Here is a 72,089-nt window from a genome sequence, read left to right on the forward strand (position 1 = left end):
TATGGACGAAAGTGTCGATCACCACTGTATTGGAATGAGGTAGGGGAAAAAGCCATCGTTGGACCTGAACTGATCCAAGAAACAGTGGATAAAGTTGCTATGATCAAAGAGCGACTAAAAGCTGCACAAGATCGACAGAAAAGTTGGGCTGACTTGAAAAGAAGACCTGTGGAATTCGAAGTTGGAGAGAAGGCATATGTGAAAGTGTCACCCATGAAGGGTGTAATCCGATTCAATAAGGCTGGGAAATTGAATCCTAGATACGTCGGACCATTTGAAATTCTTGAGAAAGTGGGAACACTTGCTTATAGATTAGCACTTCCACCCGACATGTCAAGAATTCACAATGTATTCCACGTCTCGCAGCTGAGGAGATATATTTCTGACCCAAGTCACATTCTGGAAGCTGGACCACTTCTGGTCGAGAGTAATCTAAATGAAGAGCTGAAATATGAAGAGATTCCGATTCGAATTGTGGATCACAAGGACCAAGTACTGAGGCGACGAACTATTTCATATGTCAAGGTACAATGGTCCAACCACACCGAAAGAGAATCTACATGGGAGTTGGAAGAAAAGATGCGAACACAATATCCCTATCTCTTTGAAGATCAAATATAGCCAAGTTTCGAGGACGAAACTTTTCATAAGGAGGGAGGGATGTGAGAACCCGAATTCCAGCAAAAGCATTTCAGTAAGCAATGCAAAATTTCCAGCAGAAGATAATATTCAGAAGCTGGTATTTTTCCAGCAGACATGTATTTTCCAGCAGCAGCAGTAGAAGAACGAAAAATCAGCAGCAGCAGAAGAGCGAGAAAGAAGCAGCAGTCAGTTACTGATTCAGCTCAGACTTGTAACTGAAGCATTAACAGGGAATAAAGGCTGTTAATGTCAGATTATGGCCATTAATTGGAAGCGTAACAGTCAGATTATGGCCTATAAATAACACCATCAAGTCTCTGAAATGGGTTACACAAGCTTTGAGATTATCACTTAAATTTCGAGTTAAGAAAGAGTGCCTTTGTCAAGCAGCAAAATCCAGTAGCGAGAACAGCCAAATTCCAGTAGACTTCAACCGAAACTTTAAGCAAATTACTGTAAGTGGGCTTATATATAAATAACTTGAAATCCGTTTGATAATTCTGTTTTAAAGTCTGTTTCTGTATGTTAATTCTGACATATGTTTTGAAGCACTGAAACTCCCTAGTGAACTAATGGTAGGAATATATATTCTGAACATTTCTGAATTCCGATTCTGATTCTGGCCTCACCCCTTAGAGGAGAGAACATATAGGGGACTGATATCAGTTTAGCCATGAAATTCACTAACTTGTTCAGTGCTTACTAATTCTGATTTCTGTTCTGAAACATGCAAAGTCTGAATTCTGATTTCTGTCATGAAATACGAGTTTCTGTATACTATTGTATTACTGTTTCTGTTGAAAACGATTTCGAAAACTGGGAGTTAATCCCGCCCCTGCTTACTGAGTGACAATCATATCGCTCACCCACCAAACCCATCTCAGATAAGAGTACTGAAGAGATGTTAGAAGAAGAAGAGCAGATCCAGTTCTGGGGCTGGTGAAGAAGACTGTTGTTCTCAGTTTATGTTTATTTTTATTCCGCTGCATCTGTTAAGATACTGTAATATTTGGTTTTACATTTCCGCTGTAAAACATCAGCATTGGAGTTGTAACAGACAATTGATTTATTTCGTATTATGAATAAAAGACTGGTTTATGAGATTCTGTACTTCTGAGGCTTGTTGTTTTCGAATGTAATATTTGAGAGCAACGCCGGTGTCAACCAACCCCCGTCCCGGGGCGTGACAATTGATGCATAAGTCATCATTCTGGACTTATTTTACATTTAATCTCTCATTACAATTTTTATTGTACTTGGAAATTTTTTACCACAATCAATTCAACATCTTCAACTTAGTATCAATAAGCTTCAAATTCATAGTTCAGTCGATCTGAATTTGAATACTGAATTAAAACTGTAACGTCCCGAAATTTGAAGGGGTCACGTAAACAACATGCATGCAAGTTATTAAATTTCTTTATTATTTTATTAAATTCTTTTAAAAGCATAAAATGCATATTTATTTTATTAATTTGTGTTTAATTATTTTTTTATGCATTTTATGCATTACTATTACATTATAGAATTTATTTCACGAAATTTTAAAGATATATGCATTAAAGATTTTTAAGTTTCATTTCGCGCTCGAACGAGGATCGGAGACCGGAGAATTTTCAGGAAAATTATTTTAATTACATGATATGTTTTTAAATATTAATTTAAGATGTTTTAAAAGTATTTTTCAAGAATTGGTATTTATTGGGTATTTTTACACGCAAGACTTTAATTTTTAACGGTACATAAATTTTATCGAATCGAGAGACTTTTTGAAGGTCGGATAGTATTTTCAAAATCTTTCCAACTGACACCTCTTTATTCTAACTCTCCCCACTCTCATTATTTTAATTCAACAGCTAGCCTCCCTTCAGCAACCATCGGCCATAGCATTTTCAATTCAAGAAAATCTCGGCCATAGCAATTCCTTCAAACAAATTGTCTCCAGCGCTCGTTCTTCGATCTCCTCGCTTCTATAACATCTAAGGCACGCCATGTACTTTTATTTCTGCATCATACATGCTATATATTTGCTGTTATGTGTGTTATGTTTATGCATTTTTCGGTATTGGCATGACAAAGCTTTTATGCTCTTGGTTTGGCACGAAAACCGTATGTTGTTGCATACATCTCACGTTTTTGTTACTATGGTGCAAGGGGCTGTCGAATTAGGGTCATAAGGGGCTGAACATGTTGAGGATCGAGATGACTATAAGCTGGAGTCGAGACGTTGAGAGCTGGGTGTAGGCCGAGGGTTGCTTTACCCATGGTTCGGTTTTGGAGAGGCAGCGTGTGAAGGGCGAAGCCAGCGGTGCAAGGACCGATTCAAGCCACGTACCAGGCCCTGCTGGGTCTGAACCGTGGCTTAGATGGGGGCCGTAAGCTGCTGGACACGCCTTTAGAACAGCTGGAGTCGCGATCTTCTTGGTGGTGAGGGAGCCGAGAGTTGAGGTTTGAGGCGCTGTGTCGGTTGTGGGGCTCGGTCTGGTGTATGGATTGGCTGAGGGCCTGTGGCTAGGGTCTGGTGCGTGTTTAAGGGTCCTAGGATGAGTCTATTTATGGTGGTTCGTGGTCTGGAGCAGCAGCTAAGAGGCTGAACAAAGAAAGCTGCAGCTGTGCAATTGGGTTCACGTAGAGCAAGTCATGTCTGTGGAGTTTGGGGCGGTCGCTGGATGGGGCCAGGGCGTGGGACAGTGTCTTGGGTCGTTCTTTAGGGTCCTAGGGAGGGCCTGGTGGTGTTGGTTCAGGGATGGATTGGCTAGGGATAGTGCTGGAACCAGGAAAACTACAGCTGCGCAAATTAGAGTGCATTTAAGGGGCTGTAGGTGGGGTGCGGTTCAATGCATGGGCTGTTTAGGGGCTGTTGGCTATGGTTTAGGCAGTCTGTAAGGGTCTTGGATGAGCCTAGTTAAGGTGGTTCATGGCTTGGTTGGCTAAAGAAAGCTGCAGAAAAAAAAAAACAAACACGAAAGTTGCACCGTTTGAGTCTCATGTAAGGGCTGTCAAGGTTCTGAATTTTTTTAAGCTTAGGCTCTGGTTCTGAGTTAAAAAGGGCTTAACCATGGTCTTAATTTATGTCTAAGGGTTGGGTCTAGGTCCTGGTTCGGGTCCAGTTCGAGTCGGTTTAAGCATGAGAGTCGAATTAAGGAAAGATGGTGACTAAGGCTTTCGGGTTAGCACATGCTGGAAATTCCAGCAGCTTGCTGGCCTATTATTCGAGCATCTAAAGGTCTGGTTTTGAGGTTTTTAGGATCTTTTAGATGTTCATTAAGTGTGGTAAAAAGTTGGGGAAATTTTGGTTAAGTTTCGAGTCGATTCGGGTTAAAACCGGGACTCCGGTCCAAGTTTTAAAACAATTCGGTTAAGTTATGAAATGAGCTCGAGTTTACGTCTATGGATGCTTTTAAATATGTTTTGGGATATTTTAAGGAGTTTGGTAAGCTTCGGATCAAAATAATGAGTTTTGGGTCTATCCGGGATTTAGTCGCCGCATGAAACGTTAATTACAGAATTAATTTAAACGCCTAGATTTAAGCTTAATAAAATTATGGAAAATTATATTTAAGCTCAAATAATTATTAGGAGTCTAAGTTTTTAATTTGGGAATTTTATGCTAAGGTTTGATTTAATTCGGTATTAAAACACATTAATAGGTTATATTTAAAGATTAATTTAAAAGTCATAGATTAAAGCAAAATAAAAATATGGGAAAGTTCTTGTAAGCTTAAATAATTATTTGGGACGTGTTAAAGTCAATAGAATTAAGAAAATGTCAAAGAAGTGAAATTTTACGTCTATGGGCAAAATGGTAATTTTTGGGTTTCCAGGGGCAAAATTGTCATTTTGCACCTGGGGTGAGATGTTGGTCCTGGCAGCGCCCTGAGCACAAATTCATGATATTTTAAATGTTCACGCATCATGATCACAATTTTTAAGATTTTATGAAAATATACGTTGCATGCTTGGTTTAAAGGAAAAATTACGCATATGCATGTTTTTATTAAATGGTGAATATGATGATGTTTTTGAAGGATGGGAATTGGTTGTGACTGACGATGTATATGTATACGATGATTTGATTGGAGATATCGTGAGGGAAAAGGCCCTAGAGGGAGCCCGTTTATGGGAGAAGGCCCCGGAGAGAGCCCGACGATCGTATTTCCATTGACATGATATGATGAGCTGAGGCCCGGACTCAGTGGACGGGTAATGCTGTCGCTGATGTCCCTCGTCGCCGGGTACCACGGTTACATGTAGATGGATCCATCGATAGAGCTGATACGAAAGTCACAACTAATGAACTGAATTCAATTAAAAAGAACACGTATACGTATATGATGACATGAGATGGTATGTTTTGAGTCGATATGATTTTGCACGACACGTTTACGTATATGATGACATGAGATGACATGCTTTGACATGATGAGCTGTTTTGACACGCATATGATGATTTGACACGACATGATTTTAAACGACACGTTTACATTATGCTTTTAAGTTCATGAAAGATATGTTGAGTATGATATTTTTCACTGCTGTGTGCTATGTATATGTACTTGTTATTAACGGTGAAATTGTGTTGAGTCTTTAGACTCACTAGGCGTGTGTGATGCAGATGAGCTTAATGATGGGGAGACTGGAGGTGCCGAACTCTGTGTAGGCAGACCTGGTGCGGTGACATGACCCGAGGACCACATGTTTTCCGCATTACGATTTATGAGATTGAGAGGAGCTAATATTTTCAAACATCGATGATTTTAAGATTTATGCTCGTTTATGTTTACGCATGATTTTGGGACGAGTATGGTTAATTTAAATTGTACTATTTTTACTGTCAAATATTTAAGATCATTTTTAAATGTTATATTTTCTGTACAGCGCATTAATGCGAAACGTTTAAATACTATTTCGAAAATGCAAGTTTTAAAAAAAAAATATTCCGCGTTTTTTTTAAAAAAAAATGAGTGAGATATTTCAAAAACAATCTGAAAAAATATAAACGTACGAGGAAAATGGGTCCAAATAAATGCTCAAAACTAACAAGGACAACTCCTCAAATGAAATAAAGTAATGAATCCTCAGATTCAAACTATCGAACAACTCCTCAAACGATCTTTACAAGAAATGGTTGATTAGTTTAACAGGAGCCCTTGATGATCTTTGATGATCTGATTGGATGATCTTTGAAGCGAGGTCTACTGAGCAGTAGTAAGTATCACAGTGAAGATTGATCAGCAATCTTTTCAAAGAATGCAAGCTTGAAAAGTTTCTTCAAATGCGTGTTCTTGTAATTTTTTTGTCACTTTAGCTATTATTAGCGTTCTATATTTATAGTGTTGTTTTGCATTTTCTCATTCAACGTTCGTCTGTACTCAATAAATGAGCATTAATGCAAAACCATTGTTGTCGTTGTCCTTTCCTGAATCATAGTACACTTCAATTAATGAGCAATTCGACATTTTCTAAATGCAGAAAGAAACAGTCCATAACAGCAAAAAACAACTAGCTATGCGCTATAACTTTTTCGGAAAACATTATGATCTTCTGATTTCTTGTTTGTAGTGCAGAATCATATAGTCAAGTTTTCTAATAAAGTAGTTGAGATCCTTGTAAGACACATGACTTATATCCGAAGATATCTTCACTCAACCATTTTCAAAAGTTGTTCGATATGGTGAACAGTTGAGTAGTCTTTATGCCACAGACTTGTACGCATTAGCGGTTGAGTATATCAAATGAGCTGCTAAGACTGAAATGTTTGGATAGATTTGCATATGGAGACAGATTGAACGACTTCTTTTGAATCTTAAGTAGGACGGTCGAGTATCTGTAATACATGCAAATACAGTTTGATCTATAGTACAATAAGACATTATTTGTTATAATCACCAAAACTAAGAGATCTAACAAGACAATTTTTCAAATTGAGGGAAGAAATGAGGTTAATTTCTAAAACTTTCTTAATTGAATGAACTTATTAACTTGAACAACTCCGTCAGAACTAGAAACACAAGAAAACTTTTACACCCTTTGAAGCAACTGGTGGATATATTTCGAGAAGATGGCTGAACTCTAACCATAGATAGATTTTGCTATTGAAAAGGTAGCACTTTAAGGGAGATTTGTTGTTGATTGCTCCAGCCTGGATTTCACGATATATTACAGGGTTGTGGATAGTTGGAGTGGCTAGGAAACTTACTTGGCTCCAATAATTTGTCAAAATATATATTAATTCATTCATATAAATATGAAACAATTTAAAATGGTAAACTGGTTTTCTTTGAATCCAGTTATCAATGAAAATCAAATAGAATATGTTGAAAACCTTTATGAGAAAATTATTATATATAGAAGTTTGCAAATAAAAACATGATGATCTAATCCAACCTAGAAAAGTCTTTCCAATTAGAATGGTAGATTTTGTCAAAAATCTATTGACTGTTTGATACGTGGTATGAAATTATCCACTGATATTGATGTATAATTTAAGTGATGAAAAATCGAATGATATGATATGTGATGTCACTATATTATTTTTGTTGTATAGATTGAGTGTGAGTTGAACAATTAATTATTCTTTTATCAAGCATATCGAGCAATACCTTATAAAATTTATATATCTATGTACACTACTTTATAAATTTGTTCATAGCTTTTGATTCAACATAAAAAAAAATTGATATATTAAAGTCGGAACTGGTATTCCAATAGGAATATAACGAGGATAGAAACCAGCACTTCTAAACATATATAATTCATACTTGGAATATATCTGAGTACTGCTAGAGCATAAAACACCAGCAAATTCTTGCATATCCAACCTAAAAATTTCTACAATATTTATACATATTGAATTCTGCACAGCAACCAAGGACAGAGGGACGGAAACAAAATCATGAGAGAATGTTTTCTACACCAAAGACTGCACTTGACAATGACACCAATTCTTCCTCTTTTGTGTGGATGAATTATGATGATTCTATAGCCAGTGAACTTTTCTTTCTACATGCAGATGTGGTGTTGATTGGAGTAAAATTCCCTCCCACATTAACATTTGGTCTTGCACTTCTACGAGGTGATGAAAATGCACTTCTGGGAGACAAACTTACCTCTTCTAGTACACGGAACTGGAGCTCTGAAGGATAATCCCTCACACATCCAATTCGTGGTCCAGCTCCTGTTGTCCATCTGCACGACAATTGATTAGCCAGCTGATAGGACTTCATCCCTTTGTGCGAGTTTATCCTCTTTATTATCTTTTCTTGAGGGACATGTTTTTCATATTCCTCTTCTTTAATATCTTGATCGAATAAGTTATGCTTGGAGAATGAAAACTGAGTCTGACAGGTATTCATCTGCTGTCTCATACCCATCGTCCAACGGACTCTCCAGAGTATAAGGAGACCCTGGTTTTGGCGTCCTGAACAACTCTACTGCCTCTTCCTTTTTTGGAATTTGAAGGAGAGTGATTTTCGACTGTAGTTTCCTGGACCATCTTGATATTGGGGGTTGTATATTTTCATCATCCTTCGATGTTTTTGCCTTGAGTCCTTCTCTACGTTTTCATTTTTGGTGTTGTGTTCTCTGGCATACCGGAAATCTGGTACGGATATGCTGCTACGCAGGCCAACACAAACTTCAAGTTCATTACTTGGTTCTTTCTGCAAAATAGTAAATTTAGTATTAAGAATTCACGTTTGACAAAGTAAAACCAAAGAGCATAATGGATCTTACTTGAACGACACTGAGATCAACATTGTTTTGCATAAGAAAGGCCATGAATTCCTCGAAGTTTTCTTCTGTTGGGAGGTAGTAACCACTATGAGGCCAAACTGCCTGTGTCCAAAACAACAGATCATACATTTAAGGTCACTTCACCATTTGCAGATAGTCGTCAATTAACATACTAAAAAAAAAAATACTAAGCACTAAAGAAAACAGACGGGCTTGTGTGGCATTATTTAGGAAAATGGAACTGTTACTATAAATGTCTTCTAAATTATTGGATAATACTATTAAAAATTTTAATATATCATAAAAGTAATTATTATGTTGGAATATCCTAAGAAAAGAGAAAATATATATTAGGGTAGGAATATCAAATACATGATAGTGTTTCTTTTGACTTTTGGAGATGAAAAACATTTGCAGAAATATGGAAAAAAAAGAAAAGAAAAAAAGATGGTTGTGTTATGTTCTTACCTTAAGAATACCATCTTCTACAACTAATCGTCCAGCAGATAATGTTGCACCTCCTGCTAAAAAACTGGAATGTTGAAAAGTACCCTTCTTCTTCTGTCCTACGTACAAGATTTTGGACACACTGAGCACAAATATCCATTTTACATCTTCTGGCTCCTCCCTTGTGTCCAAAATTTTGCCACTTTCCTTGTATATCAACTTCCTGTTACTTATGATAACTTCATACGCACGTCTCTCCATCTACAAGGTTGAATAAGGAGTAATTTTCTCAATTCAATCTAGTCAGGAACAGGAGGAAAGGCAATTCTTTTCTATTTCACATTAGCCATTTTGAGGTTTCAGCGATAACTCGAATTTTAAAAACTATGTGGCATGGATATATACATTCAGCGAAATGGGTAACTTATATATGGGCTTTTGCAGCTTACCGGACCAAGATATTTGATACACTTACTGTTGTTGAAGTTTTGATCTACGACATCTCTCTAGATTTACTTCTCTACCGTCTCCAATGTCTAGCCTGAAGTTCAATGTAAACTGTGTCATAGATAGATGTAGACAAATGAGACTTGTTCACTGGGTAGTACATGAAAGATACCAGTAGAAGAAGGGTTGTTTACTATCACAATGGAGCCAGCTGATATAGTAAAATTGTAGGTTGTGGCCATAGCGGTGTCTAGTATCAATCTAAAAGCACAATGTAAAAATGCTATGATTTCATAAATGAAACATCCATTGAAAATTACTCGAAACACTGAAACTTACAGCGTCAAGCCAATGTTGCAAAGCCAGTTTCCGGGCATTATAAGCTATTGACAAACCTTTCCCCACCTAACATTAAAAAAGCAAGAGTTTTGATCGTATGAAATTCTAAAAACCACGAAGTGCGGCGAGTAAATGCACATACAAAACCTTGGCAGCTTTTGTTCTTGCTCTTGACCAACGTTATAGCTGTTTCAGGTTTCTCAATGTCGAAAAATGATGCAGAACTACGTTTGAGCGAGCTCAGCAAAATCTAAAAGCTTCCACCTAAATGATAAACATTCTAAATCAGGAGCACAATAGAATGTGATGTTATATTAGCTAAAGCATAAAGGGTACCATCTTTGCTCCACCAGAACAGCACAATCTGCAAGTTGCCTTCGGGTACGAAAACTCTTGTATGTTTTTTGCAACCTCACAGCAGCCAGATGTCTTTCATTGTCGGAATATGGCAGTGGTTTTTTTAGTATGGGCCATTTGTAGCTACAGGTCAAGCTCATTGATGCAAGCTCTTCTGGATCCTGGATGGAGATTTTGGCCTCTAATTCCCTCCTTTTATAGCTGAGGGATCCTTCGAGGATCATATTTAGCAGAACCGGAAGCTTTCCATTTAGAATTCTCCAACATTAAAGCCAACATATGGAGCAATCCTCGCGTTGTTACCTCCAAAACTGACAGATCTTACTAACCGGCCATCCAGATCATCCAAAGAATAGGCAAATGCCATTCCCATTTCTCTCAAAACCAGAAGCAACCAATCTGCATGAATGCATTCACTTCATGATATTAATACCATTGAGAATGTTCTGGTAGATTGATTTCTTGCTATATTCACAAATTTAATCAATAAATGAGTTAAAAGGAAGAAAGCTAGATTCCCGATGCTTAACATAAACGAGAAATGCCCATCATATTCTCCACATTTAGAAGGGAAAAATCATAGCATCCCACGGATAATTATGCAATAATGCAAGAATTTTTTTTTTTTTTTGGAAAAAACAAGTTGAATCAATCAAAATACATTTATCAAATGCATGAACCAACTTCGAGAATGTATATGATTTAATATTTTCCAAGTGCAAACAAACACCATAGAGAAAAAAAAAAAAAACACCACCACCAAATGGTTGCAAGAGGATTGGATTTGTACGTAACATTACCATAAATCTCGTTGAAATCTAATGAGAAACAAAAAGAGATAAGGATGTGAAGAAAGCGAGTGGGAGAGGGGTCCCCTTTAATGTGATGGAAACACAAAGTTCCCCCTGTCTCTGGACTCTGTGTGCGTATCAATGTTTTGTTCGGAATGTTAGTGTTCTTGGAAAACAACCATCTTGCTATATATAGGAGGTTAGAGAATTATGGATGAGCAAAGATAGAACACATAATAGAAAATTGTTTGAGCTGCGGGTTATACTAAGTTAACTAAATTATATTTACCAATTTATTGTTCGTTATTCCTATGATTGCAACTTAATGGAGCATATGTGAGGGTATAGGATTGTCACCCCAATGACTAATATTTGTGTTTAAATTATTATTACCATTGATTGAAATTATTGTGTTTGATAGCATTCTTTGATTAGTGAGAATAGATTTGATTTAGAAAGGTGATTTTTGGATTGTAAAATAACATCCATATCGGATTTTTTAGGTATAATAATTGTCAATACTAGGTAGAACGATCGAAACATAACGTTTGAGTTGCTTTACGATTTTAAAAGATTTTAGTTACCGTTCCAACGTTACCATCAGTTATATTTTTTGGTAAAACGGCAAGTGCATGACCCTGCAATTGGTATATAGATCAAAGCCAAAGTCATGAGATCGATTCTCACATATTGAAAGGAGCGTAATTATTGGAAGTGAGATTGTTGGAGCGTAATAATTGCCCTTACTGGATACACCGATCGAACCATGATGATTGGGTTACTATATAGTTTAAAATATTTGAGTCACAACATTATCATCAGCTATAGCTTTGGTAAAACGACAAATGTCTAGTCCTCCAATTGGTATCAGGACCAATGTCACGAGTTCGATTCGCATTGATTGCAAAGAGTAGAATTGTTGGGGAGTAATTATTATTCATGCTGGATAGAGCAATCAAAACGTGATGTTTGAGGTACTGTACAGTTTTAAAATATTTGAGTTAACGTTTAAAAATTGTTACCACAAGTTATAACTTTTGATAAAGTGACAAACTTTCTATCCTAAAAAATTTATTTCTATCATCACTCATTTAATTTTAAACTAATTTAATTAAATAATAAAATTTGAATTTGAAATTTTTCTTAAATACATTAAGTCAAACAATTGATGAAAATTTCAAGAAGACTTTCATTGACAAAATATTTCAGTAAAGAAAATAAATTATCTTATTTTGTTTTTTATTTTTTTGAAACCATGAATCATAAATTCTAAATTTTAATTGAAAAATCGAAAGCTCTAGTCACTTTTTCGATCAATTATTAATTGTCTTTGTAATATTTGACATTATTAACTACTTTAAAAGTTTTTTTCTTATATCTCTTAGGGTAATTTTAACTATCACATGGACTTATAAATACAACAAAATTAATTAAACATTTAGTGACAGTAGCTTAATTTTTTTTGAAATATTTGACATTATTCAAAATATTGTTTTACTATATTTTTTTAATGATTACATATATTTTATATGTGTGTATATATGTTATAAATTAGTTTTTAAATTATGTGAATATATGCATATTTTTTCATTTTTAAAATAGGTTATGACTTAATTCTAAAAAAAATTTATTAACTTTTGAAATATTAATATTTGTGCCTAAAGATTAGGAGGTGCTCCATTAAATTTTTTTAAAGGAATAAAATACAGTTATATTTTGACTTTTTCGATGATGAATTTATTTCGCTCCTAATAAAATATCTATCTACATCTCTTACCCGGAGAGAGTTGTTTTCTAATATATTATCCGGTCTTGAATTTTCATGTATTTTCTCCTAATATTTATATCAAGTAATTATATCAATAATTTTAAAATTGATATATACATCACATCTATTTTAATCATTCCATATTTTTTCATTTTTTTTCTATTTATTATACTTCACAATTCAGGCGTATAATAAAATATGTGGATAAACAGAGTGAGACTTTTCAAAATGTTCTTAATGCAAAATAGATATAATATATATAACATAATATGTTGATAAACAGAGCGAGACTTCAAAAAAATAAAATGAAATGAAATTAGATCTGAGGTGTGAACTACTCAAATAAACAAAATAAGAAGACATAGGAACACGCAAGCATCAAAGAGATTAATCAAAATCAAATCCGATGACGAAAAAGAAACATGAAAATTAGATATGATGATATGATTTTCGAATTTAATCAAATAAAGAATCAGGAAACATAAAATAAAAAGATGAAAAAGATACTGAAAGATTCGAAAACATATGAGAAATTGATTGAATAAACTAAACTATGGTTGTTTAAAAGGATAGATTAGCTTTGAAATAATATTTGTTATTGAATAATTTGTGGAAAAAATATGTGTACACGTTCATTTGCAAATTTAGGATCAATATTTATAGTATACTTAAGTTTGTTACCCATGTGTAACGTACGTGCTTTGCTACTGGTAATAAAAATATAGTAGAATGTTTCAACCATGGTGTTGAATTAGATTAATTGGTGGACATATATCTTAACAAACTTAGTTTTTAGCACTCATGCACACGTAAAAACTAAAACTTCTTTTCCTCTAGACAAATTAATTAGCACATCAGTCATTGCTAAATGAAAATTTTCCTTAGAGATGTAAATTATTTGGACTTGAGTCTAGTTTTGTTTTGTTTTTTGTTAAGATTGTATATCTTGGTTAATGAATTCTGAGTCACTTATGGAAGTTTAAATCAAAATGGACTATAAACTAATAATGGCCCGGGTATTTATTGGCCCTCACCGGGACCTAGGCCAAGGTACTCAGACCGACTTGATTTAGGCAACTGGCCGAGGTGACTAAGATGGATCTCGCAGGCATGACTCTTTGAACTGAGATGGAATGCTCGAGGTTGGGAAGTTAGCAAGCATAAATGCACAGTGGAGGATCCGAGACCGAGTTGGAGTGGCAGAATTAAAAGGTCACGCCCAAGCCAAACATAAAAGGCTGAGACTTAGTTCAAGAAGTGGTTATTGTCCTGAGAGTACAAACTTTGTTCGGGTAATGGAAGATTAGCTAGTGCCGCAAGTTAGGAGTTGATCTAGTCCGTAATCATGGGAAGGTCATTCGATGAACTAGCAGCATAGGGCAAAATTTACAAGAGTATGGAAGAAATATCTCGTCTGGACCTTAGCACGGAATGAAGCCAATTAATGCGGTGCTGTTGGATGTCAGATCAAAGTACAAATCCTCAAAAATCTGGTTTTGATGTCATCATTGCTTTTCTCCCTATAAATGCCAAGTTTTACACATTTAGAAAAGTATCATTCATATGGAAACTTGTGTGTACTTGTATTTTTAGTTTTCTTAATTTCATGAGCTCTGAAGTGACTTAGTATTGGAGTGGCCACGTCAAAAACTCTTCTGGCGTCATATTCACGAATTTGTTGTTTGAGTGAAAGAAAGAGCTCGACTTTTGGAGCTCGGTCATTACCTATAGATCTCGAGCACTATCTGTGGACAGACACCAACTTTGCCCTATTTTTTTCTAGATGCATCATTGGTGTCATATGTGAGAACTAGATCTAAGATGAAGATTTGATTTTCTCTCAAAAATCTAGTTATAAGAATAATCATCGAGAAAAGGAGAACTTTGGTGCAGGAGATCAAAGAGGAGGAGAAATCAGGCTGAGGACCAATTGATCAAGATAGTAGTGCAACAAGTTTGGATGAAAAGATTTAGCAAGAAAAAGAGCAGTCTTTTCATAAGGAAGATGTGACAAAGGAGAAATATAAGGAGAGGCAAGACGAGAAGTATGAGGAAGAGAGTGAAGAAGAAAAAGCTTCCTGAGCAATCACATCAAAGGACCTCAATATGATGAGGCAGATAAAATAATGAAGGGAGCATGTAAAACATATGAAGGACGAGGTGGGGCAACCCAAACCCTCAAAGAGGTGTAGTCTCTTCTCAATAGATGTTGTCGAGGAACCCATGCCTTTGAACTATAAACCACCTTGGATTTGGGAAAATGATGGAAGCACTGATCTTTAGGAGCACCTGGGGCCGTTTCGAGAATGCAGTAATATCACATTGCTACCCTGACTATATCAAGTGAAAAGTTTTACGCAATACTCTAAGAGGAGCTGCCCAACAATGGTTTGATAAGCTTGAGCTCGAGACAATCACCTCTTTCGTAAAACTCAATAGCAGTTTCCTCCATCGCGTTAGTAACAATAAGAGGAATAGAAAAACCATCTTCGATTTGTTTGATATCAAGCAGGCCACGGATGAACCCCTAAGGGAATACATTCGAATATTTAACACTATGGCAGTCGTGGTACTTAGGTGTCCCGTCGAGGTCCGAATGACAACCTTTACTCAGGGATTCCGAGGTGGAGACCTCTTCTGATCCCTAGGAAAGCATCCGTTGCTGGACTTTGATGATCTGTTGACCCGGGCGGAAAAATATAACAATGTGGACGAGGCGTAAAAACAAAAACAGGAAGACAAATGAGATAACACTACAACAAAAACGACATACGACAACAGATTGTATCCGTTGTCGTAGCCTTTTTAAAACTGTTGTAACTGAGGGTGTTGTTGAAAGTCTGTTCAACGACAACGGTTTTTATCTGTTGTAATAGGTAGAATTTGCGACGGTTTTTGGAAAAACGTCGCTAAAATTAGCGACGGTTAGCAATCAAGACCGTCACTAATTTTATTGACGGTTAATAATCATGATTTTTGTCGCTCATTTGTTTCGAAAAATAAAAAAATACTCTTAATAATTTAATAAATATAAAAGAAACTAAAATCGTTTAAGAGAGAAAAATTTTAAGTGTTGTGAAGTAGTAGTAAAATCGTGTAAGAGAGAAAAATTTTAAGTGTTATGAATTAGTGAGAAAAATTTTAAGTGTTGTGTGAAGTGATAAAATCGTGTAAGAGAGAAAAATTTTAAGTGTTGTGGACCGAAAATGTTGTTATTTATAGATAATTTGCGACTATTTTTGGTTAAACCGTCGCTATTGGCGATGGTAATTGAAAAATCGTTGTTTTCATAATCATTTGCAGACGTTTAATCAATGTTGAGAAATGTCTGGTTCTTTACCCAATGCAAGCTGTAATGGGGAGTATTTATGATATGCACTTGGTCTGATGCGAATTAATGACGCAACATGTAAAATTGCATGTCCCTATATAGAAATAGGGAGCTTTGTTTTCATAATCATTTGCAGACGTTTAATCAATGATTCATCCAATCCATTCTGTGTATGTACATGAGCAACATGATGCTCAACAATGATTCCCATAGACATACAATAATCATTGAAAGTCTGGGAAGTAAATTCACCAGCATTATCAAGTCTAATTTTCTTGATTGTATAATCGGGAAACTGATTCCTCAATTTTATTATTTGAGCAAGTAATCTTGCAAATGCAACATTTCGAGTTGACAATAAACATACATGTGACCATCTGCTGGAGGCATCAATCAATACCATAAAGTATCTGAATGGTCCACATGGTGGATGAATTGGTCCACAAATATCACCCTGAATACGTTCAAGAAACATTGGTGATTCAGTTTGGATTTTGACTGGTGATGGTCTTATAATAAGTTTTTCCAAGAGAACATGCTTTACATTTGAAACTTATTATTCTGAAAGATCTTCTGGTCTTTCAGTGGATGACCATGTGTATTTTCTATAATTCTTCGCATCATTGTTGAACCAGGATGTCCCAATCGATATTGCCAATCGGTTAATATCGAAGAATTACCAACTACCATGTTTGATTCAATGGGACTTATATGTGTATAATGCAATCCAGTAGGGAGCATTGGTAGTTTTTCAATCACATATTTCTTTCCTGATTTATATGTGATAAGACACATATATTTCTCATTCCCTTCATTCATTGTTTGAGTATCATACTCATGGGAATATATATCATTAAAACTCAACAAGTTTCTTTTCGATTGTGGTGAATATAAAGCATCATTGATAAAAAATTTTGTACCATTAGGTAACAAAAATTGTGTTTTACCACATCTTTTAATCAAGTCTACAGGACCTGATATTGTATTCACCGTTGTTTTTGTTGGTTTTAGTTCCAAGAAATATCTTTTATCTCGGAGGATAGTGTGCGTTGTACCACTATCGGGTATGCAAACTTCAGCTTTGCTCATAGCATTTTCCATATTTGAACTTCAAAAAAATATGCAATGAAATAAATTACTGGCAATATATATTTAAATATAACACATATCATAATTATACAATAAAACATTATTCTATGAATACATGAAAAATAAATTATTGTACATTTATATTCTACCATTATATTGTTCATTTTCAGAGAAATCGTTGAGAAAATCTGCAGCATCAATATTGTTCATTTCTATCCCACCAACATATTGATCATTTCCAGAGAAAGCATTCATAAAATCACCAGCATCAAAATGAGTTGAATCACTCAAACGGTCACTGCGTTCAGTGAAGTTGGTCTCCTTTTCTTTCTCCTTTAATGATTCTTTATAAAGTTTACAAAGGTGCTCAGGGGCTCGACAAACTTTGGACCAATGTCCTGGAGTACCACGTCTGTAACAAGAACTTTCATATCTTTTTGAGTGATTCTCATTAACACTTGTATTCTCATGATGTCTTTTCAGTTGATGGTTTGGGACGCTCTTTTGAGATGAGTTATAAAATAACTATCTCTATTATTTTCAAAACCACGACCGCGTCCACGACCACGACCAATTCCACGTCCACGTCCACGACCTCGACCTCGACCAAAACCTTGTCTTTGAAATTGATTTTGGTTTCCAGGTTTAAATTCATTTTTACTTACAACATTTACTTCTGGAAATGTTGTTGATCCAGTGGATCGAGACTGATGATTTCTCATTAATAGCTCGTTGTTTTTTTCCGCCACAAGAAGACAGGCGATGAGTTCATAATATCTAGCGAATCCACGTACTCTATTTTGTTGCTGTAGAGTAATATTTGATGCATGAAACGTGGAAAATGTTTTTTCAAGCATCTCAGATTCTGTGACCTCATGTCCACAAAATTTTAATTGCGAGATTATTCTATACATCGCCGAATTGTAATCACTGACTTTTTTAAAGTCTTGGAATCTCAATGTATTCCATTCATCCCGGGCGGTCAGAAGTATAACTTCTCTTATATGTTCGAATCTTTCTTTTAATCCCTTCCACAAAGCCATGGGATTTTTTTTAGTCATATATTCACATTTCAATCCATCGTCGAGATGTCGACGCAAAAATATAATGGCTCTTGCCTTTTCTTGTGACGTGCATATGCCATTTTCTTTAATGGTCTCGCTTAGACCCAATGACTCAAGATGCATTTCTACATCTAGAGTCCATGGCATATAATTCTTTCCCGTGATGTCGAGCGCAACAAATTCGAGCCTTGTTAAATTTGACATGGTGGTACTAAAAAAATTACTATGCATTTTATTAGTTAATAAATATTGCAATACAAAGTAACGGATAAACAACAAGTACAAGTATTTGTAAAAATAAAGAAAACGCACGAGGAGGATATTCTCCGATAAATACAAGACTCGTGAGTATGATAACCAAAATAATTAAAAATATCCTTGAGAAAGCCATCTTCTTTTTTCTTCGAAAAATTTGATGATGAATAATTTTTAGAGAAGAAGAAAAAGTTGGAGTGATTGAATGTGTTTGTGAGATCATATTTATAGGGCAAAAACTAGCCGTTTTTTACCATTTATGGTATACAAAAAAATAAAGGTATATATTTGTATAATTTTATGGTAATAATATGGTATATTAATATTAAACAGTTTAAATAATTATGTATATCATATCATAATATTATAATGAGTGTCATAATTTAATTTGTTTAAAAACCTTATAGGCTTTTATACTTGTCGTATCCCTTACCGGGAGTGTGGGATGTCGTCTTAACATCTTCCCAGGATTTATAACAAGTTTATGAAAAATTTATTTTTATTATTTCTAATAATAACATTATATTGTATATTAAATAAATACACAATAAATAAATAACAGTAAAATAAATATATTACTTTTGTTATCTTTTTCTTCTGTTTGGAGCTTGGAAAAGTATGTAGGACTTTTAGAGCTTCGTGCTGATAACGTGTTGTGAAAAAATAAAAATTTATGGTAAAAAGTAAAAATCTCAAACTCTCAAAATTTACCAAACTACACAATTTATAATATTTTTCTCTCTACTCAGTTGTGATTTTTTTCCCAAATGAGAGATCTATTTATAGAGTTTCATTACACATAATCCAAAAAATAAAATACATCATTACCTACATCATCACACACAAATTTCTAATGTCACAACTCTTATTTTCAACATTCAAATATTCAACTATTACTTTTCAATATTCAAATCATTTATTTTCAACAGTATTCGATATATTAAGGCACCGAGAAAATTCTTGATTTTTCTTTATCTACAGGGATTTATTATATTTTGTTGAACTTTTATTATACTTTTATTATATTATATTATATTATTATCTATATTTCTATATTATTATTATATTAAGTGTGAGAGCTTTAGAATAACTATCTTTGAGGACACCAAAATATTTAATTCCAAAATTACCCTTCTTACTCTATTAAAAATCTTTTCAAGTCACTTCATATTTTAAATATAAAAAAATCAAAACAAAACATTCCTTTTAAATCGAACAATTTTTCTAAATCGAAAATAATTTCATGTTAATTATTTAGTATTATTTAATCAAATTAAAAATAATAAAAGCACATGCAATGCATGTACATCTTTTACTAGTTAATTTATTAAGGCTGAGCACCTTATAAAAACTGTCAAAGAAGACACCATCTTTTTTTCCAATTTTACTCTTACAGTTATAGTATTATTACACTTTTGTTTTTTTGTTTTTTTTTATCTCAACACACATTTTTATTTTTATTTCAATCATTTAAATATCAATTTTGTCTCTCTATAATTTGTGTATTTTCACTTTAGTCAATCGATAATTATAAAAAGAATTGTACAAACACGCACACGCAGAGCAACTAGTACGAAATAAAAGACCGAGGGACCATATCGACCGACCGCAAACAAGGTAAAGGGGACTCGCAGAAGCAATAATCTGATTCCGTTTTATCCCGAACCTTCTGATGGCGGTATCGGAACATGAATCTTCTTCATCAACATCAGCAAGGCAAAACACTAACTGTAACTCGCGATCAGCCTCCAACAGCGACGCCGGGGCTTGTTATTTGGCGAAGACGGTCCTCAGAGGCAGCGTCGTTCTTCAAGCTGTCCGCGGTCACTTCCGCTCCCCCTCTTCCTACGACGTCGTCTTCGGCAAGGTTTTTGTTTCTGTTTGTATGTGAATTTTATTTGCTCGCAGTGTTTTTTGATTGCATATCAGAAATTTGAGGTAAGCATTTAAGCCGTTGAGCTACTTTTTGGTGTTTGTGTTCGTGTGCGTGATTTGATTTTACTAGGTTCAATCATTTTTCTTTGTTACTGATTTTCATGGAAAGATCGTCGGTTTTCTCACTGGAGATTGATTGAGTTCAAGGACCCTATCGGTTTGGTTCGAAACAGTAACAATGCTCATGAACTGATCGAATTAACTGCTTTTTCTGAACAAATTGAGTGATTTTTGTTCCATTTTTCTTGGACACTTAATGTATGTTGTGTATTTTATCAGTGGCTAGATTCTATTTCTCGGTGACCATGACCAAAAAATGTGCATGTCAGCATCTACCATATTCAGCATGTCATGACAGAATCACAAAATTGCCTTACAGGACTTCAAGTTGTTGATGAACCTTAACCAATAACTTCTATTGAGCTGGACTAAATCTTTCAGAGATGCAGCCATAAAATTCTCACTTTGTGCCGAACCTTGTTTCAGGAGACATCAATAGAGCTGGCGATAATAGATGAAGACGGCGTTGTGCAATCTATCACCGAACAACCTGTGTTTGGTACAATAAAAGATATTGCAGTACTTCCTTGGAATGAGAGATTTCAAGCACAGGGTTCAAAGGTTTTTATGCTAATTCATTCTTTTTTCGTTTAGCAATTTTTTTTCTTGGAAATTGTTAATTGTTAAGGATTAATTGATTGATTGTTTGGTAGTTACTAGGGAAGGATATATTGCTTGTCATTTCTGATTCAGGGAAGCTGTCGTTTCTTTCCTTTTGCAATGAAATGCACAGGTTCTATTCGGTGATATTTTATTGCTATCTTTTTCTTGAAATCATTTTTTCTAGTTTGAAGCTTCAGGCTTATTTCACAAAGTAGTTTTCTGACAGTGGCTGCTTATTTATTAATTAATTAATTAAATCTTGCAGGTTTTTCCCATTGACTCATTTACAACTTTCTGCTCCCGGAAACTCAAGACATGAAGGTGGAAGGATGTTGACTGTTGATTCCAGGTGATTTATTCCCTGGCTATTGTTGTTTATATTTAGAGTTTTGCCAACGATAAATAGCTACATCAGTTTCCACTCAGAGCTGTTAGAAATGCTATTCATGTAGGTTGTTTAATGCTTTGCCATATACAGTGGTTGCTTTGTTGCTGCCAGTGCGTATGAGGACCAGTTGGTTATTTTCTCGCTTTCATTTTCCTCCAATGGTGAAATCATTGATAAGGTTGGGATTTAGCGTATACTCTACCACCATTGATTTTGTATTAGTCCTGTCCTCTTAATTCGTTGTGAAAATTATATTCAATTAAATGCTGCAAAAATGTTCTAACGTTTTTTTCCTGTTATACTAATTTTAGAAAATCTCTTGTCCTCCCGAAAAAGATGGACTTTTGCAAACTGATAGAGGTTCTACTAATATCTCTGGAACTATATGGAGCATGTGCTTTATCTCAAAAGAAAACCCTCAGACCGACAAGGAGTACAAGCCAGTTTTGGCCATTCTTTTAAATAGGTATACTATATGTCTTAGCTTTGAGATGGAGAACTACTTTCCTATCACTTAATTTAATCTTTGCACCAAATGATTTCTTTTTTTGTGCTTTGGTTGTATTCGAGAAATAAGACATATTCATTTACCATTCTTATTTCTTAGAAGGTTTCTTCTTGTCTACAGGAGGGGATCTTTTTATCGGAATGAACTTCTTTTGTTGGAATGGAACATCGAGGAGCAAGCAATCCACGTGTTATATAAGTTTGCTGAAGCTGGACCCTTGGCACATCATATTGTTGAAGTCCCTCATGTTCGAGGATATGCCTTCCTGTTTAGGGCTGGTGATGTTGTCCTGATGGATTTTAGAAACGCTCATAACCCTTCTTGTGTTTATAGAACAAGTTTAAATTTTACTCCTTCTGAGGAAAAAAAATATGAACATGTTGTTAGAATACCAGATATTATGGATGAAGAAGGTATGTATAGCGTTGCTGCATCTGCATTGTTGGAGCTTAGTGACATAAATAAAAACGATGACCCGATGAACATTGATGATTACAGCAGCGTGAAACCTGGTTGCAATTTTGTCTGCTCGTGGAGCTGGGAACCTGGTGATTCATATAATCCTAGGATAATTTTTAGTGCAGATTCTGGAGATATATATGCGATGGAAGTTCTTTTTGAGTCTGATGGCATCAGAGTAAATCTATCTGCTTGTCTTTACAAAGGTCTACCATCTAAGGCTCTTTTATGGCTTGATGGTGGATTTGTGGCAGCTTTTGTTGACATGACTGATGGAATGGTATTAAAATTTGAAGAGGGATTATTGTGCCACAGAAGTCCGATTCAGAATATTGCGCCGATCTTGGATATGGCATTTGTTGATAATCCTGAAGAGAAATCTGATCAAATGTTTGCCTGCTCTGGGATGGCACCTGAAGGATCTTTGCGAATCATTCGAAGTGGTATCAGTGTGGAAAAATTGTTAAAAACTGCTCCTATTTATCAGGGTATTACTGGTACTTGGACATTAAAAATGGAAGCGTCTGATCCCTGTCATTCTTTTCTTGTACTGTCATTCGTTGAAGAAACCAGGGTGCTCTCTGTTGGCATTAGCTTTTCTGATGTGACTGACTCTGTTGGTTTTCTGCCCAGTGTCTGTACGTTGGCTTGTGGTCTTGTTGCGGATGGGGTGATGGTCCAGATCCACCAATATGGAGTCAGACTCTGTTTGCCTAGTGGATCTGTCCATCCAAAAGGTGTTCCTCTAGCATCTCCTATTTGCACTTCATGGTTCCCCAATAATATGTCCATAAGTCTTGGAGCTGTTGGAGATGGTATAATCATTGTAGCAACCTCCAGTCCCTGCTTCTTATTTATCCTTGGTGTTAGATCTTCATTGACACATCATTACGAAGTATATCAGATGCAGTGTGTGAAATTGCAGAATGAAGTGTCTTGTTTTTCCACGCCTCAAAAACACCTTGAAGAGAATAAATCATTAGTAAATTATGGAGATAACCACCATATGACACCTCTTACAAATGGAAATAATGGCTACATGTTTGTTATCGGTACTCATAAGCCTTCAGTGGAAGTTGTATCCTTTACATGTGACAAGGGGCTGCAAATTTTTGCTGCAGGTGTTATTTCATTAACAAACACCACGGGAGCTACTATTAGTGGTTGTGTTCCTCAAGATGTAAGGCTTGTCTTTGTTGATCGTCTGTATGTTCTTTCGGGATTAAGGAATGGAATGCTTCTTAGGTTTGAGTGGCCTGTTACTTCTACACTGTCATCAGCTAGGTCTCCTTGTCAACAGTCTGCTGTTGGTTCAGGTATGGTGAACACTCAGGCCACATTGAAGTCTACATCTCCAAATCATAAATTACTAATATCCATGTCCAGTACATCTGGAAAGCCTAAAGGAGAGTTTCCAGTGAATCTTCAGCTGATTGCGGTGCGCCGTATTGGTATCACACCTGTTTTCTTGGTTTCTTTGAGTGATTCCCTTGATGCTGATGTGATTGCTCTCAGTGATAGGCCTTGGTTAGTGCATACCGCAAGACATAGCCTCTCGTATACCTCCATCTCCTTTCAACCTTCCACTCATGTAACTCCTGTGTGTTCAGTGGAATGCACTAGAGGAATTTTATTTGTTGCTGAGAACAGTCTTCATCTGGTAAAAAAGTTTAGACTTTATGTTGATTGATTCTGTCTCTGCTTCAACTTTTTCCCTTTTTGCAATACTTTTTCCTTTCACTTTTATTTTCCAAAATTGGTGTGAAAGCCGAAAGGCCTCTTTGTGGGCATATCTTTCTGTGTTGAGGGCATACTCGCATAATTATATGAAGCAATCGAGATGGACATGAAATTGATTTTGAGAAATATCACTTTTGCCACATAATTATGGTCATTGCACTTCTTAACCATCCATCGATGAATGACCCATTCTCTGTACAGCACCTCATGAGTCAGAAATTACTTGATGGATATTTGAATTAGGATTTCTTTGGTTTTTGTGAAAATTGCAATTGAAGCTCAGAACTACCATATATATCCTCCATCTTCAAGGGAATGGTGGTGAGGTAGTTGTTGAATTGAGTCCCATGATTTGGTACTAACTTTTTCACTGTTGTACTCTCTGTTTTGCTATTTATCCTATATATTTAGCTCTATGTTGGATCCAGTACAAGCAGTTAATTTAATACGTGAGAATAATATCAAACATGAAAACGTAATGAACTAAATTGTGGTTCAGTAGTACTTTGTGCCATAAAAAAGGTTCTACAAGAATTCTGGATATAGCACTGAACTACAACCATCTTGTGTAATTGGTCATCATAAATCTGTACAATTTGAGAACATTATAAAGCTCAAATCTTTTGTAGAACGCTGCCTGGTGGCAAAATAGTCATATTCCTATGCAGATGGCTTGTTAACTTGCTTGCATGAAATGTCTGTGGCACAATTTTTTAGATAAAGCCTTCCATTGACCTACTTCCCAGTGATTTACTAAAAATTACAAAAAGAAAATCGCTGTGATAGATTAGTTGGTTACTTTGGTATTTTCAGCTACGCCTTCCTCCTTACCAGCTGAGCCTTCCTCATTACGCCCCTTAACTTTTGAAATAAACATCGAGGTTATTCACCCTTGAAAAGTTTCTTGGCCATGCACCTTCTATTTTTAGAATACACATATTTAATGTTTACCGAAACAATATGTACATTGTTAGAGAGAAATGAAGGGTATTATATTAGCCTTTGCACCTTTTTGCTCATAATGGCTTAAATCTTGTGGTGCCAAGAAATTTATTCTAATTGCTTTTGACATCAGGATACTGTCTGATTGTGTCATAGGTGGAAATGGTGCCAAGTAAAAGGCTCAATGTGCAGAAATTTCATCTTGGGGGCACGCCTAGAAAAGTGTTATATCACAACGAGAGCAGATTATTACTTGTCATGAGGACAGATTTGGATAATGATTCATGTTCATCTGACATCTGTTGTGTGGATCCAGTAACGGGCTGCTTCTTGTCATCTTTCAAATTTGATTCTGGGGAGACAGGGAAATGCATGAATCTTGTGAAAGTTGGAAATGAGCATGTGCTGGTGGTTGGGACGAGCCTATCTGCTGGTCCGGCCATAATGCCTAGTGGTGAAGCTGAAAGGTTATATATTTACATTTTGGAGGGCTTTTATGGATTTTCCAGGAAGTTTTCGTATTATTGTTACTTAGGGTGTATAGCTTTCATTTAGTTAGTAGATTTTACTGGAGTTCTTGTAATTTGTGTACATGCTGAATGTAACTGTGGGGTGTTTTTTACAGCACAAAAGGTCGTTTGGTGGTTCTTTGCCTTGAACGTATGCAGTATTCTGACGGTGGTTCTGCAACACTATGTTCCAAGATTGGTTCATTGTCCCAACAAAATTTATCTTTCTCCGACGGTGGTTTTGCTGCAGAACATCTTTCAAGCAGTAGTCTCTGCAGCAGCCTGGAAGATAATAGCTGTGATGGAATTAAACTTAAAGAAACTGAAGCATGGAACTTGCGATTAGCTTATTCAACCATTTGGCCAGGGATGGTCCTTGCTGTGTGCCCTTACCTTGATCGGTATTTCTTGGCTTCTGCTGGTAGTTCTGTAAGTCAGGAAATTCTTTATTCTGCTACGGGAAACCTTCGTGGAGATTGTTGGGGATCTTCTAAAGAGTGCTATTTTTGTTTGCAGTTTTATGTTTGCAGTTTTCCAAACGATAACTCTCAGAGGGTCAGGAGATTGGCTGTTGGAAGAACGCGTTTTACAATCATGACTTTAACTGCACATTTTACCAGAATTGCTGTTGGGGATTGTCGTGATGGTATTCTTTTCTATTTGTACCATGAGGTCAGCAGCTGTACTGTGTGTTTTCTGTGTAGTAACTTTTTCATTTTGCCTGTTTCAAGATGGAAAGGGATAAAGTTTAAATTCTAGAGATGGTAGTATCAAAATATATTATTAAGTATTGTTTTTGAATTACAATAAACTACCCTTTACTGTTTGAGTTCAGGATTCCAGAAAACTGGAGCAAGTATACTGTGATCCTGTCCAACGGCTAGTTGGGGACTGCATGCTTATGGATGTAGATACTGCTGTTGTTTCAGATCGTAAGGGAAGTATTGCTGTCATGTCATGCGCAAATCATTTAGAAGGTAAATTGAAGAGTTCTTAAACTCTGTTATGTGTGTGTGTATGTGTATATGTCTTGAATTAGAATTCAAACAGCACTACTTTATACAGGTGAAGATATCTCCCCCTCCTAAATATGATAGGAAATATTTCCTAAACTAAAATTACAATAAAAAATCATACCAAAGATACATCTTATTTTTAAAATCGTCATATCCAGTGCCAGAATATATTCTTAAATTTCGAACAATTTTTTTATGCTTCGAGTACTTCATTTTGTTAGCATACTGGAAATCTTTGCTATCTGTCCAAACCTTTTGGACTTGTTTTCAATTAGGAGCATCTTAAGCTGCTTCTCTAAAGTGCTTTACCTTTTACTTGATTATCCAACTAGAGGACTTAAGAAGTCTTAAAAAATGCAGTGTTAAATAAGTTCTTCCTTGAGTTTGATATTTGCTGACTTTTATGATAGAGTAATCATTTACTTGAGATACTTTTGAATTGCTAGTTATCATGGTGAACCTATACATATTATAAATTGAAATGACGGGCCTATTGTTGATCAGTTAGTATTTGTAGATATAGTAAGTAAATTTTTTCTGGCTAGTCATAAATATATGTCTTTGGGTGGATTTTCAGTGCTTCGTGTATGAGTGTTCAAGATATTATGACTTTTACATATCTAACTATTGTGTACCTCATACTGAAACAAAATATATATTTTGATCAACAGAATTTGATTAACTTCCTGTAACAGATGATGCAAGTCCAGAGCGGAACTTGACAGTTAGTTGTTCTTACTATATGGGGGAGATTTCCTTGAGTATAAGGAAGGTAATTTTTATTAAGAGCCAATAGTTTCTGATAGCTTGGACGCAAACATGCTTATTAAATAACAGGGACTAGAGAATTCATGCCTCCTTTTCTTGTATTTTATGAAATGCCATGAGTACCAGAATATGGTAGAAAGTAAGTAAAATGTGTTCATCATGTAAGTAAATTAAGGTTCGTACTGAAGTAAGGTTCTTGCTTTTTCTTTTTTTCTTTCTGAATTTGAATAAGTAATTGTACTGAAGGGAGCCATAGTTATGTTTGTTGAATGCTAGAAAATCCAATGACATACTGTTCTTGAAGATTTTGATCTCCTGAAATTTTTGTAATTTTTTACTTAATATAACTTGATTACTTTTTATGAGCTGATTCATATGACAAAAGTTTGTCCATTAAATTGATGCAATTTGTTCGGATTAGCTTTGTTTTACCAACCGTGTGAGTTAACCATGTCTTGTAATTCTTAAGTGACTTGATGATTGTTTTAAATTATCCGTGACTGTAAGGGCAACAGCCAAAATCCGGAAACCAAGTTTGATCTTGTATTTAGTGGCAAAATATATGATGGGTTATATTTTTAAATAATTCAAAAATTTTGAAATACTATCTTATTTTAATTTTGTATATTTATACCAAAAATAAAATTGGGTTACCAGGCTGGGTATTTTTAATCCTTTGGAGGCGTGTACGCTCCTTGTAAATGCTCCAGCTATCCATTAGATGGCTCTTTGCACCTCTCAAACCGTACTTCAAGCTGAATCTTAGCTTACCAAGTTCGGGCCTAACAAGTGTACGCGAGTTCCAGATTATATAACTTTATTGAAAGCATGAATTCAGGACTCGGAGCTAGTGATTTTTCTACATATCACTTTTTTGTATTTGAAGTTTCGTTAGAAGTTGATATCAGCACACACAACTCTGTATCAGCCAAATAAAACTTTCGGTTACCGCCTTCCCGGTCACTGGAAACTAAGAAAAGTTGCTTGGAAAATTCAGGAGATTTTACAAATATGGAAGTGCAGATGTCATGCGTCTTTATAGACATTCAAGATTTGGAATTTCTTGCCAGATCTTGTTCTTAGGCCGAATCTCTGGTCTGTGATGAAATTTTTTCTCAGGTCCTTCGAGAAAGCCTTTGGTGCAACTAGTTTTTTCATGGCCCTTGGGTCTCCTCAAACTAGTTTTTGTGATAGGACCTTGATGGCATCTATGTTATACTGGATGACTTATCCTCCTTAGTTCAGTTGTAACAATGTAAAGGTTGGGGTCGTGCCTAATACACACAGCCCACAAAAGCTGTGATACAGGTGTTTTTGTTTTAGTAAGAACAATTTTGTTCTCTAGGCATCGTTAGGATATACAACATATTGTTCTTTATAAATCATTATTTCTCATATGTGATTTTTCATTTTTATATCCTCTGCAGGGATCATTTTCATACAAACTCCCAGCAGATGACCCAATGAAGGACTGTGATGCTGCTAGTAATGTTGTTAACCTGTCAAATAATTGTATCATGGCATCGACTCTGTTGGGCAGCATAATAATCTTCATTCCCTTGACAAGGTATGTTATCTATCTGTTCATCTCTTTTTATCTCGTTTTTCTTTTCATTGTTCAAGCATCTTCATTACTTCCCTTTTTTCCACGTTATTTTCTTGACTGTAAATAAGTAGCTCTGAAAATGGCTTCTTTATTAGCCACGGGCGTGTGCATCACTTTTAGATTTTAAAGAGTACTATATTTCCGGGTAAAATATGGCTCTATGCTGTTATATTTCGAGGCTATCATATTTATTATTTGGAATATTCGTAGGTTTTTGGCCTGTTCACATGAATATGTTCATTGCAGGGAGGAATATGAGTTGCTGGAAGAAGTTCAATCTAGGCTGGTGATTCACCCGCTTACTGCTCCTATTTTAGGAAACGACCACAATGAGTATCGAAGCCGTGAAAATCAGGTGAGCCTCTTTTGAATTTAATTCGTCTTGTGCTATCTCCGTGCTTGTAAGCACAAGTTCGTGTGTGTGAGGAACTGAAACCGACTGATTTTTTTTTTTTTTGGGTTGGTGGATAGGGTGGGACAACTAAGATCCTAGATGGTGACATTCTGAGTCAGTTCCTGGAGCTAACAAGCATGCAACAAGAAGTTGTGCTGGCATTGCCGCTTGCCTCACCAAATACTGTAATGTTAAGTTTGAGAACATCCATGCCAGTTATGGTCAATCAGGTTGTCAGATTGCTTGAACGAGTACATTATGCCTTGAACTAAATGTATTTTACCTATTTTTCGTGTCCAAATTTGTTTAGAAACATTAGCTGTATTTTAGAGTTAGGGACAATGTCTTTGTGTGGATCGCGCACATGAATACCACCATGCTCGACTTAATAAAGACATATTTATTTTATTATGAACGATAAAAGGAATATTTTATGGTTTGGGGTTTACGGGATAGATGTAATGTAGCAGACGGCTGAGCATTCGGTTCCAACTGGATGTTCTATGATAGAAGTTACTGGATCCGATTTGAACCCGTTCGAACTTAATCATCGAAGCCTCAAATTATTGGGTTATTATAAATATTACGAAACCAAGTAAATTCAGATTTCGTTTTGAAATTACATCTGAACTCAAGGAATCTCAACTCAAATTCAAGAATTTAAATTAAATAGTTTTAAGTGAAATAAATTACTCTTGAACAGTTTAACCGATGCAATAAGTTGACGAGTATTCATTGGCACGCTATATCTTGAAAATATAATGCTCGTTGTTTTTGAATTTTCATAGGACTAAATGCCATTTGCCCAAAAATATTCTAATGCATTTGTTTTACGATGACGCGTTGTCGTATGATTGTCGATTAGTTAAAAAAAATAGTAGAATAGTATATTCGGAAAACGAAAAAATATTTGATTGAAATTTAAGGATGAGTTTTGAATTGAAATTTTCAAATTGTGTGAAATTTTGTAATTGAATTGCGATCTCAAACACGGCCCGACATCCAAACCATTCACCTTTTGTGAGTAGACGTAAGAAACCCCCATAAGTTCAGGATTTGGCAAAATTTGTGTGAGACGGTCCCATGAGTCGTATTTGTCAGACGGGGTCATTCATAGAAAAGTATTACTTTTATATGATAATAGTATTACTTTTTATTGTGAATATCGGTAGGATTGACCTGTCTCACAGATTAAGATCCGTGAGACGGTCTCACATGAAACTCACACTCAGGATTTTTCTCCACTCCAAATGACATTTCAATTGATTCATTATTTATATTTAGGCAAAAACTTGTGTGAGACGATCTTAGATGTCGTATTTGTGAGACGGATCTCTTATTTGGGTCATTCATGAAAAATTATTATTTTTTATGTTAAAAGTGCTATTTTTTATTATGAATATGGGTAGGGTTGACCGGTCTCACAGATTAGGTTCCGTGAGACGGTCTCACATGAGACTCACTCTTATATTTATATATGCAGTAAAAACTTTATTTTTCAATTGTGAAAACATAAAATAATCTCTCTATCAATAAATCAAATCCAAAAAATCAATAAAGTTATATATGTAAAATTCTAATTGCTGTAAGGCAAATACTTGTGTGAGACGATCTCACGGGTCGTATTTGTGAGACAGATCTCTTATTTCGGTCACCCATGAAAAAGTATTATTTTTTATGTTAATAGTATTTCTTTTTATTGTGAATATGGATAGGGTTGACCCGTCTCACAGATTATGATGCGTGAGACGATCTCACATGAGACTCACTCTTGCTGCAAACACAAAAATGAGATATCGAAATTTTATATTTATTCAACCTAATATATAATTAATGGTTAATGAATTATTACCACAATATACATTAATTATAATAGTTTATACACTTCAAAATAAAATGGAACTCCTATATTAGTTTTATCAAATAATCCATATTTATATCATATTTAAATATTTTATCATTTTAATTTTCTCTCCACCTGTTTTTTTTATAATTTTAGTGTAGTTTTGTAATTATTTTTTAAGTGAAATTTCTAATTAAATAGTAAATTATAATATCAAAAGAAGATATATGAAAAAAAGTAATTATATATGCAATAGAATAATAAGGGCATCCACAATGGTGGATATTTGGGTAGCCATGTCCTCAAAATATTTTGGCTATCCAAATATCCACCATTGTGGATGCTGTATATTTGTGCTATTCAAATATTCGGTTACAAATTTGTAACTGGATATTACATTTTTTTTTAATTTAATCAAGCCAGCGTGAGACACATGCGTGCATTGCACACGCGTGTGAGAGAAACCTGCAGCATGAATCACGCTGCAGGTTTCTCCTTTACTTTTTTTTTGTTTTTTAATAGTTTTTAATTATATTTAATTATGATATAAATAATTAAATATATCTAGGATGTGAATTGTGCACAACTTTCACTATTTTCCAAACCTTTGAATATTTTGAACGTTGGGTTTTGAACGTTACCTAACGTTCAAATTTTATTCTATAAATACATAAATTTGTAAGAAATTAAAATCCATAGTTTTAACATCTTATAAAAATATTTCTATCACAAAAAAAAATTGCATACAAATTTTTTTTGGAATGGATAATAATTCCAATAATTTTTTTAGGGATTTTTTGAACTCTCCAAATATCGATGAAAGTTCAAGTGGAGAAAATTCTCGAGTTCGTCCGAGTGTCCAACATCCTCCATTTCCATTTCTTACTCAACACACACAGAATTTGCAACATTTTCCATATCCACCACCATATTTTCGAACGCCGCTCTAGCTCTGTGGAATACATGTCCCACAGAATATTGGCAGAGTAGCCAGTATTTGGTGCAAGCTCCATCCCATGGAATTAATCCTCTTCAATCACCGGGGCTTCAATCAACTGAATCGAGAAGGGCTGGTGTTGATGCAAGTGACAGTGTTAAAGGGCTAGAAGCACCTTATGAATTCCGAAATTCACAATTTCCTCCTTTCTCGTCCCAAATAGGACTTGAAAATGTTACTATCAATCAGGCAAGCGAGACAGGTCAAGATTCAGATGGAGATCGTGGCAAGCAGACAGCGTTGACAGTAGCAGATGATAAGCTCCTTGCAGCAGCATACACAATGATGAGCGAAGACCCAACCATTGGTAATGCCCAGAAGAGTGAGTCTTTTTGGAAACGGGTTGTAGAATACTACGATACCAATCGAGACAAGAAATCTAAAAAAAGGACTGCGGAGAATGTAATAGCCGAGCCCGGTGTACGGTACGGTTTAAGCTTTACTTGTTTATTTGGGTTATGTGATTAGATGTTTAGAGTTGTGTTTTGGACCATATTATTATTGGTTATTATTGTTTTGAGGTATTAGTTGGTGTTGATTGTTCGTTTCAGCATTTCGGATTGATTTTAGTTGCATTTGTACTGTTCATTGCCGTAGCTTGAGTGCACCCGCGCTCTTACAGGAGTGCCCCCGCGGTGTACTGTTCATCATTTTAGAATTTGAAGGCCGTGGCATGACCGCACCCGCGGCAGTGTAAGCACCGCACCCGCGGTGAGACCGCACCCGCGGTAATTGTAGCACCGCACCCGCGGTGTTCGTGCTTGGGAATTTTGTTGGTTGGCCGAAGGCATAGCGCACCCGCGGTGCTTGTGTGACCACACCCGCGGTGTAAGTATGGGCGAGATATTTAGTTGCTTTTTGAGAGTTGTTGGCCATACCTTACCTTATCCTCTTCTCCATTTCGAGATTTCCTCTCAATTCCAAGGGTTTTCCTCCATTTCTTTTGCTTCCTACCTTTGATTCTTGGATTTGTTTGGATTTTCGACTTGAGATCGACGTTCTCCGTGGTATGAGGAAGCTTAGGTAAGTTTTTGGTGCGATTATATCATGGTTTTTGGAGATGAGTTGTTATAGGGTGTTGTTATTGTTGGTTTAATGGATTATTTGACTTTTATTTGTGGATATAGAGTTGATATTGGTGTTGTTTATGGATTATTGTTGTAGGTGGTGTACAAGATTTAGTTTGGAGGTGTTCGATTGGTTTGTAAGTGGAATTTCATCCTTTTTGCTCACATGATATTATATGTATTGTGTTTTAAAGGTTTCAAAGTGTTATTCCCTTCCATTAATCCATTGTTATGTATTGATTTCATTGATTATCTATTGGAGGTATTGTATATCTCACTATTGTAAAAAAGAGAATACAAGAGAAAATATGAGATTGTGAAAGGACGGCCTTAAATGCTATTCAGAGTTCAAATGTTTTATTGGATTGATTAATCATAGTCAGAGCATTGCATGCAATTAGATGATCATCGACCATAGGCTTTTATCCCTCAGAGTTATCGGTTTATATCGATAGGGATATTAGCACCAGAGCAGAGATACTATTGATATCAATCCAACCAGAGAAAAGAGAATACCATCTTATTGCTATCTTATTGATATGCTATTGCTACAGTTATTGCTCCAGTATTCATGTTTCAGAGTTGATGGTATTTATGATTTCAAAGCCATGTTTTACAGAGTATATTATGTATCATTGCTATGTTAGAGTTCCACTTGCTGAGATTTATTCTCATTTCAGTTTAATCATGTGATGCAGATCAGAGTGGAGGCCCTGGACGTTGACTGTGGATAGGGGTCATATGCATGCACCGTTGGAAGGAAGATTTTGGCATGATCATAAAAATGATATTTTGTATTTTTGTTATGTCATTTAAATGATCATGTATTGCTATTTTGTAAACATTTTTAATGAAATGTATTTTGAAACTCCTTCCATTTGAAAGAAAATTTTAAATTCCGCTGTATTTTTATTGTTACGGGTCAGGGTGTCACATTTAGTGGTATCAGAGCGGTGTTCTTCGGACCAATGCATATGACTTCGTCTACTTTCAACTGTCCGGGTATGTTTTCTTGCATCTATCCATTTTTATATATATTGATTGGTGTCTTGTGAGCAATTGTAGAGTATGCCTCCTAAGCGTAAGGCGGCAGAGGGTGAGGATAGTTCTTCCTCGAGAGTTGTCGACGAGTTCGGCAAGTTGCTTAAGGAGCAGGCTAAGGTGCATAGCGATCAGATTCAGCAGTTGCTCTGATTGCAAGGAGCAGGACAGGGTCGAGGCCAAGTGAGAGGTCAGGTTGCTCAGGCTGTTGGCACTGATGCCGTCTTTTCTGCTTTCAAGAGAATGGATCCACCGGAATTCGCAGGTAGCACCGATCCTTTAGTTGCTGTCGAGTGGGTCAAGGCGCTTGAAGCTATCTTCGATCATCTCCAGTACGAGGACAAAGACAGGATCAGCTGTGCAGTGTTCATGTTGGTTAAGGCTGCCCGCATTTGGTGGAATGCGACGAAGGTTGGTGTGACTGTTGCGTCGTTGAAGTGGTCAGAGTTCACTGACCTGTTCTATGACAAGTATTTCCCCGATGCACTTCGAGCGAGGAAGGTTACGGAGTTCTTGGAGCTTCGACAGGGGAGCTTGGATGTTGGTCAGTATATCCTGAAGTTTGAGGAGGGTTGCCTATTTGCTCCGTATATTGCTTCCAATGACAAAGACAAAGGCGCTCATTTCATTCGAGGCTTTAGAGCTGAGATTCGCCGTGATATCAACATGTCCAAGGCTGTTACTTTCAAGGAGATCGTGTCCAAAGCTTTGTTGGCCGAGCAGGATGAGAAGGATATCGCCAGGGAGAGGCAGGAGAGGCATCAAGCTGTTGCTCAGAGAGGCCATGGTTCTAATCAGAGGGGCAGGGATCGTTTCAAGGGCAAGGGCAAGATGGAGTCGAGTCCTAGACCTCCGCCAGTTCCAGTTGTTCCATTTGATCCTGAGAAGCCACTGTGTCCAAAGTGTGGCAAGCATCACCGTGGAGAGTGCAGATTTGGCACTCATACTTGTTATCGTTGTGGCACGGCAGGCCACGTTGCCAGAAATTGTCCTCAAGGAGCTAGCCAAGGGAAGGTGCAGGGTCGTATCTTTTCGATGACCAAGGAAGGTATTAATCACGATTCTTCTTTGATCTCTAGTACTATTTTGATTTCAAGCAGAGTAGCTACTACTTTGATTGATACTGGTGCTACTCATTCTTTTATGTCTGAATTGTTTTTGAGATCGTTGGGTATAGTTCCTTCTGTTCTTCCCCTCCAGCTTAGTGTTGTTTTGCCTTCGGGGGACGTGTTGTGCCCGACGTCGATTGTGTTTGCGTGCCCTGTTCGTATTGAGGAGCGAGTTGTCTTCGCTGATTTGATTGTTATTCCTATGGTTGCCTTTGATGTTATTCTTGGCATGGATTGGCTTTCGACTTACCGTGCAGTTATCGATTGTGTTGCTAAGAAGGTGACTTTTGCAGATGATGGCCAGGGAGGAGTTCTCGCCAGCTCAGGTACTTCGCTGGTCCTTCCTTTTATTTCTTGTCTTGAGGCTGAGAGATTGCTGTGTAGAGGTTGCGATGGGTTTCTTGCTTCTATTGTGGATGTTGATAGACTGATTAAGTTGAATATTGATGATATTGATGTTGTGAGGGAGTTTGCCGATGTGTTTGAGGATGATGTTCCGGGTTTGCCGCCGGACAGAGATGTTGAGTTCGTTATTGATCTAGCTCCTGGTACGGTTCCTATCTCTAAGGCTCCGTACCGGATGGCTCCTACTGAGATGAAGGAGCTGAAGGCGCAGTTGCAGGATCTTCTAGATAAGGGTTTCATTCGTCCGAGTTCTTCGCCTTGGGGAGCTCCGGTTCTTTTCGTTAAGAAGAAAGATGGTTCCTTGCGGCTGTGTATCGACTACAGGGAGCTCAACAAAGTGACTGTCAAGAACAAGTATCCGTTGCCTCGGATAGATGATCTGTTTGATCAGCTTCATGGTGCTACTGTGTTCTCGAAGATTGATCTTCGGTCTGACTATTATCAGTTGAAGGTTAGGGAGTCTGATATCCCTAAGACGGCTTTCAGGACCAGGTATGGTCATTTTGAGTTTCTTGTGATGTCGTTTGGTTTGACCAATGCCCCTTCAGTCTTCATGGACCTGATGAACCGTGTGTTCAAGCCCTATCTGGATAGCTTCGTCATTGTCTTCATCGACGATATTCTTATCTATTCCAAGACCAGAGAGCTTCATGCAGAGCATCTCAGAGTTGTGCTTCAGTTGTTGCGAGAGAAGAGGTTGTTTGCCAAGTTGAAGAAGTGTGAGTTTTGGCTGGAGCAGATTTCTTTTCTAGGCCATGTCGTTTCGAGAGATGGCATTGCTGTTGATCCATTGAAGATAGAGGCGATTCAGAATTGGCATATTCCTACTTCTGTTTCAGAGGTACGCAGTTTCCTTGGTTTGGCGGGTTATTATCGTCGTTTCATTTCAGATTTTTCCAAGATTGCCCTGCCATTGTCCTATCTGACGAGGAAGACTGTGAAGTTCGAGTGGTCTATCGATTGCCAGAGTGCATTCCAAGAGCTGAAGGATAGGTTGACGACAGCTCCTGTTCTTTCATTGCCTAGTGGTTCTGAGGATTTCGTTGTCTTTACCAATGCGTCGAAGAGAGGCCTTGGTACAGTGCTGATGCAGCGAGGTAAGGTTATTGCCTATGCTTCTCGCCAGTTGAAGGATTATGAGAAGAATTATCCGACGCATGATTTGGAGCTAGCAGCTGTGGTTTTCGCCCTGAAGATTTGGAGACATTATCTGTATGGCGAAAAGTGTGAGATCTTCACAGACCACAAGAGTTTGAAGTATCTGTTTTCGCAGAAAGAGCTCAACATACGGCAGAGGAGGTGGTTAGAGCTTGTCAAAGATTATGATGTGACTATCAGTTACCACCCAGGGAAGGCGAACGTTGTGGCAGATGCGTTGAGTCGCAAGTCGAGTGCTTCATTGAGTTCTTTGATTCAGAGGCCATTGTTGATGGATTTGCAGAGAGAGGAGATTGATCTGGTTATTCCAGGTACCATTGCTCGTCTTTCAGCGTTGGTTATTCGATCTACTTTGACGGACAGGATCCGTAGAGAGCAGTCGACTGATGTTCAGTTGACAGAGTTGAGAGCTAGAGCAGAGGAGAGAGGGAACTCAGAGTTTGGTTCGAATGGTGATGGTTTGGTGACTTTCAGAGGCCGTATTTGTGTTCCTGTTGGCGATGATATTCGACGAGACATTCTGACAGAGGCTCATACCGCACCTTATTCGATTCATCCAGGCAGTACGAAGATGTATCAGGATCTTCGTCGACTCTATTGGTGGCCAGGTATGAAGAAAGATGTTGCTTTGTTCATTTCTCAGTGCCTTACTTGTCAGCAGGTGAAGATTGAGCATCAGAGACCTGCTGGGACATTGCTATCTTTGCCGATTCCTCAGTGGAAGTGAGAGCACATTACGATGGATTTCGTGACTGGTCTTCCCAGAGTTCAGAGAGGTTATAATTCCATTTGGGTCATCGTTGATCGATTGACCAAGTCAGCGCACTTTCTCCCAGTCAAGACGACGTACTCCATGAATCAGTACGCCGAGGACTACATTGCAGAGATTGTTAGACTTCACGGTGTCCCTGTGTCGATCGTGTCTGATCGTGACCCTAGATTTACCTCCGAGTTTTGGAAGAGTCTGCACAGAGCTATGGGTTCGCGGTTAGCGTTCAGTACAGCTTATCATCCCCAGAGCGACGGCCAGTCAGAGAGAGTCATTCAGATTCTTGAGGATATGCTCAGAGCTTGTACTATTGACTATTCTGGTAGCTGGGATTCTAAATTGCCACTTGTGGAGTTCACGTACAACAATAGCTACCAGGCGTCGATTGGGATGGCATCATATGAGGCACTTTATGGCAGGAAGTGCAGATCGCCTTTGTTTTGGGATGAGGTTGGTGAGAGGAAGATGTTGGGTCCCGAGTTGGTCCAGCAGACTGCCGATGTTGTTGCAGTGATCAGAGAGAGGATGAAGACTGCTCAGTCCAGACAGAAGAGCTATACAGATGTTCGTCGCAGACCTTTGCAGTTCGAGGTTGGCGATCATGTATTTTTGAAGATAGCACCTCTCAAGGGTGTGATGAGATTTGGCAAGAAGGGTAAGCTGAGTCCGAGGTTTATTGGCCCTTTTGAGATCTTGGACAGAGTTGGTGACCGAGCCTACAGATTAGCCCTACCGCCCGATCTTGACAGAGTCCATAATGTGTTTCATGTATCGATGCTCAGGAAGTATATTGCAGATCCTTCCCATGTTCTTCGCCACGAGCCAATGGACTTGACGCCGAATTTGACGTACCAAGAGATTCCGGTCCAGATCTTGGATCGCTCAGTTAGAGTTTTGAGGAACAAAGAGATCGGCATCGTTAAAGTCCTTTGGAGGAACCATTTGATAGAGGAAGCTACGTGGGAACCAGAGGATGAGATAAGAGAGAAGTATCCTGAGTTGTTCGTGCAGTGACGTCAATTTCGCGGACGAAATTCCTCTAAGGAGGGGAGATTGTAATAGCCGAGCCCGGTGTACGGTACAGTTTAAGCTTTACTTGTTTATTTGGGTTATGTGATTAGATGTTTAGAGTTGTGTTTTGGACCATAGTATTATTGGTTATTATTGTTTTGAGGTATTAGTTGGTGTTGATTGTTCGTTTCAGCATTTCGGATTGATTTTAGTTGCATTGGTACTGTTCATTGCCGTAGCTTGAGTGCACCCGCGCTCTTACAGGAGTGCCCCCGCGGTGTACTGTTCATCATTTTAGAATTTGAAGGCCGTGGCATGACCGCACCCGCGGCAGTGTAAGCACCGCACCCGCGGTGAGACCGCACCCGCGGTAATTGTAGCACCGCACCCGCGGTGTTCGTGCTTGGGAATTTTGTTGGTTGGCCGAAGGCATAGCGCACCCGCGGTGCTTGTGTGACCGCACCCGCGGTGTAAGTATGGGCGAGATATTTGGTTGCTTTTTGGGAGTTGTTGGCCATACCTTACCTTATCCTCTTCTCCATTTCGAGATTTCCTCTCAATTCCAAGGGTTTTCCTCCATTTCTTTTGCTTCCTACCTTTGATTCTTGGATTTGTTTGGATTTTCGACTTGAGATCGACGTTCTCCGTGGTATAAGGAAGCTTAGGTAAGTTTTTGGTGCGATTCTATCATGGTTTTTGGAGATGAGTTGTTATAGGGTGTTGTTATTGTTGGTTTAATGGATTATTTGACTTGTATTTGTGGATATAGAGTTGATATTGGTGTTGTTTATGGATTATTGTTGTAGGTGGTGTACAAGATTTAGTTTGGAGGTGTTCGATTGGTTTGTAAGTGGAATTTCATCCTTTTTGCTCACATGATATTATATGTATTGTGTTTTAAAGGTTTCAAAGTGTTATTCCCTTCCATTGATCCATTGTTATGTATTGATTTCATTGATTATCTATTGGAGGTATTGTATATCTCACTATTGTAAAAAAGGGAATACAAGAGAAAATATGAGATTGTGAAAGGACGGCCTTAAATGCTATTCAGAGTTCAAATGTTTTATTGGATTGATTAATCATAGTCAGAGCATTGCATGCAATTAGATGATCATCGACCATAGGCTTTTATCCCTCAGAGTTATCGGTTTATATCGATAGGGATATTAGCACCAGAGCAGAGATACTATTGATATCAATCCAACCAGAGAAAAGAGAATACCATCTTATTGCTATCTTATTGATATGTTATTGCTACAGTTATTGCTACAGTATTCATGTTTCAGAGTTGATGGTATTTATGATTTCAAAGCCATGTTTTACAGAGTATATTATGTATCATTGCTATGTTAGAGTTCCACTTGCTGAGATTTATTCTCATTTCAGTTTATTCATGTGATGCAGATCAGAGTGGAGGCCCTGGACGTTGACTGTGGATAGGGGTCATATGCATGCACCGTTGGAAGGAAGATTTTGGCATGATCATAAGAATGATATTTTGTATTTTTGTTATGTCATTTAAATGATCATGTATTGCTATTTTGTAAACATTTTTAATGAAATGTATTTTGAAACTCCTTCCATTTGAAAGAAAATTTTAAATTCCGCTGTATTTTTATTGTTACGGGTCAGGGTGTCACAGAGAAAGCCAAAGCACACTGGGCTGCGGTGAAAAGGATCGTGACTAGATATAATGAAATTTACAATAAATGGTACACGGATCGGCCAAGTGGATGGAGTGACGAGGATTTGATGATGCGAGCTCATGAAGAATACAAGAATATCTTCAAATCTACTTTTCAATATGAACACGTGTGGAGGATAGTTAAAGATAGTCCTATGTATGCGCCTCAATCCTCAGGACACCGGTCTGCAAAGAAGGCAAGGACATCTGAATCATCAGGTGCACATACTGACTCGTCTAATGCTACACCAAGTGTTGATACAGAGTACAATGAAGCCCGATCTCGCCCTATGGGACATAAGGCCGCAAAAAAGAAAGGCAAAGAAAGAGTGACCCATGTTGATCAAATTACCGAGGCTATGCAACAGTCAATAACACAGATGGAGGAATATAATAACAACAAGAAAGTGGATCAACTCATTCAAGCTCATAAACTACTCGTAATGGACACTCGAGGTATGACAGATGAACAACTTCATAACCATCTAGCGATATGTGACCAGCTCAAAAAAAGATTGAACATGTAATGTGGTTTGAAATTTCTATTTGATGTCATGTATTTTATTATGTGTGTGGTTACAATTTATTTTTTAAATCATATATTTTAGTGTGTTTTTATTATGTGTGTGGTTTGCAATTTGTGTTTTTAAATCATGTATTTTAGTGTGTTTTTATTATGTTTGTGGTTTGCAATTTATGTTTTTAAAAAGATTGAACATGTAATGTGATTTGAAATTTCTATTTTTAAATAATGTATTAATTTGTGAATGATCTATAGTATATATTATACATATACATACATACGTACACACATATATATGTGTGGATAAAAGTATGAACTAGCCGTTACAAAATAGTCGTTACCAACTAGCCGTTACAAAACAACCGTTACCAACTAGCCGTTACGAATATGTATATAAGTAGGAAATGAATCATTCATTATTCTTCACTATAAATATTGTCTCGTATATAAATATTGTTTTGTGTTAAATTGGACACCGGTCTGCAAATAATCTAAAGCTTATGTTTTATATATTCGATTTTTTATTATTTGTGACTATTTATGTTGTAGCTCATGCGTAAATCTTTCAGAGAAGACAAATGTGAGGAAAACTAACCAGTGATGATAAATTTGTGTTTTTCTTTTTGCGGTATTTGGTAGAAATCTGTATTGCAAATAGATTATTGGTTTGTTGTCGTTTGTTTGGTTTGTTCTTGTACTGTACCAATTTTTTTTTTTGTCTTAAATCTTGAAAAATTATGCTCATGTGACATTGTACGAGACAATCGTTCTCAATTTTTCTTTGGCTATTCTACAACAAAAAACTTAATTTTTAACTTGTAGAATTTTATATTGGTATTACTACAGCTTAACCTGATATACAAGAGTTTCAAATTTGTTAACTATTCTTGTGAGCTTAGGTATTTTATGTATTTTCTTGTTCTAACTTCTGTTACATTTTTTTAAGTAAGTGTGCAAAATGAACCGTAGACATCCTCACATTAGAATTTTCCTGATGCTACACCAAATGATGGTCAGTACAATTCTTTATGATATGTCTTTTAATACGACAACGCACGAGATGTATCTCCGAACGACGTCTGCAAGCACGTAGAATGTCAGCTTCGTACAGCATGACGCAAAGAATGACTGCACAAATGATCCATTTGAGAAGAATTATTGAAATCGGAGATGTTCAATGTGTGGTGAATTTGAGGATGAATAGAAATTCATTTGCACAACTATGTTACTTGCTAACCCACGTCGGCGGGCTGGACCATTCTAGATATGTTAGAACCGAAGAACAAGTGGCAATGTTTTTGTCTATTTTGGTGCATCATAAAAAAAACCGAGTCATTTGTCATGATTATCTACGAAGTGGTCAAACAATCAGCACCCATTTCCATGAAGTGTTGGGGTCAGTATTGAAGTTACATACTATACTGCTTGTGAAGCCTTCCCTAGTCGATGAAACCAACACCGAAGAGACGTGGAAATGGTTCAAGGTAATATGAACATTTGCTGAATATTACTTATTACAAATTCCATTTAAAATGTTGTACGTAGAATGCCTAATAGTAGTCATCCTGATACTTGTTAATCCTGTTTATACAACTTATTTTTCAGGGTTGTGTTGGTGCATTGGATGGTACATATATAAATGTGCATGTGCCTATATTAGAGAAGGGAAAGTACAGAACCAAAAAAGGAACCATTGCCGTGAATTTTTTGGGAGTGTGCGACCGAGATATGAACTTTATTTATGCGCTCTGTGGGTGGGAAGGGTCAGCAGCGGATGGCCGAGTTCTTCGTGATGCATTATCACGTGATGACAGACTTAAAGTTGAAAGAGGTTAAAATATTGTTTGACATTATCATGTTATTTCACCATTTTTTTTTTGATCCTTTTTTCATTATTGTTACAAATGGAAATCTGTTAACAAAATAGATGACTTCAATGGCAGGTTGTTATTATTTGTGTGACAACGGATATGCAAACGTCCAGGGATTCAAAGACTCCATATAGAAGAGTACCATACCATAGGGATGCTTGGGGAAATCGCACAACTGCGCCACAGAATTACAAAGAACTCTTCAATTGGAGACACAGCAAAGCTAGGAATGTGATTGAAAGAGCTTTTGGCTTGCTTAAGAAAAGATGGGCTATTCTTCGAAGTCCTTCTATCTACCACTTAAAACTCATAACATAATCATAATGGCTTACATTTTGTTACACAACTTCATCCGAGCACAAATGCCGGATAATCTTGTTGATGAGATTGAAGATGAGACATTAAGCCCAATACCACAGAATGAGAATTAATTTATTGATGATTTTAATTCCTTCGAAGAATGGGATATGTGGAGAGATAACTTTGCAATGTCGATGTACCACAACTAAGACAAGTATTATATGTTATTGTATCTGGATTGCAAACTTTTTTGTCTTTTCTAGTTACGTACTACTGACGTTTGTGAAAACACTTGTTTTGTGAAATATGTATTGGATTATTTGTTGTATTTCAAATTATGTTCTGAAATATGTTTATCCCTTTTGCAATATAACGTGTCATCTCCCATTCTAACTTCTCACATTAATGTGTAACAGGTTAACATGGTCTAAAAATTCGAAGCAATGGATAGCACAAGTGTGACGTCGAAAGGTTAAAAAACAGATAAGTTGCGACGTAGTTGGACAGCACCTGAGGAAGAGGTTCTACTTGTGGTATTGAAAGATATAATAAGCAAATGATATAAAATGGAGAACGGATTCTGTAATGGGTATTTACCTTTATTGGAATCTGCAATGAGGAATGCATTCAAAGATTCAGATTTACGTGGGCATCCCCACATAACTTCCAAGATACACGTGTGGAAGAAACATTATGGATGTTTGACATCAATGCTAGCGAAAAGTGGGATTGGTTGGAATGACACATAAAACATGATTGACGCTACAAATGAGGCATGAGACGCGATATTGAAGGTCATGTATTTGATTTATATTTTTATTTTCATATTTCAAATGTATACGCTATTACGACGAAGATATTTCAGGTCGACAATAGTGTTCAAGTATTGCGTTACAAGCAGTGGCCATATTACAAAGATTGGTGTGAAATCTTTGGCTATGATAGGGCAACAGGTGATCGAGTGGAGACTTTTCAGCTGTTGTTCATGATGTCTTAAATATGACTGAGCATGAACCAATTGACATGGAATTTGGCATGAATGAATTTTACCGGCCATTGGAAGGAGATGGTGAATCAATGTCTGTAGCTCAGACTCTCCCTTCAAACCCAAGTGGAGTTTCAAAGGTGATGTCAAAGAAACGCAAGCAATTAGACAATGTTGACAACCAAATTGTTGCTGCAATCAATAATTTAGCAGATATCACGAAGGAAACAATGCCAAACCTCATCAAAGAAATGGCGGCTGACTCGAAAATTGAAAATGCCATGGATAGTGTGTTGGCCACAATAGGAAACATTCCGGAATTAAATTCAGACGAGAAAGTGCGTGTGGCGGAGCTACTGGTGGATAAACCCAACAAACTAGCGTTGTTCTTGCGGCTTGATCGTGGAGGAAAGATCAACTTAATCAAACGACTACTAAATCCATAACCTGACATGGTATAGGGTACTCTATTTTGGCACATTATTATGGTTGTGACTTTTTTGTGATGGCCCCAAGTCATTTGTTTGTCGATCTTGCCACTTTTGTTCCGATGATGTATAAGGTACTCTATTTTGGCACATTATTATGGTTGTGACTTTTTTTGTGATGGCTCAAAGTCTTTTGTTTGTGGATGTTGCCATTTTTGTTCCGATGACGTATAGGGCACTATATTTTGGCACATTTTTATAATATCAGTGTTTACAGTTGAGATAATGGACATATGTAGGATTTGAGGATATAATTTGTGTGTGGATCTTGCCTCTATAATGCCCAATTTTGTTTGAAACAATGGTATTCGATTGTATAGAATTTGCGGATATAACTTTATAGATATGGGAAACTGAATAGAAAAGAGTTGACACTTGATTATATTTTCATCTACTTCAAACTTAAATTCGGTTGATTCATGTGAAATGTATTTGAAAACGATGGACAATAACACATTTGACATTGTGCAGTTTGGGTTCTGGGACGGTTTACGTACATGGACTAACCAAATTATGCCATTTGTTTTTAGAAACAACAAAAATCACAACAGTTATGTCATCAGAAAATAACAACAACAGTTAATATTTAATACGACATTATATTAACAACAACACGAGATAGTCCACTACACAATAACATCAGACATTATATTAACAACAACAGACAATAACAACAACAAACACCACTTACGACCGCCCAAGTCAAACTAAGTAACGATGCATACACGAGATAGTCCACTAGTGAAGAGAAAAAGGGTAGAATACTTATGATCTACTTGTACGAAGTTTCATGGGGAGTGCGCTGACTCATCCGAGCTACTAACTAGCACATATCCATCAGTTCCATGCAGACGTAAAGTTTTCTTGGAAGGGCGACCACTGGAATGATTTTTGGAACGTCTGTTGCATGATTTGAAAGCTAGCATGTTAGTTTTGTAGTAATCATCCACTAACTTCTTGCAGAGATGGTTGTTGGTAGTGATTTTTTTTTTTGGGAAATCCGAAACTTTGATTGAAACATGTTCCACTTCCTTGCGCACAACAGTATCTGCTCCTTCTCCAGTCACTTGTTCATCATCCGAGATGATAATCACATCCACTTTGTACTTGCTAGTTATACTTACTTCAAAAGATGATTTGTATGTAACAGACATAGTGGGGGTGTTCTGCAGAAAAAGCAAAAGTTGATCAATAAAACGAGCTTCTATACGAAATGTCACATATGAATCTTGCTTACTTTAAGTAACACAATCACATTAAACATAGTTTACCAACCCAAGAGTAAATTCTTGTCATTCAAAAGAGATGGAGGATCATTTTGATTTGATATCTCACCATATGTCAACATCTATGCTCATAATGATTTTTGGTAGTGAACAAGGGTACACAGTGTTCTTTGCAATTAATATGTGTAGGTAGATTTGATGCAAGCTTTTTAACAGAACACACATATTCAACTACTAAAAAATATTGGATATACAAGTAATAATATTAATGACAACTTTGAAGAAAATATCAATAATTCATAATACCATTTACTAAACATACCTCATCAAAGCAATTAAATATGTTTTTGTACCATTTACCATAACCACTATGATTAATTTTGTGAAATACATCCATAATTGAATCTAATGCAGATTCAAAATAAATCATATGAATGCTTACCTAATATAAGAATGTTTGACCCTCTCCCAAAAATTAGACTCTTCACCAAATCACCATAGACGAGGAAAAGTTGTAGCATTGTTGATATAAATCCCGAGCCCGTACACTATTTTCAAGAAAGGAACAAAGCTGTAAAATGGAACAACAATATAATCATACTTGCAAGAAAATTACTTACCTGTTCACGTGCTTCTGTTGTATATATGAGTGAGATAATATAGGTGCTCAGATTATCAAACACAGAACTCAAGAAAAAGTAAGATTCAGAACTTGCACACAACATATATGTCTCATATGCCAAAAGCTATGGAATTACATGTCTTAGAGTTCGACAAATCAATTTCAAGACACCAAAATAATATACACAAATATGCAATATATCAGCATTTGAAGAGAAGGATTACAATGAGGAAAAAAACACAGATCAATGCGCATATGAACCCAAAACAGCAACAAACATGATCACGTGAATAAGGTGTGTTCTTCATGCTATGATTTGGTAACTCATTTATTGTAGGTGAGATGCCACGGTCCATTTCAGAATATTGCTTCCTGGCATGTGGAATAGCTTCTTTCCAAGGACGAGCATGTGACACGGAGGATGAGTTCATTGACTCCTTCTTACAAAAGGTTTGGTTACTAGTATGACATGAATGATCTTGAAAATTAGTTGAGTTACGTTCAGATTTATACGACTGTGCCTCGGTGGGTGTTACATTCATTCCATGATACTCAAGATACCAAGAGAAATTGTTCCGATGTTTAAGTCCTGCGGGACAAATATAGTAATAGTGACAAGGACGAGTAGAGTAATCCTCAGCTTTCCGTAATATCATTACCTCATTTCCACAATCGCACTGTGGTGGTGTCTTGAGTTCCATAATACCTATAAATAGGTACCTAAAATTTTAAACATTCATATACATATTAACAAATTCTAATTACATTGGATGCTTTATTCACTATTACATATAGATAAATCTTTGGTGTAAATTATGTTTGAAAAATAAATTGGATTTGTCATCAAAGTAGGAAAAATTTCAAATTCGAAACACAATATTTTTTTTTTTTTTATCTATTTTCATAATAGCATCGAAATACAAAATAATCGATGCGTGAAACATGACTGTGACGAGAAAGTTAATAAATTCTTAATTAATTTATTTATCTAGTATGACAAGATATTGAACTCGAATAAATAACAAAATGATTGAAATTGTTTTTTTAGAAAATTAGTTTTTAAAATTTTTATTATATAATTGATATTTACGTATATCTCATATAGTTCATGTTAGTAATAACAAATGAATACATGAAAGTTGCATAGAGTAATCTCACAATTTTATTTTGCCATGATCTCCGTATTTATTTCACACATGTTAAGCAAAATTCACCCCGAGGATTGTTGATTTATGCTTCCAAGGATGAATACTGAAGATGAAAGATAGCTCAAACTAATTCCATGACATTGGAGCCACTACTTGCCACTAATCTACAAAACTTAGCTCGTCCCGCTCCAGTATGCTATGCAGTAAGCCCATGGTTGCCTCAACAGAAAGCTCTGCAGATCAATAATTATTTGTCCTCAAAATAATGGAGACACGTTCCCCTTCTTTTAACTCATTTCTGCCTCGTGAGGCAAGGAAAGATAAACCATCAAGTAAGAGTACTCTCAGCATAATCCAGCGCCTTCTTCTTCACGGACTCAATTCTTTCTTCATCACCTATGGTCTTCTCATACGCAAGATACTTCTTAAATAAAAACTGCAATATTAAAAAAGAAAAACCTCAAAGTATTGTATGTGGTACGTAGGAGCAACAGTTAAGGTATAAGATTAACCAAGTATAAGCAATCACCTTCATCTTCTTTGGGGGAAGGCACAAACTAATTGCTCTCTCAAATAAAGCACGAACCACATCCCCATCACCGAGCCGGATCTCCTGTCATCACAACACGAATTACAAAATATGGAAAGACAAAACACAACAGTTGTTTTGGTTGGTTGCTGATATATTTGTAATTTCAACTATTCTTCATTTATCTATTTATCATCTTCGGACTTAGAATTAGGTGTATGATCTTTACCTGATCAAGATAAATGCTCCACAAATCTGTTCTCTTAGGATACTCCCTAAGCATCCCCTCAAACAGGGATCTCCCTCTCTCTGGAACACCACATTTAAACTCGAGAATCGCAGTCTGTGATATAAATTTTATATGCTTGTGTCGAGGAAGGCACAGAAGAGCACGATTTACAACAGACTGAGTCCCATCAGAGTTCTGTTTCAAAAGAGATTGAATGTGACACTGCCAGACCTGAAAATGCCAAAGACTACATTATAAGCCACATCACAAGGAGGCCAAAGACATGGAAAAAGAAAACGTAATGGCAATGTCTGAACCTTGCATGAACGCTTGAACTTCCTAGCCATTTTGTCAAGAAGCTCGCAAGCTGATTTGTGTTGTTCTGTTCTTTGGTACATTCCTAGGAGTGCAAGATGCACCTTTTTGGGATCACAGTACTGCAATGCTCTTTGAAATACTTTCATAACAGCATCCTGGAAAGGAAAATCAAATAAAGATTTTATAGACCAAAGAAATCAAATGACGAGGAATTTTCCTTTTTCTTCTTTAATGTAGTGTGTAGATTAGCCCAAGAAATTCAAAAAAGTGAATGAAATGTGAAGGAGATTCTTTAGCACCTCAGGAGGATTTCCGTACTCGTTCTCCAGGTTGAAGTAGGCAACCCAGATATTCAGTTTCTCTGATTCTTCTCGAATATTAATTGTTCTCAGAGCCCTGACATTATAAGATAGAATGATGGATAAATTCAAGGATGATTTAGCCCTTCAAGTGAGAGATACGCAGTACAAAAATATGCATGGTAATTAAGTTGGGAAGCTCTGGAAAATATACAGAAGTTAATTAAGCACACATCAATTACCATATGTGATGGTTTGTACAGCTACAATTGAAAGATAAGTAACTAGATGTCAATAAACCACCACGGTCTGTTGTAGCATCTATACATCATAATATAAGTAACTAGATATCAATATGCGTCATACATTAACTTTTCACTACTGATCAACAATAACAAAAGAAAATTCATATACAAAAGCCAAATGTTTGTCCAAAACCCTATAAAACTCGAGCTCATTAGTATAAGATAGAAATGAATATCGATTATACTACCATTTACCTCTCAGCGATGGATCGTGCCTTCTCAACATCTGCCAAAGAGAGCATAAATTCCATATATTTTATCCATATAAAGCTACTGTTAGGCGAGCTTCGAACAAGTTTCTCACATTCATCGGCACTCTTTGGAATGTCTTTTTCCAGCAATCTGTCTTCGGCAGCCCTTATTTCTTGTTCCCTGCTCAGAGATGTTAAAAACATTACACTGAAGCTACAATGCAACCGACATCTATAGTTAAAATCATTAGCAGCAATTGTTTCTGTGGTCCCAAAAAAAATCAGATGAAATTCGCACATCTTGAGAGGTACATCAAAACAACACAAACTTTACCATAAATATCCAGTCATTTTAACGGAGAGTTAAAGGAAACATGAGAGTTTTTTTACACGCTAAATACAATTTTTGGTTCTATGAAAGCATATTATTATGCATCGCGCCCTTACCTCTCCTCTCTAGCTTTCTTTTTTGCCCTCTTCTCATTTTCCTCTTCAACGATTTCTGCATGAGCAGCATTTGGTACATTATCAACATCAACTTCATCATCTGGTATTTCTACATCATCAAGAAGAACCTCAAGTGGTGGAACAAGAGCCCTATTTCCAAAATCAGCTAGCACTGACTGATATCCACTGTCAACTTCAAGACTAGTGTTCTCTATTGCAGCAGAAGTGTTTTGCAGCAATGATTTTGACTCCGCTACCACCATAAAGCCATTTTTCTCAACGTCATCATCAACGCTTTGTCTTGAAATCATTTGCAATGTTTCCTCATCTTTGAAGTATGATTTCTTCATCCCAAGAGAAACTCGATTTCTCTCTTCATCCACCTGGAAAAAAAATTTCAGACCATGAATTGATATTTGATACAGGCTAAACTTCAGCCAAAAGAAAGGACTTAAGTGTTGAGGCCCATCATTTAAACCTCAAATTTACAAGGTATTCAAGAAAAGAGAGAAGGGATTTGAACAAGTGCAACAAGGGAGAGGAGAAAAGGATAAAAGGATGGAAGATTGGATGGTGCGAGCATCAGAGAAAAATCTAATTTCAGTTATACTAGCAGTTGGTAGGGGCGAAAAAGAAGGTTCTCTCTTGCTGTTTTTTCCCAACTTGATAGCTTCTACATGGGTAGCATCGAGTTGATACCTCTTGCTTACAATCAATACAACTTCATATCATTAGCATAATTATACTCTTTATACCAAAGGCTGTGTTAATTTAAAAGTGGTGTGGGATATTTCATTCTAACAATATGATTCTAGCTTCAATCATTTGCTGGTGGCTGAAGTTTTTAACACTTACAATGTTCGTTCAACAACAGTTTAATCAATTAGCAGTCACACTAAGGGTTTGACCACATGAATGACCTAAATATTGTAGAGAAACTTTTTTACAACGGAGTTAGTTGCCATAAATAATTCAACAATGCCAAAGTCCAAGCAAGTATCAAGAAGTGTCAGCATTCATCTTTTTGCACTCCCTAATCTTTCCATGCTAGACATGTCACAGGTCAATTTGTTGGCCACACGCTGTTCCTGATGAGCTTAGTGAATAATGGACTTACCTTCAAAACTTTTGCGATCACTCTTTCCCCTGCATTAAATTTTGTCTCTATATTGTCCAAATGAATATCTGAAAGCTCCGAAACATGGCATAGCCCAACCTGTACAAGGTAAAGTACCATCAGCAAATGAGTACAGTTTAAAACAGAATCAGCCTATGGAAAACTCTAAGCATTTGCTGATAGTCCGGGGGTACTATGTGTAATGAGTCTGTCATTCACGATAAATTTAAAAAAAGAAAGTCATTCCAAAGACCCACACCCAAGTTCCAAAGCCTTTGGTCTGCTATCCCGATCATGATTTTCCTACCCCCAGAGTTGTGTGATATATAACAGCCTGAATATGGAAACAATGAGTAAGGGGCCATGCTCTTTCATTGATGAGTAAATTCTTTTTTTTTTATCAGAAACATATTAATATATTAGTTTAAAAGTTGTAGTACAAAATAAGCGGATGAGTGATCCGCGAAAAGCAACAAACGCAAAGTCTAAGCAATGTTCATGTCATTACAAACTTCAAATCCCTAATCACATCTGAAATCGATAGATGATGAAATTCTTTAGCCCTTGTGATTGTAGTCGCCAACCTGTGCGTTATGTCCTAATTGGTGCCCGTTATGCCAACGCAATGAAGAGAGTCAGGACCATTTATTAATTCACTGTTCCTACACAAGGATATTATGGTCATTGGTTATGCAAGAGCTGAGATTTCAATGGGTGTTTCCCCAGAAGGCTTCAGATATGTTTATCAGCGTTCCAGGTCTATCTACGGGGAGTCGAGCTAGCATCTTATGGTATGTTACGATTCACATCTTATTTTGGAGCATTTGGCTAGAGATGAATAACAGAATCTTCAATGAAACGACAGCAGACTCAACATGACTATTAAAATCAGGCTTGGAAGCAAGAATTAAGACTCAGAAAAGAAGTCACTAACCACATTTGTTCGATCAATAGATATAAACAATCCATAAGATTCCACGCGCTTGATTCTCCCAGAAATTATGTCTCCAACTATAATGCTATTTAAAGAATAAGCATCAGACTTTAGCCCACTGGTTGCAGTTGAAGTCTTGAGAGTTAATTCAACACGGTTAGACAACGGCTCCACAGAAAGCACCCTGCATTAGACATGTCAATGGTTGCATAGTGACATTAACATGGAGGTGCACCAAACATATACTCACCGGCCACTCACGTGTTTTCCGACAGGGAAATCTTTTTCTGGACTGTCAACAAAATTTACTGACAAATTACAAAGGAGAACTTTTGCATCTATCTTCCGTGAAAGCATCACAAAGCATCCTTTTGCGGAGATATTTTTAACATAACCCTGCAGCAAACAATGAGATATTATCTAGAATTTGGGCCGAAGAAGAAAGAAATGAAAATAACTATGTAACACATCAGCGAGGATATTTTTTAAATTTCACCATAACATTTGGACATGTAAAATTACAAGACGACTGCTATAAAGTTAAGTTTCTAATACCAGTGCTGCACCAGTGTTGAGGGGAAAAAATCTTAACTTCACCGGGGTGACATGGACAACACAAATGAAGAGCAAAGGACCCACAAAATAACTAATTACAAGACAAGAAAAAAAAGTTATACATGGAAGACAATTTGAAACTTTTATCACTACCTGAACCACCATATTAGGATAGAGGTCTGTTAATTTGTCCACGTGCTGAGTAGATGAATGCCTGAAAACAATTAATATATGACTATGTGAGAAACAACCTGATTAATACTCTGATTAATATATGACTGTGTGAGAAAAAATAAAACAAAACCCAGGTCGTAGGTCAGAATTCAAAAATGGAACCAAACCACAAATATTTTGTGCTGCTACATTTTCATATAAATGAAAATTAAACGAAAATCCAGGCTGTAGGTCCAAAATCTAAAAAAATAAGCAAACCACAAATATTTTAAGTTTTTACAATTATATCATTTGTCAAACTGACAGATGGGTATCAAAATACTTGGGCAAATGCATAAATGTGCGCCCACATGTCTTCATAAATCTGTTTCATGAATTATAGTTCAACAATAAAAATACAAAGCACTAATTGTTTTTGACATTATTCTGATTTAGATATGAAAATTTTGGCTCAACTGAATAATAATAAATAGGAAGTATATCTGTCGTGAGCACGTCTTTTCCATATATTCGGTCGTAATTCATAGCCTGAAAACGCAAAATAATCTTGCCTGAATCTATTCATAGCCTGAAAACGCAAAATAATCTTGCCTGAATCTTTTCTACAACCCTTTCGTCATAAGCTCATCACATGTTCAGAAAAATATGTGAAATAAGAGCGACCTTGAAATTGCATGGCAAGAAAAAAGGGAAACATAAATTGGGGAGGAAAAGGTAGGAAATAATTTATCAAAAGAGAAGGCATTATTTAATCAAAGGCTCTTTAGTTTTTTTGCTATCAATAATTGATAAGATAAATTATCAAATAAATCTAAAACTTCTCCCCTTTCCATTCTCTTCCATCCTATTATTCAACACCAAAATGATTAAATTCAGGCCATGCCCTCTCCCTAAACAAAATAAACTGCATTCCGAAGTGGTGTCTGACCCAACAACGCCAAGTAGCATGCATGTGTCTATTTCTCACTCTAAATAAGTGAAGGTAACTCCAGAAAAGAAAATGTAAACTTACATGCCACTATTATGTTCAGTGAGCTTCAGATCATGTCTATCATTGGAAGTTGATCTCATAGACAAATCAATGTGGATTTTCCCATTTCCAGCACGACTTATTTCCAGAACTTTGCATTTGACAAACTGCCCTTCGCGATAACCAGAAAGTGGGTCAGAGACCCATGCATCTGTCAGTTCAGTAAAATGAACCTTACCGTAGAGGTGCTGATCAATTTGGACAAGCAATCCACCAACACCAGGAAGAACTTTATAAATCCTGCCACCCACATAGGTACCTTCAAATATATGGAACTGTGGATGACAATAAGGATCATCCTTTTTAAGTTCCCCAAAAGCAACAGCCAATGGGTGTAAAACCACACGTAATAATTTCTTCTCCTCATTTACACCAATAATATAACAAGACAGTGCTTTGCCCACGGGAAACCTCTTCTGGAAGTCCGCAAGTTCAGAAGGCTCACATGAACTGTCAAGAACATACAAGTGAGCCTTCACGTTTCGAGATATAGTCAGCCAAGCCCACTGATTGTCAATTTTATACACATAACCAGAAACATTTTGTCCATATGAATAGTTAAAATCTTCAGCAGGAATTAAACCATTGATGTCACTGGATCCTGTATTCAAAATGCAATTTAAAAAATCATTCGCTAATTCTGTTCACATCTTAAAAGTACCTCAATTTGAATGTATACAGTAGTATGAGTATGAGGTTCATTGATTTGGAAGATCATTGATGGGACAGCAAGGATCAAATTTAAAACTCGCAGTAATAGTAAGGCGTATCTGTATCATTCAAGAGGGAAAACTAACAAAAACAAAATAAGAGGTGTATTAAATCCACCAAGGTAATAGGCAATCAGCAACACAAAATCATAAAAATGTAGATACCAGTGGTTGAACAAAATCAGATTATGAATGAAAATAAGGACTGCATAAAACTGTAGTAACTGGACGAAAGGGAAACCAATGCACACAAAAAGCATGTGTAAGGAACTAAATGAAGAATTCTGTTTCATTTGCATTTGTATAAATGCATCCAGAGGTTGAACACTTTTTAGTAAGAACCATATTCAGGATGCTCTTCGGTGGATCAACATGTTTAATCATATCTTCGATAAATATAATCAAGTCAATAGGCTTACAGCATCATTTTAATGCTTTTCTAAGTGGAAAACCACAGACCACATAATTGCTTCCAATAATACTCCAGGTTGTCATGATTGACACCTAAATTGGAGAACTGGCGATCATCAAAGAGAACAGTCAGGATTCGAGCATACAAATCATGGTAAAAATGTTATGGATAACCTCATTCTCAAGAAGCAAAGGGAAGAAAATAGTCAGCAAAATAATGTGGTTCAATCAATAAATATGCTAGTAAACAAGAAGCATGTACTCATGAAAGAGTAATACATAACAGTAACATGATCATAAGAAATTAGGTTTTACTTATATGTTTCACAAAAGAGCTCCTGATCAGATGGTCATGATTTTTTCAATTCGTTAATTTTATACATGGAGTCACGAACACTTCCACCTTTCACGTGTAGTTCCAATATAAAGGATGTTGATGATGCCTACCTTTTAGAATGGAAGGCTTTATGGATAACTCCCATGAATATCTTCCTTTACTGCTGTATGGCATACTACGCTTTGATACAATCCTTGCTGACAGTGTTTGGCCAATTCGGTATTCACTAAATGGATTTTCACTAGAATTATCATCAGCTGCCTGTTGAAGCACATCCAAATCAATCAGAAAATTCCATATACACCTAGAAGGATGAATAAACAGAAACTCTCTTCAATCAGATATAGATTCAATAAGATAAAGATACCCACCTCTGTCACATGTATTCTTCCATGAAATACAGAACCAAATTTCAGTCTGAGTTCAAGAGGCTTTATTTCAGTAATCTGAAAATTAACAAAATATATGCGTTCAAACAAAGAAATAGAAATAAAGGACACAATTGCCCTGAAATATAATGGTCACTCGTCATTTGAAAGCTATAAGAGCCATGAGACTCGAGTAAGGAAGAAATTATCCCCACCTCCACCTGTACAAGAGAACCAACATCATGTCTAGACTTGTTCTTATTTCGCTTAGAACTGGAAGACTCCATCCCATCGCTTAAAGATTTAATCAGGAGTAACAATCTCCCACATGTTGTAGGATTTGAAAGAGCGACTACAGTGGCGATGACACTGCATCAAAAAGTTCAACCAACAGGTTCATGAAAAAATAACAAGTACAACAGTTCCTCAAAAGTACAGTTACACAAAAAAATATTACATCTCTTCAGAGTTTTCACAGGTTAATATGATAAATGGAAAACCCAAAGGAGATAAATAATAAACAAATCAAATCAAATAAAAAAAGTCGACACCACAAACAAAGGCATAACGAAGAGAGGTTTAACTTTTTGGTATTTAGAGCCCATCGAATCAGATTTTCCAGCTCTCAATTCAAACCATCCAATCTAATCAATATCAATATATATGTATGAATGTGTATATTTATCAACACTCGGCATAATGCATTGTCCACAGTCTTTTTAGAATTAATTACAATATTCAAATACACTCCTCTGCAAGCCTCACAAAATTCAAGATTGCATTTGAATACCGCTTCCTAAAGAAAAGGCGGAGGGAGGAGTTACTCCTAGATAAGAAGTCTCTCCACTGTGCTGAAAGCAAGCACATTCTTCTATGTTTACACTCCCAAAAATTTATTATATATAGCACCATTAACTTATTTTTCTAGCATCCTCCACATCTGTGAGGTAACTGTGCCTCTTAAAACCTTTGCCAATATAGCATATGCTACAATTTTATAAAGATCTTTAACTGTTCTCAATAGTTGATAAATCAACATTGTTTTGACCCACACCAGGAACATAAAAATAATAGGATACAAAATGTGTGGTTATTTCTTCAAAAAAATAATTGATGTCAGATGTGCATTCTTGACCAGAATTATGCTAAATCACTTGTTACCTAAGAACAAGATTTTTTTCTATACCATGATGCACAAACATAAGAGATACATTTCCCAAAAAAAGGATGAAATAAAAGGTTAACCACAAATTGCCAGGCAGGCCTTGGGAACACAATGGCAGAGTTACCTTTGTCCATTGGTATATTGTTTAGGTGGCAATTTCTGGTTGTTATAATCAGTTATTGATGCATAGCCAATGGCAAAATTATGAGATGGAATTGAGAGAACCTGAATCAAGAAAAAAAAGAAATGTTCAACATTCACATGAAGCTTATCAAGTAATAAGTGAAACACACAATAATTAGATAAAAAAACTAACCAAGTAAGTTTCCTTCACAACTTCGACCAAAGCATTTACAATTTGATTCAGTTCCAACTTTTTATATTCTCTTATTTTGCGTTTCTGCAATCAAGAATAGTTGTCAAAATACGAAAGAAAAAAAATGGGAATCTGTCACCATATAAAAACAGAAATGTTTAGACCTACAAGCCCTAGACACAAATGAAATATGAAGTCTATATAAACAACCAATATATGATAATCACATCAAAGCATGCTTGAGTGCAAGAGGAAAAAGACTGTAAACATCCTGACTTGGTACTCGTAAAAGTAGAAGGCTAACCTTTCCAATTTTCATGATGCAGCTCTCTTCTTTTGGTGTATCAAGAAATTCTGGCTTTAAAGTTAGATCCACGAGGCGTTCTATCTTAGAAACATCGATAACCACAGCTCGAATAGTAGAGTTGTTTTCCACAGTGGTTCCAGCCACTGAAACATTTTATGTTGAATGTCATTTTCAACCAGGCAAGTATTATAACTGATAACATGATAATTTTCACCCGACTTACGCTGATAATGTGAAATGAAACCATATACGTCATTGTATTTCTCAAAGTTGATTATGACACCGAAATCCTTAGTTTCATGAACTTTTCCTTCAATAATGGTGCCAATATCAAACGCAGAAATCCAGCTCAACTCAGGGCCTTCAGAATCCAAGAGTTGCACCTTTGCAATCTGGACAAAGTAGCAAAACAAGTCCAAAATGTTATACAAAACAAGCATTACATATAACTTATAGTAGCAGCTAGTTGAGGACAATACTAAATAATGGCTGGTTAACAGAAAGAATGGATGTTATGAGGAAAGTTTGCAGTCATGATGTTTGATACCCAGAGATAAGATCAATTCCTTCAACAAAGACTCTTAGCTCTTGTGGGAAATTCAAACCCCATGACCAGTGGGATCAGTAGAACCCATTTAGTTTGTTTCAAAACCTTGTATTTACAAAGATGCTCTAAACGCAAGTGTTGTGGCACTTTTCGTTCAATAAATCAGGCTTTTCAATTCTGTTTTCCTGGTATCAAGAGCCAGGTAATCCTGCCGGTAACAAAACTTTTTAAAGTAACTATACATATAAACAAGTATTTATATATTATATAATATTTTGCCTAGTGATGACTGATTAATTTCAGTCAGCGTCATCATACGTAGATTCATCCAGCATTTTGTCAGCGTCTGTTAACATACTCGCTCCTTTTCTCTATCAGAGATTTAAATAATTAATTACAAAATACCCAAAACAAATCAAATGAGTTATATTTTCGTGAATGGTTTCTATCTGTTTTGCTTAGATAGGTTATCTTATGGCTAGACATTACGATGGGGGACAAGGGTTGTCTGACAACCCGTGGCCGAGTATAGCTTTTTAGATTTATTTCATCATTCACAACATTTAGCAAGGAACATAATATGTCGCTGAGTATTACAACACCTAAACAGAAATGTGGCTGGCGAACGATTCATTCTACACAATCTAATGGAAGTGCATAGATGACAATACTCTATACCATAAAATGTTTAAAAAGGATCAAGATTTTCTTCCTGCAAGGGTTGAACAAATATTTGAACGAAGTTAGAGTGAGTATTGTGGACTAAACCACACCCAAGCTTTGTGAAGCGGTTTCTAAGGTTTTCACAAAGAAATTCAAAAATGATCATGCCAATTAGCTCTTTGAATTCCTAAAGTTCTGAAGCTTTGCGAATTTCTGCATTTGATATAAATTGCAATGCAGCTTGTAACTCTCAGAATTCGAAGAATAAGAACAGTAAAAACCAAAGCAAGCAATGGAGAATCGCCATGAGATCCATGGATAACCAGAAGGTTGGAAACCTAGAACTTGCTGAATAAAATCTACGGCATATGTGGATGAAACCGCAGTAGCAAGCCCTCTCCTGAGATGGAAATTTTGAGGAGCCTTGTACAGGCCCATCAAATATGATCTGTTTAAACTCCTGCATCAAGTGCAACGTTGGCACGGCAAGCGCAAGGTAAGAAGTCATGATCCTTTTCGTCATAAAGGGATATTGGTGAATATTAGATTGTTGATAATAGAGCATCTGACCACATGATGGGATTTCAATATAAACTATTTTTTTATTAGAAACGAACTTTTATTAGAATATGAAAACAAAATACAAGTAGGCGGATGAGAAATCCGCAAAAAAACCACAAAGAATGAAAGCAACTACACTTTCGTCAATGGCATAGAAATTTTCAATCCCTCACTACATCTGAGTAATTAGATGATTAAACTCTACCAACTTTGTCGTCTAACTAGCGACTCTGAATCTGATATTCTCTCAAACCTCATTTCTAGACTCTGTTATGTCGGTGCAAATTCTTTTGTTCCCCTCCAACCAAATTGACCATAATAAGCAATGAACTACCACATACCAAAAACACCTAGTTTTCGTCCCGGTAAGTAAACATGGCTAAAAAAAACATGTCCGAGCCTTTCGTGGAACATTTGAAACCCAATTCCTGCAATACTTTGATCCAAATTCCGCTCGTGAAAGAACAATGCAAAAGTAAATGGTCTTGATCCTCCTCTTTGTTCCGGTATAGGCTACACCAGTTTGGACATAAACGAAGAGAAAAAAAAAGCACAGTCAAGCCATCGTTTTTTAAACGAATAAGAAGTCGGCAATTTTCCCAAAGCCACAGTCCACGAGAAAACTTGAACCTTATATGGGAATATGGGATAGGTACTTTCCAGATATTAGTAAAATACGGAAAAATAGGAAGTTAATCGGAAAAAAGTAGTCATGAAACGAATTAACAGAAAAAGACAATGAAGAGTCCCCCAACCAAACCGTAAAATCCTCCGTACCCACCTCCAAATGAATTGTATCTAAGACCCTTAGTACAGTGATGAACTCAACAATTTCGACCTCATTTAAAGCTCTTCCGAAACGCACATCCCAAGCAAAGTTGGAATTAATCGGGAGGTCCAAGACACTGATGAAATTGCTGACAGGTTTGTTAAGAATCAAGAAAATCTGAAACAGAGATAGAAAACAATCTTTGAACGACGAACGTAGAATCATGAGCAAAGGCTCAAGGCATGAGTGACCCACTTTGGTGGAAGATTATTGACGAGCAAGATAACTATGCTGAAATCATAAACATAGGATTGATACAGCTCACAACCTGGTACTGTGTGATCGAATGAAGCACATCAAAATTAAAGACTTCATCAAGGAGAAATTGGAGAGATGGTTGATTTCAATGCAGTATGTGTCTACACAGTCGATTTGCAAATGTACTTGCTAAGTTGTTAAGCAGTTCACTTTTATCTTGAAGGCAAGTGTGGGGAAAAAACATGACTAATGGCTTATACTTTGCGCGTGTTCAGTTAGTTGTTTAGGAGAGTTTGTAATTACTCGGCATTCAAAGAACTATGCATATTTGTTTGGTTTTTTATTTTATTAGAATATCCCATAAATCATGGGATCAGGTATAGCCCGATTAGTTTCATTTTTCCTCATGGTAGGTTTATTATATGTAGCTAGCTCAGTGTGTACTATTTGTATCAGTGAAGAACATTTTCCCACAAAATTGCTCACTTCACGTCAATATAGGAATCTTTTGATTTACTAATCTTTTCAACCGGAAGTCATTAGTTGTAAAACCTGTATTGACTTCTCGCAGATTAGATCCTTAGGGGCTACATGACAAAGAAATTAGGTGTTACCTTCTCTTCTAAAAGAAAGTATTCCTGTATAAAAGATGAATCTGTAGAACAGCACAATGACTGCTTCAGTGAAAGGGTTATTCTACCCGTCTCACTACCAACCTGGAAAAGAGAGCAGAGATATTAAAGCTAAATACTTTAGCGTACTGAAAAACAAAATCCCAATTTCTACTTACATCAACTATGTTGCTACGAACAGATTGACCAACAAAAAAGACCTCAGACAGATCTGCTCTCCAATGATCAGTAGCCTTTACAAGATTCCAAGACCTCAGAGTTAATATAAAATGCCAACTGCTCGCGTATTATATACAAATTTCAAGAGAAAAAGGAGACTAAGCTGAACACATACCTTGCTTTTGGGAGCAAAACCAGTTAAACGTCCTATAAATCGAACGAAGCAACCACTTTCAATTATATTACACACATAACCCTGGTCCAAAAATGTCATGAGCTCTTAAAGAAGCAATGGAAGAAAGTAAATGAGGATTGATTAAATTATAAGCAAAAAACTTGTGCTCCAAAAATATGAAAATTATTGTTCTTCCATGCAAACTAAAATTTACTAAAATTTTTTAGCAACTGATAGGCAGCGAAACACCCGTGCTCCTAAAATATGAAAATTTCTGATTGTTCTTCCACATAAACTATAAGTTTGTTAACAACTGAAAGGCATCGGATAGAGGGAAAATTATTGGTAGGAGACTATTGTGCAATCATATGATAAGAGAACATGGTTAAATGCGACCAAAACCAGTATGCTTACAGGCACCGTAGAATGACAACGAATTTGGGTAGTATCAACAGGAAGCTCATGAGCTGAGTTAATTAGTGAGTACTTGGCAGTGAGTACAAGACTGTTTCCTTCAATATCTGCATAAATGACATTCAGTAAAATGACAAATAGTAAAAAGTCGTACTCATTACTCCAATTATTCTCAACACAAAGAAAAATAATTTGTATATAAATTTATAAGCTTAGGTGCGCAGTTATCGTGATAATAATAATGATATGTTGATAACAAACTACTTCGTATTCACGTTGTATTCTTTCATACAGCAAATTTTACGCGAGAGTTCATAAGACTCCGTAGATTTCCTATAACCAATCATTGTAGGATATAAAACTCAGCTTGGAAATGTAAAAATTTGTGCAAAAACTACTGATAACAAATTGAAAGAACAATATTCTTTTGTTTGTCGCTTAAAACTACAGTCCAGTGAACAATTTAATTCTTTTGTCACAGTAGTACTCTCACATAAAATGTATTCTCAATAATTGCAAATACATTTCGATTGCAATAATCGTCGATATGCATGCTATTTAAGCTTCCCTTTCTACTTGTAGCATCATTATACTTTCAAGCAAACTTGAATGGATTATGTTACATTGATTCACGATGTAATGTTAGCACTCCTTAATGCAAGGTTGGGTACAGTTTCAAATGTATCTTTTTCTTTAGTTAGACAAGAACAAAATGCTCTTTATGAGTCTATTGTTGTGTGCATTCTACATACTGTAATGTTAGCATTCCTTAATGCAAAGGTTGGGTACACTTGCAATTGTATCTGCTTCTTGACTTAGACAAGACCAAATGCTCTTTATGACCCTATTGTTGTACGCATTCTACACCGTGAAATATGACTAACATAAAAGAAGTTTTAAAAGTTTGCCAAATAAAAAAGGTGGCCAGTAAAAGAAAAATTAGGCTGATTACCGAGAACCAACAGTTGGTCAAACTGATAACCTGGCTTCAAGGCAGACATCATCAAAGTGGCAAGGCCTGTTGCATTTTGGAATCAGAATCAAACACAAGCAACATACTGGGGAAATCAGTGAAATAATTCATGAGCAAAATTAAGGAATCTGCAGTTTCATACTTATAAGCTGAATCACCAAGCAACTTTACACTAAAAACACAGTCAATTTACCATGGTGATCCGCCAAATGCTCGAGGGAAATTGTGCCTTTCATGTGACCAGAGGAAATGATGTCTACTAGAATCTCATGCGGTGATACCTGCTCAACAACTCCAGCAACTAGGCTGCCTGGTTTCACACTTCCAACCCCTACTGCCCTATTATATGTTCAAATGAAAAAGACCAAGAAATCAATATTTTACAGATTAATGGATATGTTACATCAAGGAATAAAAGACAGTCATGGAGGCGCTCACAGGTAGTGTTCTAATTTGTCAACATAGACAAATCATTCACAGCCCACAATTCATTTCCAGTGGATTGGAAGTTTGTAATGATTTGAGGACAATGTTTAGCTATTAGCTCTTGCGGATCACTCATCCGCTATTATTGTATTGACAAACTTAAATTATATAATTTATTATGTTTCCTATCAAAAAAAAATGTTGACATAACAAGGAATGATAATAGAGAGAACTGAACCTTAAAATTACTCAAATTTCAGAAAACTCGTATCTGCAAAACCCGTGGAAAAATTTTTCCAAAACCACAAAAAACCCATCCACATCAAAATCTAACACAACTTTTACAAAATTAACCTTGGTTTCAAGTCATAAAGGAATTATTGAATTAAAACCTAATGCGCAAAAGAAAATTTAATACATACAATCATTAAACAGATTAGTTATTCAAAAGAAACAAACCTTGTAAGCGTCATGTTCAAACTGAGATGTATTCGGCGAGATGCAGGAATACATTTTGCAACTCTGCATTTGACAACTTGCTCAACATGATACATGGAACCGATATCACTCTCAGGATTCAAACCAAGTTCATATCTGCAACAAGATCAACACGCACTTCAACTTGGATGGAGATCGCAAAAATCATAAAAAAATAATAATATACGAGGAGTGTCAGTCCCTGCAAGAAGTTAATAAAATTCTATTCTCCAGCGCCCTGTAACTAACCTTGGGGCAAATCCTTGAACCCCATTGTAAAACCTAACAAAGCACCCATGGTTCTCAATCTTTGTAATCCACCCATGCGTGACTAATCCATCGGTTGCATCAGCATAAGAACTGAGAATATCCAGTTTTGACTTCACCTGTAATGATCCCAATGAACTTCATATTAAGAAAAGTATGACAATTACATTTAAAAAATGGTGACAATTAATGTTATAAGAAATTGTCAAAACTAATAGACCAATCCCTATCTCTACCATATCATGCAAAAGAGCATGCCAACTGAAAATTTTGCCAAACTTGATGTCAAGCTTTCAATTTTCAGATTACAAATCTATCAACAGAAATACCTGAGGAAGCATGTAAGTTACTTCAATAGTTGACAACCTGTTTCCACTCTCAGTCACACATGAACAATGAGATGACCTCTAAAATGGTACGCATCAATAGATCCACTAAGTTCAAATATAAAACCCTAGCCCAGGTCCCCTTCTTCACTTATACTGAAACCAAGTTGACCTTACACTTTTCTGTATAAATCTCAGGTTTTCCAATATCCTCAACTGCAGTATGTATTCAAACCACCAAAGGTTTAAAACCATAGGCCAGCTTGATCCACAGATTCCACACACTTTTGATGCCAGATTAAATAAAATGACAAAGTTATGAACAATAAACAGGAGAGCCATAAATCAGAAGCAAACTCAAATTGGAGTGAGTGAGTGACACTGGCGAGTAACCTGAATCTATATCAAAAAAGTACACAGAAGAACAAGAAGAAAACTCAAGTAATTTTACGAATTAAAAGCCCAGGAGAAAGCATACAAGAGTTTTCTTGTGTGTAACAGTTATCCGCTTGGACTTGCAACCAAGAACACGAAAAACTAACTCAACTCCAACCTGTAAAATTTCAGAGAAGGAATGACTTTCACTGGCTGAATGAAGAAATGTAAGAATGATAATTTCAGATAAGCATGCATAACAACCTGAAATTTTTTCCTAGGCTTCAGTATTTCGAACTCTGACATATGCCGGAGAGGACATAGGGCTTTGACGCCACTGGAAAATTGGACAATAGCACCAAAACTGTCAACTATGATGATTTTAGCTTTTACCACCATTCCGGGCTTTACATCAGAGTGAGTGAAAACTGAACCTTCAATCGCACTAGTCTGATCAGCAGAAAAGACTCAATCAAATCAGCGCTAATTATCAAGCAAAATATGCAGTTTGGTTTGATATGCAAATGAGATATATTGTTGGATACGATACGAAGGGAATTAACAAAATTATCAAATAGGAATTAAAGAGAATATATGCCATCAGCAGATCACCAAATATTGCTCCAGGATGCTCCAGGTAACATTTCCAAATGTCTGGGCCCCTCCTGACTCATTGTATGACAACCATCTTCGATATTTTTTTTTGAAAACGTAATACATACTGTTCTGCTGTTCCTGAGTCCCCAATGCTCCTGATCATAACTTCAGAGTTCTAAACTTACAGGATCTATATGAACTAATTTATCAGTCTCAATCAAGCAATCAAATCAGCGCTAATTATCAAGCAAAATATGTAGTTTGGTTTGACATGCAAATGAGATATATTGTTGGATACGATACAAAGAGAATTCACAAAATTATCAAATAGGAATTAAAGAGAATATATGCCATCAGCAGATCACCAAATATTGCTCCAGGATGCTCCAGGTAACATTTCCAAATGTCTGGGCCCCTCCTGACTCATTGTATGACAACCATCTTCAATATTTTTTTTTTTGAAAACGTAATACATACTGTTCTGCTGTTCCTGAGTCCCCAATGCTCCTGATCATAACTTCAGAGTTCTAAAACTTCAGAGTTCTAAACTTACAGGATCTATATGAACTAATTTATCAGTCTCGGTTACAAAATTTCTTTTCATGGACATCGTTGAAAATCATCTTTCCCCACACCCAATTCAAGTTTTAATTCAATAATTGGTGAATGGCAAATTATTCTTGCAGATTACTTGTTCAAAACACTTTCTACCAGTCTTTTATGCTTATCTCAGAGGAGAAAATTTGCTGTCATTTTGGGGTATTTCAAAACATCCATCAAGTAGCATATGTTTAATGAGAGCAATTCCCTGTAAGTATGAAGTTGACCAGTGAAAAGCACATAGAATTACAAACATCGATTAATAGAGTGAAAACAACCTTCAAAATACCCATCGCAAGTCCCTCTAAGCGCCTAAATCCAAGTACCCTGACACGAACAAAGCTTCCTTCTTTAAAACTCTTCTCCAAATTTTTAACTTCTTTGTCCGCGACATCAGTTACCTGAAATTGCCCCGATGATATTATCAATCAAAGTCCAGTGCATAGATAAAACATTCAGGAGGATGCATAAAATAATTCATATACTTACATTCACATATATAGGGGTAGGAACTGGTAGTGTAGGAGTTTCCAGAAGAAGACCTGACTCCTTATCAACCCTGATTACTTTAGCATGATCGAAGATATCGCCGATTTTAACGAGCTGTTTGATAGATAAAATCATATCAGGGAGAAAGAATGGGTCATATCTCATTTAATATTCTACCCCTCCATTTGAGAAGTGCAATGAAGGGGACATTGCGGACCAGGTATTTATAAAAATGGAACAAAAGCAGCACGGTCAAACAGCTAAAGCAAGATAGGATCGGAAACTTAAAAGTACTAAGACTTGAGTTTGCAAGCATTGAACGTTAATGCCAACCAGAAAGATGGCACAAAAAGTAAAAAACTACAAGTGCATAAAGAAAAACAAACTTACAGATGGTGGGGCTTTGTTGCCGATTAAGTAAGGATTAAGTGTTAAACCAACAGCCCTAGTTGAAGGATCAATAAATAGTATCCGAGCATTGATCTATGCCATTAACAAACAAGAGTGAAATTACCGAAATGAACCCGCACTAGAAATTAGAATAAGAAAATTTATTTGAGAAAAGCATGAACAAACAGCGACAGACTACTTCAGGCTAATGATATATGCAGCGGTTTACAAAATAATAAAGAGTTAAAGACTATTCATGAAATCTAATTAAAATGGACAAAAGCATCACCTTCATATTTTTAGAATAGCCATCCTTCCATTTTGAAGAAGGAAAAGTTTTATCCAAATTGAACACATCAACCTGCCATGTGAAGAAAGAAAGATCATATTAAAGTACACAGTAATGGAACCCATTGCTCAACAATAGCTGGAAGCAATTTAATCCAACAAAGGATGCCGTACATACAGTTCCAGTAAAATAGGCAAGGAAAGATAACATGATTCCATTTTCAAGGGTTGATTGCACACGAGCATTAACCATCATGCCTGGAATGAGAAGATCTAATGAAACACCCTTAAGCTCCTTGGTCTACACAGATAGTAGCGGATAAGAACCAGAAAATTTTTCAGAAAAAGAAAAGTTGGCACTTTAAATAACTGGGAACATACCACGCATTTTGAAATGGCGTCAGAATCAGAATCCATATGGACTACCTTACGAGCTCTATCAACACTTCTAACAACCCCTTGTAAAATATGTCCCACTCTTGCTTCACCACTTCCTTTTTCTAAAAAAAATGGGCACAGAGATCAAACATTCTATTTAAGATCTTAGTTCGTGAGGGATTGTTGATTTTGGGCTTTTGGCACTATCATAAAGGACAGTATTTCATTTGGTAGAGTTATAATTATCTGATCACACAGAGAAGAAAGAAGAGAGCGAAAAACCAGACTGCTAAACAAGCAATTGCTTGCCAACACATTGCTAATATTCAAATACACTTCAAAATTTTCAGTCTTCCTAAGAATAACTTTAAACAATTACTCATATTTATATGCAATATGGTTCCTTGATGAGATATGATGTCCAATGATTGGAGGAAGCAAGATGGAGTAATAATCACCAGATTTGCTGTGTTTTGACATAAATCCTGCAAAATAAGGACATCCAAAATGGAGCATAAACCCATGATCTTCGATGCTCTTCACATATGCACTCAGCACCTAAATATAAAACAAAAGCACGTTATTACAAGTAGTTAGCAGTTACATAACCAAGAATGATAAATATGAGAGCGACAAAGAAGAAAAACACAGTGCACAGCAATAGCAAGCACATCTCTGAAAGCAATTATTATTTAAAGCAAGTGCGAGTAAACCATAAAGAATAATCGACGAGGCGGATGCTACCATAGAATAACAAATATGTGGTTATGGCAACTACCCAAGTCTCATAATCGGAAGAGTACAGTTACACAAAATATTTTGTCTCCCGTTAAATATAATCACAAAGTTTATTTTCAGTTGTTCGCTTGACTGAATGAGTGAGAAAGTCTAATTAACTCTAGGAAAATCCTAGCACACAAATGATAGAAGTTCTTCAGACTGAAAACAAAAATCCAAAAGCTGCAATAGCAAAACAGAGAACAGAAATATGAACCTTTTCTAAGCCAAAAGCAATGGTTTTAACGGTTACGCACAGACATACCATTCCTTCTTGGATGACATCCAGGGTTAAGCCTTTGTGCAACAAAGATAGACGAAGAGAAAGCCAGATCTTTCGATTTGCTATCTCCTTTTTATCATCATCTACTTGTAGGACAATGCAAGATACAAGCTGCCCAACATATATGCTAGAAAGGACATTATTTTCTGCGTCCTGTCACAAACAATTAGAATAGGGGCCAGCACATTTTAGTCTTAGTGATATACTGATGTGATATCTTCCCTAGACAGGAGACGAAAAGAAATCAGCCCTGTGAATTTAATGATGAAAAAAATATAGAGATCCAAAGGAAAATACCCGTTCCACTTCACCACCCAATATTGGGTCAAAGGCCTCACATGAACGAACTATCCCCCGTAAACCCCCTGGGAGACTAACTACAATATCTTTCTCGTTTACTTCAGCAATCACACCCCATAATTTCATTCCGGAAGAGACGTTCTGAAATATAAAAAGAAAGAAGAAATCTGAATCTTTTTACAACATTCAGAAGGCAATTATGGAGCAAAAAATTTATAAACTCAAATGATATCATGAACCACCATTCATGTGATTAGAATGTACAAGCTATAGCTATAATATATTCCTGATCCTCATTTATACATGACTAAACATGAACAATAATCAAGCATCTACTCTAAATGAAGACAAAAAAAAAGAAACTCCATACGTTAATGGTGTTCACAAAGTCACAAGTGCGAGCACTGGAGCACGGGTCCAAGGCTCAAGATGAAATCGTGTTTTTTTTAATCGAAGCACAATAATCCACACCATTACAATATCTCGTGTGAGTAAAAACTATCTAAAACCTCTAGTTTGTAATTAACAAATTATTAAACAATAAAACAAATATTTAGCAATATACATGCAAAAATGAACGATTATCATGTTGTATCTCACATTCATGGCCTCGAACTTTTAAAGTCCCATTGACCAAGAAATTATGGTCAAAACGAATGCTTTTCTAAATGGCAACACTTCGCCTCGAACTTGGCCTACACGTGTCATGTAATCTTTTAATAATGGTGAGCAGAAGTGTATACATGCTCTACAACTAAATAGAGCTCAATAAAGCACAGAAAGTTTCAATAAAGATTGAGATATTCAAATATGTTAAAACATAGCAAAATTTGCAAATAATTATAATTACATGCATGTACACATGCAATACATTCTCAGACTCAATAAAGAGAAATATGCCAATGGATAAGCTAAACTCAAGAGAAAACATATAGCAATTTGGATTAGACCTCTGGAAAAAAAGAAAATGGAATAGCCCTTGCAGTCATGGAAAACCCAATACATTGTTCCATTTGTGTGAATAATGACTAAGTTGTATGGGTATACACCGTTATAGTTTTCAAAAGGGCCTGATTATATATGATTTTGTCGCAGCTAAGTTGGAGTATGTGACACATCCTAACTTAAAACAATTTTAACAATGGCTGCCATGTGTACAACATAAAAATAAGGCCTGATACATGATGCATGCAAGTGTATCTGAACATGTTCCCCATATGTACTCTCCAAGAGCTCTATGGGTCCTGCTGCAAATGAATACCGTAGAAACTCCAAACTTTAAACATCCTTAACATTTAACTCTACAGGTGCAGTCCAACCTTTATTTACAGTACTTGTGCAGGAATTGAAAATATTTAAGATTTATAAGTCAAATATCATGCTTATACATAAACTAAGAAGCTAAGAAAAGTAGGCATGCTAAGTCACATGATCTTTATCATTTTAAGGACTTCACAAGCTTAAAAGTTTTGCACGCCAAGTAAACTGAATCACCAAAAGTCATGTCCTATTATGAATTTCAATCCATTTCTAGCTATTCCCCAACTCAAACTTTATTAAAAAGACAACACTTATCAACCCCTTACAGCTCAAATTGCATTATACCATCGAAACACATATCAAAAAGTTCCGCAGAGGATTTGCAAAACAGAATTAACTAGAATAAGTAACAAATAACATGCAAATTTATACCTTTAAAGTGATCCTATTGGAAAATCTAGGCAATTTACCCATAATTCCATCTCCAAATAGTGAACCTATATCATCCTCCCCGGATTGATTCCTTTTTTGCACCTTCTTTCCCTTCCTTCTTTTCTCCAATAATCTGTGATCGGCCTCAATCTCATTGTCCAAAATTGCTCCAACCACGTCTTTCTCTTCATTTCTGAAAGATCTTCCCCCACCTAAAACGCCAGTAAAAAGAACCATTCGTTAAATTTGAAAGAAGAATTCTGACAACGAACTAAAATATGTTGTAAATAAGCAACACTAATCATTTTGAACTCATGGAATAATTTGTACATCTGGAAAAAGTTAAGGCAGATGTCATCTATTTAACAAGACCCTTTCCTATAATTTTTATAGATTATCGATAGGCATTCAATCAAAAGCAAGAGAAACTAGACTCATCCAGTTTTTCCCTTTTCCATTTGTCTTTCTAGGTGAAACACATCCTAAATATCTTCAGATTAACGTTGATCGCAACTCAATAGACAAACTTATATGCCTTCCACCCTAAAAGGTGACTTTTTTTGTTAATTCACCATGCTTAGCCCCACAAGGCACAATTCAAACGGGCAAATCCTGCAAGCAGATGAGTGAAAAACCTCGGGGGAAATCTGGGGCATCGTCTTCGAGCTGAAGAGGTGACTTTTGCGACGAAACAGTGCGGCTACGGCGGTTTACTTTGGATATTGCAGCTTTGTTGGATGGATTCCGGAGGTTTTTCGGTTGAGATTTTCTTGAAGGAGGTGCCATTCCTGCTTGGAAGCCAATGAATGAATGTTTGGGTAAGCAGTGATTAGCAGCGGAAATATGTGAACTTCAAAGTTTAAGGACACGGCGGAGGAAGAGAGAAGCGCAGGTTGGAGGAGAGGTTTTAGCTTTTAGGGTTTAACTTATAAAATTTCTACATGTAAACAAAAATATTTCAACCCTAAAGTCCTGGCCTATAACCTATTCCACCATAAGAAATGTCGAATCTTCCATTTGGAAAATTGGATCAATTTGTATCACAATTATATATTAATTTCTTTAAATTAATATACGGTATATATTTTTAAAAAACTAACTAGTCTAATTATGTGATGCGGCAAAGAGTGGTTTTTCATTAAAATCGTCATCATATCATATTACGCAGTGCAGTTTGAAATTTACTTTTAATCGCGATTTTGGTCAAAATTTTGAACAATGACATTGTGATGTTCGATTAGATCGATTTGGGCAATGTCAATAAATTTTGATCGGCTCTACAAAATGGATCTTGGGGTCTCACCTTCGTCGCTAAACCAATATATATCACTTGTAGCTTAGTTTTTAGTGTATAAAATGTAAGGTTCTTTTCTAAACAACAAATAAATATGAAAAGATATTTAAAAGATTGCTAGACCTAATTTAAAAAAACAAATAATATATTTTAGGGATCGATTGTTGAAATTATTTTGTGGGCTCACATTATTTAATTAATTGTCTATAGACGAGCTATCAAATAAAGGACTAAATAAGATTATCTAATTAATTAAAAGTTTACAAAATATTAAATAAATTAGTATGGTCCACCTTATGTGTAAAACTCGGCTTAATTAAGTCTTCTATGAGAGGTCGAAGGCTGCTAAGTTTATATAACGTTATGTTTCAAAAAGCACAGAGATTAACTCGGAATATATACAATGCACATTCTAGATCTATCTTCTTCTCTTATCTAAGGCAAGAATAAGGTGGTCGATTCTCTATTGCCTTGTAATATCTATAACTCCGACGCTAGATCAATCAATGGATACTGGTACGTGTTTACTGTTATTTATATTTTTTGATGATTCGCCATGAATTCTTGTCATTTAGTGATATATGAATTTAATCACATGATTATAGATTTATTTTATTAAATTTTCAACAATTGGTATCAGAGCCATGTTCACGTTGAATTATGAGAAATTTGTTTATTTATGGATCGAAACAGAAAAGTATGTTGTATTCCCAGATCTAAGGCAATTTTCTAGTCTTTAAATTTTTTTGATTCAGATCTGATTTTTTTTAAAGTTTTCTGAATTAGGATCTGAAT

The 72,089-nt window shown here is 36.2% G+C and overlaps 2 protein-coding genes and 1 pseudogene across 4 annotated transcripts; 1 reads left to right on the top strand and 2 right to left on the bottom strand.

Moving 5' to 3' along the window:
* Window positions 1-7,317: 7,317 nt before the first annotated feature.
* LOC140828359 (IQ domain-containing protein IQM6-like) lies at window positions 7,318-10,863 on the bottom strand (annotated as a pseudogene).
* An 8,998-nt stretch (window positions 10,864-19,861) lies between these two features.
* On the top strand, window positions 19,862-29,600 carry LOC140827084 (uncharacterized). Of its 3 annotated transcripts, XM_073189688.1 has the most exons (15): window positions 19,862-20,131; window positions 20,686-20,820; window positions 20,913-20,992; window positions 21,128-21,211; window positions 21,341-21,428; window positions 21,562-21,716; window positions 21,879-23,877; window positions 25,056-25,366; window positions 25,525-25,837; window positions 25,925-26,080; window positions 26,244-26,385; window positions 27,120-27,196; window positions 28,620-28,759; window positions 29,045-29,153; window positions 29,270-29,600. In XM_073189688.1, the coding sequence occupies exons 1-15, from the start codon at window positions 19,937-19,939 to the stop codon at window positions 29,462-29,464; spliced, it is 4,179 nt and encodes a 1,392-aa protein (XP_073045789.1). In that variant the 5' UTR covers window positions 19,862-19,936; the 3' UTR covers window positions 29,465-29,600. The 3 variants fall into 3 exon arrangements, with proteins under 3 accessions (XP_073045789.1, XP_073045790.1, XP_073045791.1); XM_073189689.1 differs by lacking the exons at window positions 28,620-28,759; window positions 29,045-29,153; window positions 29,270-29,600 and having other exon boundaries at window positions 27,096-27,196; XM_073189690.1 differs by lacking the exons at window positions 19,862-20,131; window positions 20,686-20,820; window positions 20,913-20,992 and having other exon boundaries at window positions 21,193-21,211; window positions 21,315-21,428.
* A 17,823-nt stretch (window positions 29,601-47,423) lies between these two features.
* Window positions 47,424-70,938, bottom strand: LOC140827087 (rRNA biogenesis protein RRP5). The gene is made up of 40 exons (XM_073189694.1): window positions 70,636-70,938; window positions 70,001-70,212; window positions 68,306-68,449; window positions 67,991-68,161; window positions 67,407-67,506; window positions 66,952-67,070; window positions 66,749-66,871; window positions 66,572-66,643; window positions 66,283-66,375; window positions 65,893-66,006; window positions 65,682-65,804; window positions 64,471-64,656; window positions 64,310-64,384; window positions 63,488-63,624; window positions 63,221-63,355; window positions 62,529-62,674; window positions 62,315-62,380; window positions 61,363-61,469; window positions 60,949-61,029; window positions 60,773-60,847; window positions 60,597-60,698; window positions 57,408-57,576; window positions 57,182-57,327; window positions 56,878-56,961; window positions 56,686-56,786; window positions 55,612-55,765; window positions 55,400-55,474; window positions 55,139-55,289; window positions 53,553-54,171; window positions 52,520-52,580; window positions 52,062-52,207; window positions 51,812-51,995; window positions 50,878-50,976; window positions 49,761-50,143; window positions 49,318-49,494; window positions 48,818-48,914; window positions 48,518-48,673; window positions 48,201-48,431; window positions 47,972-48,055; window positions 47,424-47,878 (listed from the first exon to the last, which is right to left on the bottom strand). The coding sequence occupies exons 1-40, from the start codon at window positions 70,784-70,786 to the stop codon at window positions 47,771-47,773; spliced, it is 5,757 nt and encodes a 1,918-aa protein (XP_073045795.1). The 5' UTR covers window positions 70,787-70,938; the 3' UTR covers window positions 47,424-47,770.
* Between the last annotated feature and the right edge of the window lie 1,151 nt (window positions 70,939-72,089).

This window comes from Primulina eburnea, chromosome 3 (assembly GCF_022965805.1).
Source record: "Primulina eburnea isolate SZY01 chromosome 3, ASM2296580v1, whole genome shotgun sequence".
NCBI classification, from domain to species: Eukaryota; Viridiplantae; Streptophyta; class Magnoliopsida; order Lamiales; family Gesneriaceae; genus Primulina; species Primulina eburnea.

Coding starts and splice junctions, on each gene's coding strand:
- LOC140827084 (XM_073189688.1), top strand. CDS start 19,937: ATGGCGGTATCGGAACATGAATCTTCTTCATCAACATCAGCAAGGCAA. Junction 20,993..21,127: donor TTTTGCAATGAAATGCACAG/GTTCTATTCGGT, acceptor TAAATCTTGCAG/GTTTTTCCCATTGACTCATT. Junction 28,760..29,044: donor ATCTTCATTCCCTTGACAAG/GTATGTTATCTA, acceptor TGTTCATTGCAG/GGAGGAATATGAGTTGCTGG.
- LOC140827087 (XM_073189694.1), bottom strand. CDS start 70,786: ATGGCACCTCCTTCAAGAAAATCTCAACCGAAAAACCTCCGGAATCCA. Junction 48,432..48,517: donor AGTTCAAGCGTTCATGCAAG/GTTCAGACATTG, acceptor TGGCATTTTCAG/GTCTGGCAGTGTCACATTCA. Junction 48,056..48,200: donor GGAGCATTTATCTTGATCAG/GTAAAGATCATA, acceptor TTGTGATGACAG/GAGATCCGGCTCGGTGATGG.